At 46.9% G+C, this 71,490-nt stretch overlaps 4 protein-coding genes across 9 annotated transcripts in view; 1 reads left to right on the top strand and 3 right to left on the bottom strand.

Annotated features, from left to right (window-relative positions):
* LOC139766322 (polyunsaturated fatty acid 5-lipoxygenase-like) overlaps positions 1–3,828 on the bottom strand; it is an 89,392-nt gene extending 85,564 nt beyond the window's left edge. Inside the window, exon 1 of the mRNA XM_071694813.1 lies at positions 3,803–3,828. Within this exon, the coding sequence (XP_071550914.1) occupies positions 3,803–3,813 (11 nt within the window). The 5' untranslated portion in view covers positions 3,814–3,828. The remainder of the gene's footprint in view (positions 1–3,802) is intronic.
* LOC139766330 (uncharacterized) overlaps positions 1–38,838 on the top strand; it is a 194,230-nt gene extending 155,392 nt beyond the window's left edge. For 2 of the 5 annotated variants that reach the window (XM_071694834.1, XM_071694835.1), the window contains 3 exons: positions 34,239–34,374; positions 34,730–34,859; positions 36,321–38,838. In XM_071694834.1, coding sequence (XP_071550935.1) covers positions 36,323–37,300 — 978 coding nt within the window. In that variant the 5' untranslated portion in view covers positions 34,239–34,374; positions 34,730–34,859; positions 36,321–36,322 and the 3' untranslated portion in view covers positions 37,301–38,838. Of the gene's footprint in view, positions 1–32,452; positions 32,575–34,238; positions 34,375–34,729; positions 34,865–36,320 lie in introns of those variants that run through there. The other 3 variants (XM_071694838.1, XM_071694833.1, XM_071694837.1) reach the window with 3 other exon arrangements.
* LOC139766321 (chymotrypsinogen A-like) lies at positions 14,018–30,007 on the bottom strand. 2 transcript variants are annotated; one of them, XM_071694810.1, is made up of 8 exons: positions 29,273–30,007; positions 22,530–22,674; positions 21,339–21,479; positions 20,432–20,657; positions 17,273–17,410; positions 16,320–16,536; positions 15,873–16,084; positions 14,018–15,478 (listed from the first exon to the last, which is right to left on the bottom strand). In XM_071694810.1, the coding sequence occupies exons 1-8, from the start codon at positions 29,457–29,459 to the stop codon at positions 15,326–15,328; spliced, it is 1,419 nt and encodes a 472-aa protein (XP_071550911.1). In that variant the 5' UTR covers positions 29,460–30,007; the 3' UTR covers positions 14,018–15,325. The 2 variants fall into 2 exon arrangements, with proteins under 2 accessions (XP_071550911.1, XP_071550912.1); XM_071694811.1 differs by lacking the exon at positions 29,273–30,007 and adding an exon at positions 23,158–23,481.
* A 3,069-nt stretch (positions 38,839–41,907) lies between the features above and the next one.
* Positions 41,908–68,918, bottom strand: LOC139766320 (serine/threonine-protein kinase Sgk2-like). Its single transcript, XM_071694809.1, has 12 exons — positions 67,976–68,918; positions 49,324–49,419; positions 48,849–48,952; positions 48,375–48,518; positions 48,117–48,236; positions 47,878–47,983; positions 47,397–47,564; positions 47,132–47,230; positions 45,258–45,428; positions 44,730–44,903; positions 43,745–43,885; positions 41,908–43,604 (listed from the first exon to the last, which is right to left on the bottom strand). Exons 1-12 carry the CDS (start codon positions 68,504–68,506, stop codon positions 43,440–43,442), a joined length of 2,019 nt encoding a protein of 672 aa, XP_071550910.1. The 5' UTR covers positions 68,507–68,918; the 3' UTR covers positions 41,908–43,439.
* Positions 68,919–71,490: the final 2,572 nt, after the last annotated feature.

Below are 71,490 nucleotides of genomic sequence, written 5' to 3'. Positions count from 1 at the left end.
GATTCATCTTTAATGATGACGGGAGGAGGAGGAGGAGGAGGAGGAACGTGCGGGAGGAGGTGGATGATTATCTAGTTGAGGAACTACGGCAGCAGCAGCAGCAGAGCGTCGTCATCCGGGGAGTCGTGGCGGGGAGGAGGGTGGTATATTGCCCAGGTCTCTCCCTCGCCCGTCCCTCTCCTCTCCCTCACTTGCCTCCTCCTCCTCCTCCTCCTCCACTACCACACCACTGCTACTACCACTACTAATGATGTAGTGTGGTCAGCATCTATGCTGTGGTTACTGATGCGGTATGATGATTACGCCGTGGTGGTGGGTGGTGATGATCATGTGGTATGATAATCATACAGTGCCATGGTGGTCATGCTTTATGATGATTATGCTGTGTTAGTGGTCATTATGATGATCATCCCATGGTGGTCATTGCCATTTATGCATTTAGATTTTGTCTACCATCCTTTTCTGAGCTTTAGGACCTAGGATGTAAAAGTCTTCCTGTTGCTAAACGGACATCAGTTCATTTGACAAATGGGACAATCGGTTACATGAACGAGTTCTTGATTAAGAGCAGCTTCTCGATCCTGAGAGAGTGAATGAATGCAGCCTTTTCTTGTCTGTATTCCTGGCGCTACCTCGCTGACAACAGGGGGTGGCGATGCTGCTTCCTGTGGGACGGGGTAGCGACAGGAATAGATGAAGGCAAACATGAATATGTACATGTGTATATATGTATATGTATTTGTATGTATATATATATATATATATATATATATATATATATATATATATATATATATATATATATACTGAACTTATCTTACTTTTTGGCCAATTTTCTTAATTATGTAATCCTCTCAAACACACCAATTTTGGTGTAACTCGTCACATTTGATATAATCCTGGCTAATTTCCTCTCCTAATTCATTATATTAGCCTGTGGCGTGATTACGCCAAAACCTTTTACTTTTTCCACCACAAGTGAGCATAATTAGAGGATTGGCTCATGTTCCATTCCTCACTCTCGACTCTGTGAGTATTTACGTAGTGCAATTACCTTACACTAGCGTAGGCCGGCGCATAGTGTCAAAGACACAGTACATATATATCTACAAGGTTACGAGACGGGCGTAAAACTCTTTCCTCATAACACACAAATACTACTCACAGATATTGATCGCACTACATGTATTGTACCAAATCCGTCTTGCTGTTGGTAGGACAAACAGCTTGCAAAAACCATCCAGACCTGACGATAGAAAGTGTGCGATTCCTATTCATGGCAGAAAAAACGTACAGCACTTCATGTATGCACACTTAACGTGAAAACCTTTTAGTCACAGAGATCCATCACACACAAACACACACACACACACACACACACACACACACACACACACACACACACACACACATATATATATATATTATATTCCTATGAGTCCACGGAGAAATGAAACACGATAAATTCCCAAGTGCACTTTCGTGTAATAATCACATCATCAGGGGAGATACAAGAAAGAAATAAAACAGTCAATTGATATACAACGAAGAGACGTAGCTATGACGCCATTTGGTATATATAAACACACCAAGCATGAAGACCTCAGAGTCAGAGATATATCATAGAAGACACAACAGGCCTGTCTCCTATGTGGTATTTTATTCTCGCGCCTCAAGGATACCAGGTGTTTAGCATCAGTTATGCCATGCACGAGATAAAACAGCTTTCATATTCTCGAGTAGAATCCTCGACGTCGTGATGGATGCGTTTGTTAAGAGAGAGAGGAGCGGAGGAGGGAGATGATGATGATGATGATAAGACGAACAGTCATAATGGCCTTAGTGATACTCCTTCCCAGAGTGAACCATCATTGTCATTTTCTTGAGTGTGCAGATCATCGTAAACACGTTCCCGTATTCCACTCACCCGCAGCCACCCACTAGCCCAAGCCTGGTTCCCGTGTCAGAGTTGGAATTTTGTATAGTAAGAGATTCCTTGTCTCGCGGGAGGACTGCGTGGCGACTGTGTGTTTGAAAGGCAGGAGCTCTCTCTCTCTCTCACACAGGCAGGGAGGGAACACAGGAGTGGATTGTTCTTGGCGTCTTGTTGACGTCCAGCGTGACCCCCTGGGCTCAAGGTCAACCCTCACTCACTCAGGATGAGGACAGGGCAGGAACCAAGCACCTTTTGACACACGAGGCATCCCGGGACATTATGATTGCCTGCGTAACTGTGTTCATCATTTTTACACACACACACACACACACACACACACACACACACACACACACACACACACACATTCAGGGAAGATAGTAGAGTAAGAATGACATAATGAAAGCCGTATTTTTTTTTTTATCAAAACTGTTGAATGAAGTCAACAGCGAACACATCTTTGAAAGATGCAGCGTTAAAGCAACCAGAAGCCATAATATAAAGTTGAACAAGAAACCTGTTAGACAAGATGTAATTTGTTTAAGTTCGACAAGATGTAAAGAAGTTCTTTAATAGGATAATAGCAGTGGATGACTGGAATAAACTCAGGGATGAACTCGTGAATGTGGCCAGTCAGCAAACACAGTTTTAAGAAGCTGTGTGGTCGTGGAAACAGTTCAAGAGATTGGCGCCCCACGAGTGCAGAACGCAATCCCCGTATAGCACAAGCAAGTTTGGGGTTGCGAAGGGTGATTCAAGACTTTGGATGAAGACGACATACATCACGAGCAGTGACACATGCTGTATGGGAGTCGGAGGAAGGAGACAGCCTTACCAAGCCGGGTATGCCTGATCCCATGCCTGAACGGCCTCAGGAGAGGAACGGTTGAACCAAAGATTGGAAGATGTGGCAACCGTGGAGGAAGAAGGGGATGTATATTTCCATTCCCGCAACGAAGGACCTCTGCTACACGGTTGACGGTGACGAAAGCATCGGCAGAAGAAAGACCGCAGCCTACTGAAGGAAAATCAAAGGAGAATATTAGCAGATCATACCAGTTAGCGCCATTAAGGTGCCAATAATTACATTTAGACGGGACTGCTGGAGGAGAAGGTGCCATTTTTCGAGAGTGTGGTCGGATGAACCAACAAGGTGGCGGGATTGTGTAGCTACAGCGTTAGGGAGAATTGTACATTAGACCTTGATGATGCTGGTGGCGTACTTGTGTTTTCTTGCCGACGTGTCAAAGGTCACTTGTGGTGGAGAGATGAGGGTTTTGGTCGTTCTTTTGAGCTTTTGTATTTACCAGTGGTAAGACATTCGACTCCCCTCAGTACACACCAGTGGTGTCACTTCCCCTTGGTATTCACCAGTGGTACGTCATCTGACACCCCCTTGGCTAGGACGGCGGCAGATATGGTTGCCCTTGTGATTGGCCAGTTTACGTCATGAAAGCACCGGTTAACGGACCAATCAGGTATCGACATGTCTCATCTTCCAGCTACCTATGCACTGGTATTGCACACAAGCTTGTATGTATGTGTGTGTACGTACCACGAAGCATTACGCGGTATTGGAATTATGCTCAACACCTGAGGAAAGTTTCGATTCTGTCAAAGTTGAAGGACCTTAACGACCCCGGCAGTTGATGGGCCCAAAGCCCAGACAATCAACCAACCAACCAATCATAATGTCTAATTATTCTCCTGATAGAAAACGTTGTTGAGGCACCAGTTTAGAAGAATGAATTCACGATTTTCAATTATTTTCTTTGCTACCTCTTATTTTTCTTTTTACCCGTGCTACTGTGGGTAACAGTGGTGCACACCCTGATGCAAGACCACGTCTTAAAGTAAGTCACCTACCTTCCTATCATGGTCGCTATGGTCCAGGGAACTGGTCGATGGTCTTCGGTGGAGAGGGGGGGAGAGAGTATGGTTAGCGCCTCCGTCTAGCGGTTTTCCTCCGGCGGCGTATACGAGGGAGGGGAAGACCCTCTCGCCTGCTGGGTTCACGGACGGTGGATCCCGGCTCACTGCCGCTGTGGAGGAGGGTGGAAGTCTTGGGCAGGTGAGCCCACACTGGCAGCTTACAATCGCACCTGCAAGTGAGCCAAGAAGGGAGTGTGATGGTGTGGGGGGTTACAGGTAGGTAGGTACGGGCATCAAAGGCGTGTACGGTAATGTAACCTTGACGTAATGGAGATACGCTGGTAAATGTATGTTCGCTCGTCCCATACTGGTGATGGATAGGCTGCTGTGGCTAGAGGGGTCGTATGGGAGGGTCGTCTCGTCCCCCTCAGTGGTGTGGGGTGGTGTGGTCGTAGTGGCCAGCTTACCGAGGCGAGAGGGGTCTTACGGGGTCGTATGTCATCAATGATGAACCAGGCTGCACGGGCCCGCGGGGACTGGAAGTGAAATGGACGATGGGGAAACCAGTCGCTAGTAATGTGACGCATCCAGTACGTCGCAGTTGATATGGACGATGGGGAAACCAGTCGCTAGTAATGAATGTGTCGCATCCATTACGTCGCTGGCGCTGTTTTCGTTTTCTTTCCCCATATTTGAACGCTAATATCATTAAATCTACGTTGGAAACCTTTACAATTTTGCATTGTTTAATTCCATGATTTAAAATTCCAATTTGCGTTTCCCACTTTGTGGTCACATTCAGTTGCCATCATTCACTGGTGGTAATTATTCAGCTGACGTTGGTTTACCACCGAGATGTTCGTGAGGTCGGTCGTTGGCGAGACGTCTGTGAGGTCGCGTTAGTGCTTTCCACGAACGTCGTCCGTTGTGCCACATGACTGCTCGCAGAGATGTCGTCCGTGGCGTCACGTGAGCACATTCAGGAGCGTCGTCCGTGGCGTCACGTTGGCACATTCAGGGGCGTCGTCCGTGGCGTCACGTTGGCACATTCAGGAGCGTCGTCGGTGGCGTCACGTAAGCACATTCAGGAGCGTCGTCCGTGGCGTCACGTTGGCACATTCAGGGGCGTCGTCCGTGGCGTCACGTGAGCACATTCAGGGGCGTCGTCCGTGGCGTCACGTTGGCACATTCAGGAGCGTCGTCCGTGGCGTCACGTTGGCACATTCAGGGGCGTCGTCCGTGGCGTCACGTGAGCACATTCAGGAGCGTCGTCCGTGGCGTCACGTGAGCACATTCAGGGGCGTCGTCCGTGGCGTCACGTTGGCACATTCAGGAGCGTCGTCCGTGGCGTCACGTGAGCACATTCAGGAGCGTCGTCAGTGGCGTCACGTAAGCACATTCAGGAGCGTCGTCCGTGGCGTCACGTGAGCACATTCAGGAGCGTCGTCCGTGGCGTCACGTGAGCACATTCAGGAGCGTCGTCAGTGGCGTCACGTGAGCACATTCAGGAGCGTCGTCAGTGGCGTCACGTGAGCACATTCAGGAGCGTCGTCAGTGGCGTCACGTGAGCACATTCAGGAGCGTCGTCCGTGGCGTCACGTGAGCACATTCAGGAGCGTCGTCCGTGGCGTCACGTGAGCACATTCAGGGGCGTCGTCCGTGGCGTCACATCAGGGCTCTCTCTCTCCCCTGTGGATGGCTGTCATATTAGCGTCATTAGCGCTTTCATTGTGCGCTAATGAGATCCGGCAAGCCCCCCTGTGTCGCGCGTGTGATTAATTAGCTCTTTATACAGCACCGTGGGGGGGGGTATAGTGTTCAGGGGGGGTGGGGAGCATCGGTGTGTGTGTGTATGTGTGTGTGTGTGTGTGTGTGTGTGTGTGTGTGTGTGTGTGTGTGTGTGTGTGTGTTTACTGCATGTATGATCGTGCGTGTGTTTTTGTGTTCTAGTCTGCACCGGAGTAGTTACAGTATTTGATAACTATTGCACCAGTTAGTTATCTAGTTAATTAGTTAGTCAGCTTGTCAGCTACCTGAATTATTGGTTAAATATAACAGTGAAAACATAAAGTCTTCATCAAGGCCAGGCGTTGAACGACACATGAACAAGGGATTAAGAAGCGAGAGAATGGCGCGGAGATAATGGCAATAGATTTTACAAAATCAAATAAAGAAGACTAGTTTAAAAAGTTTCGGAGGAAGTGGACATGCTGCCTTTAAAAAAAGGAAAGAAATAGTTACTTCGCACTTCCATTGGAAGGACATGAGAGGGGAGGGGGCCAAAGATCCTCCAAAGCTTAGCGATGTAAGGAAAGAAAACAAAATAACATTCCATAGACCTCAGCCTTGAGCCAACCAACGTTATAATCATGCGAAGCAGCGGCTTGCCGGGCCTGCCAGACCGGCACACATCACATCAATTTACAAAAGCCAAGCGGAGTCTACATCAACCTGTGTTATCGTACAGAGGGCGGTTACCTGCCCATATATATATATATATATATATTTCTTTCTTGTATCTCCCCAGATGATGTGATTATTACACGAAAGTGCACTTGGGAACTTATCGTGTTTCATTTACCCGTGGACTCATAGGAATATATACATATGTATGTATATATATATATATATATATATATATCATCAAATGACAGAAAATTCATGTAATTCAAATGACATTCAAGTCAGTACAAGGAAAATAAGAGCACACGCGCAGTCTCGGGCTCTCTCACCGTTGACAACACCATCAGGAAGTGTGAGGTATTTCCTGAAGACGACGGAGACCCCGATCCCGAACGGAATGTGGTGGTCAGTACCACACCGTGGAGACTGTGTGTGTGTGTGTGTGTGTGTGTGTGTGTGTGTGTGTGTGTGTGTGTGTGTGTGTGTGTGTTGGAGGGGGGAGAGGAGGGGGAATGGTACTTTACAGATAGGTGGCTGGTCCTACGCGTGTGTTGGTGTGGGCAGAAGAGATAGGTTAAGCGCCTTGTGATTATTGTGGCGAGAGAGAGAGAGAGAGAGAGAGAGAGAGAGAAGCCTTAAAATGGTCCTAGTGATCCTTGTGATTTGCATACAGAGAGATAGGTTAAGTGCCTTGTGATTATTGTGGGGAGAGAGAGAGAGAGAGAGAGAGAGAGAGAGAGAGAGAGAGAGAGAGAGAGAGAGAGAGAGAGAGAAGCCTTAAAATGGTCCTAGTGATCCTTGTGATTTGCATACAGAGAGATAGGTTAAGTGCCTTGTGATTATTGTGGGGAGAGAGAGAGAGAGAGAGAGAGAGAGAGAGAGAGAGAGAGAGAGAGAGAGAGAGAGAGAGAGAGAGAGAGAGAAGCCTTAAAATGGTCCTAGTGATCCTTGTGATTTGCATACAGAGAGACGGAGTTTGAGTGTCTCTTATGCAGTTAATTTCTAGGAACGTCAGTGCGTTCGCTGTGTTGGGCACGACCAGCACGACCCTTGAGCACACGGCTGTATACGACCCTCCATCGTGACGGTATAACATCTTGGGCACGACCTTTCGGATCCTTGGATGCCACAGAGTCGTAGGGTCGTGGTGAAGGGTCGTACAGTCATGCCCTTGTACTGAGGGAGTTTGAATATTTTTCGCATCTTCCTTCCTCTTGCTCAACTGAGTTGGTCTAGGGGTACACCTTACCCATGTGTCTTCTGGTGATTATTTTATTGCCGAAAAATTCGTAGATTCTGTAGCTGTCTTTCCCAATGGAAAAGTAGGTTCGTGGTCACGGCATCCCTCACCAGCACAGCTGAATTTGGTGAAGTACATTCGTGGTTTAATGTGTTGATCGTTCGCCGCGTTTCGTGTAGAAAGGTCACGACATAAATGTCCTGGGGTCATAACCTCTGGTCACTGCATGTGTTGCAGAGGTCACATCCCAAGGTCACACCATGAACTGGTGAGGTCGCATCCCAAGGTCACACCATTCTTCATTAACCAGATCACGACCCTGACATATACTCGTCAGAGGTTAGGTCATAGCCCACAGGTCATGGCATCCACATGTGATAAGAACCATAGGTCATCATTCGTCCTTCGGGTCACAACCAAAGGTCACACTAGATTCACAGGTAAGGTATCAGACTCCCACAGCATCCACGGGTCAGGTCACGACCTCTGACACACACACACACACACACACGCACACACACACACACACACACAAATACCTCAAAAGCGCAGGATGTACTCAAGGCCAGACAACACGGATGACGGCAAGTGGAGAGGAGACATTACCAGCTGGTAAGGGTGAGGCAAGGCAGGTGGATGGGGCAGCTGGGGGTGTTAACAAGTGCTCTCCAACTCCTTGGCAAAGAAGATTAGTGAAGGACGGTCGTGTCCTTGTGATGCCTCTCTCTCTCTCTCTCTCTCTCTCTCTCTCTCTCTCTCTCTCTCTCTCTCTCTCTCTCTCTCTCTCTCTCTCTCTCTCTCGTGTGTGTGTGTGTGTGTGTGTGTGTGTGTGTGTGTACACGAGCCTTCGGCGGGGAGGAAATGATGCGTCCGACTGGTAGAGACAACGGGCCGTTAACGCGTGTTATGTCATGCCTCAACAGCGACACAACAGCATCATCAGAGGCTTCGTCACGGCTCCTGCTCCTCCTTGGATTTTGCTGACACGAAATGTCGATTGGAGGGAGGGTGGAAGTCCTCGTCCTTGATGCGGTGGAGTGGCCGACTGGCCGGCCATATTCCAACACATGAGATAAGGACACTCCAACCGCCAACGCTTCGCCACCCATAAGCTAGCATCATGTAGCCCAGGGTTCTTAACGTAGTATATAGGCCAGGGGGGTGACCAGCCACGCTCAGACTGAACACATGATAATGCCGCTCCCACCCACCCGCTTCCCTGCGCAGCCTCTCTCCTCTGAGAGATAAGCTCGGGGGGGTCGTGTGAGGTGAGACGGGTGTACCAGAGATACACAACACCGGCCCAGGTTTTCTAAAGGAAAAGAATAATAGATTCATTTTTGCTTCCCCGTTTTACGCCTTCCCCGTTTCATATCTTCCCCGTTGTTCCCCGTTTTTTTTTACACCTTCCCCGTTTTTTATACCTTCCCCGTTTTTTTTTACACCTTCCCCGTTTTTTACACCTTCCCTGTTTTATACACCTTCCCCGTTTTTTTTACACCTTCCCCGTTTTTTACACCTTCCCCGTTTTTTTACACCTTCCCCGTTTTTTTACACCTTCCCCGTTTTATGCGCTTCTGTTGAGGGTAAGTCGCTCTACCTGGCTTGAGAATATTTCACGTTCGTGATTTACGACCTGACGTTGCTGTGGGCCCTGCACGCACAGCACCTCCGTGATGGGTGTATGTACAACTCGCCCTCCCGTCGCAGTAAGTATTTCCTACTTTCGTCCGTGGAACGTTTATGTATCATTGGTTCAGACCAGGTGGATCGTCCCACGATCAGTTTTGTTGATCAATCTGATCCATGTGGTTTCCGCTTGGTGTCCGTTGTTGATCCGTCTGATCCAAGCGGTTCGTGGAGGGTTCTTGTGTTTACAGGCAGCAGCAGCAGCAACAGCAACAGCAGCAGGTGGGGCGACTAAGGTTGGGCCCTGGGGGTGTGGAGGTGCGGGTTGGGGGGTGGAGGGAGACCTCCTGGACTCAAAGCGTCAAGGCCGTTGGAGGTGAGGAGGGAGTGTGGTGTCACTCATGCTTAACTGGCATGAGTACGCAGACCATCCCAAGACTCACACTATACTTGTGACCATTTGTTGTCTGGTGTCACCCTCCTCATCCCCTCCAGGTACTGGGGAATTTGGGTTGATTTAGGCCGTCTACCGAACCGCGTCGTAGCTTCGGTGCGGCATCAGTGAGGAGGGATCGAAACACCGAAGCTCTGGAGCGTCGAATCAGTGAAACGTCGAAGCACGGAAAAGAACGAAGCGCTGAAACGTCGAAAACGCTAGCTCACCGAAGCGTTGAAACATCTCAGCACTAAAACGCTGAAGCAGTGAAACATCTCAGCACTGAAACACTGCAGCAGTGAAACATCTCGGCACTAAAGCACTGAAGCAGTGAAACATCTCAGCACTAAAACACTGCAGCAGTGAAACATCTCAGCACTGAAACACTGCAGCAGTGAAACATCTCAGCACTGAAACACTGCAGCAGTGAAACATCTCAGCACTGAAACACTGCAGCAGTGAAACATCTCAGCACTGAAACACTGCAGCAGTGAAACATCTCAGCACTGAAACACTGCAGCAGTGAAACATCTCAGCACTGAAACACTGCAGCAGTGAAACATCTCGGCACTAAAGCACTGAAGCAGTGAAACATCTCAGCACTAAAACACTGAAGCAGTGAAACATCTCAGCATTAAAACACTGAAGCAATGAAACATCTCAGCACTGAAACACTGCAGCAGTGAAACATCTCAGCACTGAAACACTGCAGCAGTGAAACATCTCAGCACTAAAACGCTGAAGCAGTGAAACATCTCAGCACTGAAACACTGCAGCAGTGAAACATCTCAGCACTAAAACGCTGAAGCAGTGAAACATCTCAGCACTAAAACGCTGAAGCAGTGAAACATCTCAGCACTAAAACGCTGAAGCAGTGAAACATCTCAGCACTAAAACGCTGAAGCAGTGAAACATCTCAGCACTAAAACGCTGAAGCAGTGAAACATCTCAGCACTGAAACACTGCAGCAGTGAAACATCTCAGCACTAAAACGCTGAAGCAGTGAAACATCTCAGCACTGAAACACTGCAGCAGTGAAACATCTCAGCACTAAAACGCTGAAGCAGTGAAACATCTCAGCACTGAAACACTGCAGCAGTGAAACATCTCAGCACTAAAACGCTGAAGCAGTGAAACATCTCAGCACTGAAACACTGCAGCAGTGAAACATCTCAGCACTAAAACGCTGAAGCAGTGAAACATCTCAGCACTAAAACGCTGAAGCAGTGAAACATCTCAGCACTAAAACGCTGAAGCAGTGAAACATCTCAGCACTGAAACACTGCAGCAGTGAAACATCTCAGCACTAAAACGCTGAAGCAGTGAAACATCTCAGCACTAAAACGCTGAAGCAGTGAAACATCTCAGCACTAAAACGCTGAAGCAGTGAAACATCTCAGCACTGAAACACTGCAGCAGTGAAACATCTCAGCACTAAAACGCTGAAGCAGTGAAACATCTCAGCACTAAAACGCTGAAGCAGTGAAACATCTCAGCACTAAAACGCTGAAGCAGTGAAACATCTCAGCACTGAAACACTGCAGCAGTGAAACATCTCAGCACTAAAACGCTGAAGCAGTGAAACATCTCAGCACTAAAACGCTGAAGCAGTGAAACATCTCAGCACTAAAACGCTGAAGCAGTGAAACATCTCAGCACTAAAACGCTGAAGCAGTGAAACATCTCAGCACTAAAACGCTGAAGCAGTGAAACATCTCAGCACTAAAACGCTGAAGCAGTGAAACATCTCAGCACTAAAACGCTGAAGCAGTGAAACATCTCAGCACTAAAACGCTGAAGCAGTGAAACATCTCAGCACTGAAACACTGCAGCAGTGAAACATCTCAGCACTAAAACGCTGAAGCAGTGAAACATCTCAGCACTAAAACGCTGAAGCAGTGAAACATCTCAGCACTAAAACGCTGAAGCAGTGAAACATCTCAGCACTAAAACGCTGAAGCAGTGAAACATCTCAGCACTAAAACGCTGAAGCAGTGAAACATCTCAGCACTGAAACACTGCAGCAGTGAAACATCTCAGCACTAAAACGCTGAAGCAGTGAAACATCTCAGCACTAAAACGCTGAAGCAGTGAAACATCTCAGCACTAAAACGCTGAAGCAGTGAAACATCTCAGCACTAAAACGCTGAAGCAGTGAAACATCTCAGCACTAAAACGCTGAAGCAGTGAAACATCTCAGCACTAAAACGCTGAAGCAGTGAAACATCTCAGCACTAAAACGCTGAAGCAGTGAAACATCTCAGCACTAAAACGCTGAAGCAGTGAAACATCTCAGCACTAAAACGCTGAAGCAGTGAAACATCTCAGCACTAAAACGCTGAAGCAGTGAAACATCTCAGCACTGAAACACTGCAGCAGTGAAACATCTCAGCACTAAAACGCTGAAGCAGTGAAACATCTCAGCACTAAAACGCTGAAGCAGTGAAACATCTCAGCACTAAAACGCTGAAGCAGTGAAACATCTCAGCACTAAAACGCTGAAGCAGTGAAACATCTCAGCACTAAAACGCTGAAGCAGTGAAACATCTCAGCACTAAAACGCTGAAGCAGTGAAACATCTCAGCACTAAAACGCTGAAGCAGTGAAACATCTCAGCACTAAAACGCTGAAGCAGTGAAACATCTCAGCACTAAAACGCTGAAGCAGTGAAACATCTCAGCACTAAAACGCTGAAGCAGTGAAACATCTCAGCACTGAAACACTGCAGCAGTGAAACATCTCAGCACTAAAACGCTGAAGCAGTGAAACATCTCAGCACTAAAACGCTGAAGCAGTGAAACATCTCAGCACTAAAACGCTGAAGCAGTGAAACATCTCAGCACTAAAACGCTGAAGCAGTGAAACATCTCAGCACTGAAACACTGCAGCAGTGAAACATCTCAGCACTAAAACGCTGAAGCAGTGAAACATCTCAGCACTGAAACACTGCAGCAGTGAAACATCTCAGCACTAAAACGCTGAAGCAGTGAAACATCTCAGCACTAAAACGCTGAAGCAGTGAAACATCTCAGCACTAAAACACCGAAGCAGTGAAAAGTTTTTATCGAGGATGTAAGGCATGTGTACGTGTAGGAAGAGAGGAAAGTGATTGGTTCTCAGTGAATGTAGGTTTGCGGCAGGGGTGTGTGATGTCTCCATGGTTGTTTAATTTGTTTATGGATGGGGTTGTAAGGGAGGTAAATGCAAGAGTCCTGGAAAGAGGGGCAAGTATGAAGTCTGTTGGGGATGAGAGAGCTTGGGAAGTGAGTCAGTTGTTGTTCGCTGATGATACAGCGCTGGTGGCTGATTCATGTGAGAAACTGCAGAAGCTGGTGACTGAGTTTGGTAAAGTGTGTGGAAGAAGAAAGTTGAGAGTAAATGTGAATAAGAGCAAGGTTATTAGGTACAGTAGGGGTGAGGGTCAAGTCAATTGGGAGGTGAGTTTGAATGGAGAAAAACTGGAGGAAGTGAAGTGTTTTAGATATCTGGGAGTGGATCTGTCAGCGGATGGAACCATGGAAGCGGAAGTGGATCATAGGGTGGGGGAGGGGGCGAAAATTTTGGGAGCCTTGAAAAATGTGTGGAAGTCGAGAACACTATCTCGGAAAGCAAAAATGGGTATGTTTGAGGGAATAGTGGTTCCAACAATGTTGTATGGTTGCGAGGCGTGGGCTATGGATAGAGATGTGCGCAGGAGGATGGATGTGCTGGAAATGAGATGTTTGAGGACAATGTGTGGTGTGAGGTGGTTTGATCGAGTAAGTAACGTAAGGGTAAGAGAGATGTGTGGAAATAAAAAGAGCGTGGTTGAGAGAGCAGAAGAGGGTGTTTTGAAATGGTTTGGGCACATGGAGAGAATGAGTGAGGAGAGAGTGACCAAGAGGATATATGTGTCGGAGGTGGAGGGAACGAGGAGAAGAGGGAGACCAAATTGGAGGTGGAAAGATGGAGTGAAAAAGATTTTGTGTGATCGGGGCCTGAACATGCAGGAGGGTGAAAGGAGGGCAAGAAATAGAGTGAATTGGAGTCATGTGGTATACAGGGGTTGACGTGCTGTCAGTGGATTGAAGCAAGGCATGTGAAGCGTCTGGGGTAAACCATGGAAAGCTGTGTAGGTATGTATATTTGCGTGTGTGGACGTGTGTATGTACATGTGTATGGGGGGGGGGGGGTTGGGCCATTTCTTTCGTCTGTTTCCTTGCGCTACCTCGCAAACGCGGGAGACAGCGACAAAGTATAAAAAAAAAAAAAAAAAATATATATATATATATATATATATATATATTCCTCTCCTTCCTTGCCACAGGAAAATGAAACACGATAAGTTCCAAGTGCATTTTCGTGTAATGATCGCATCATCAGGGGAGCTACAAGAAATATATATATATATATATATATATATATATATATATATATATATATATATATATATATATATATATATATATATATATTACCATCTTCTATTATCTCATTGTTTCTTCTCTCTCTCTCTCTCTCTCTCTCTCTCTCTCTCTCTCTCTCTCTCTCTCTCTCTCTCTCTCTCTCTCCCCTGGTCGTTCATTCCACGGCACAGTACTCGAGGTCAGGGGTGAGGCCCGGACTAGACACCCCCCCCCCCCTTCCCCGGCCCGCATTTCGTGACCAGGCCGACCCCGTCATCTGCTTGGCGTCATGCGCTCCGTAAACGAACTGTTTCCGGTCGTCGACAGCGGTCGTTTCGCGGAAGCCTTTGTGTGGGGGGTGGGGGGGGGGGGGGAAATTAACGATCGTTCTTCTTATGAGGACCTGTCGTCACCACCCTCCCCCTCCCCCTCCCTTTCACACACTTATACTTAGCAGCGAGTCGTGTTCGATGTACCTATAAATGTAAGTTAGGTGAACGCTAATGGATCGTTCGCGGCGATTAGAATTTGGTGAGAGTTTTACACACACACACACACGCACACACACACGCACGCACACACAGCCTAAAGTACGTGTATGTGTGTACGCACTGTACGCACATAAGCACAGTCATTAGCCTCACACATCAGCGGATGTGCGCCTCCGTCCAGCGCATCCGTGACCGTACTTCCGGACGCGGACGCGCACCACGACGTTATAAGGTATCGTGAAATCAAAACTTGAAGTACTTAAATTATAAGTAGTAGTCTTACATGTACATTGCCATATGTTCAAGATGAAATTACTTATGCCTTTGATGATCCTACATACTGAGGTGTTGTTCATCATTTCACAGATCAAGCAACAATAGCGTCAGGTCACGTGTTTGAGTCCGTGCCGCGGGGGACTTGTATGGTACGCGTAACGTTTTCGAATCCGGCTGGAACGTTTCGAGTCCGGATGTTCACTTTAGCTTTTCGTAGGAAAGCATCCACATCAGCAGCGAAAAGTGACAAATGACGTATGTTTTGGACTTTTTTTTTTTTTTAGTTCCTCGTTTTGTTGTTGGTCGATTCTTGGCATAGGCACGCCAGAAGAAAACGGGAGCGAGAGAATCCAGTCCTTGTGTTTCACTGGATTATCAAATGCTTCATTTCTGTTTCACGTCAGCGTAGCTGTTCACCCCTTCAGTAGGTGTAGAGGATCACCATCCCTTCCTCCAGCAGGTGTTGGGGGGGGGGGGGGGAGCAGAGGCTTCCCTTCCTTCAGCGGGGGTTGAGGAACAACGGCTCTTCCTCCTTCAGCAGGGTTGGAGGAACAGCGGTTCTTCCGCCTTCAGGAGGTGTGGGGGAACAACGGCTCCTCCTCCTTCGCCGGTGGTGGAGGACCAGCTGCTCCTCCTCCTTCAGCAGGGGGTGGAGGCTCAGCGGGTAGCGTGGCAGGAGTCGTTCTTGGGGATGTAGGATTCGATCCAGGTGAGGAACTTGCTGGCTCTGGAGTAGACGCCGGGGAGGCCCTTCACCGCACACTCGAACCCGTACGATGTCACCCCCAGCAGTTCCCAGCGCCCGCTCACCTGCCGGAGGAGGAGATATTAACAGCACAGTTAACAGACAACACTCACACCCGTAGATAGACTCCATAATATTACCTTCATGTATTATCAATTATATTACTGTCCCTCGCTCTTCATATCCTCCCCTTTACTTCGCACTCCCTCCACTCTCTTTCGCTAGAGCCTGTCCCTCTCCCTACCTCTTGAGCACGTCCCTCCATCTCTTTCTTCCCTCCCTTCAGACCTGCTCTCTTTCCCTCCCTCCAGATCTCCTCTCCCTCCCTCCCTCCAGACCTCCTCTCCCTCCCTCCCTCCAGATCTCCTCTCCCTCCCTCCCTCCCTCCCTCCAGATCTCCTCTCCCTCCCTCCCTCCCTCCCTCCAGATCCTTGGCCAAGCATACACCTGCCGCCTCACCTTGACGATCAGGGGTCCTCCGGAGTCACCGCTGCAGGTGTCCTTGTCGAGGCCGACGGCACACACCTGGGACGACAGGAGGGTGAAGCCCTGGTCCTGGAACTTCTCCCGCCACGCCGCCTGGCATGCGCTGTTCCCCCACACGTCGAGCTCCACCTCCTGCAGCACCTTCGCCTCGTAGCCCCCGTATTGGAGGGCGCCCCATCCTGTCGCTGCAACCGTACACACCTTTGATGGTTAAGCTCTCTCTCTCTCTCTCTCTCTCTCTCTCTCTCTCTCTCTCTCTCTCTCTCTCTCTCATATATATATATATATATATATATATATATATATATATATATATATATATATATATATATATATAGATATATAGATATATCATAGGTACGAATGCCATATATTCAAGGAACAGCAGCAGCAGCAGCCAGGTCGTGCGCAGGGTCGTACCGGTGGCAGTAGCCCCGGCGAAGTCGTTGTCGCCCGCGGGCAGGCAGATGGGTCGTATGGCCTCGGTGAAGGCGACGGCCTCAGGCAGGATGACGAGGGCCAGGTCGTTCTGGATGGCGACGTCGTTGTACTGCGGGTGGACGACGTACTTGGTCGTCTGGAGCCACACGGCGCCCGCCTCGTTGTAGGCGCTCACGTCCAGCTTGCCCAGGCCAACCTTGTGGTGGGGAGAGAGAGAGAGAGAGAGAGAGAGAGAGAGAGAGAGAGAGAGAGAGAGAGAGAGAGAGAGAGAGAATGATTGATTCCTCAGTAATGCAAGATACCTGGATTTTTTTTTTCTATCTTTGTTCCTATGATCTCGTAGTCTGTAGGATATTGCAGGTTTTCTTCTTACTTATAACAGAGGTTTCCCCCTCACCCACATCCCCCTGGTCTCTCCCCTCATCCATGTCCATCTGGTCTCTCCCTTAACCTACAGTCCCCTTGTCTATCCCCACACTCACACCCTCTGGTCTCTCCCTACGCTCACATCCCCTTGACTCTCCCCAAACTAGAATCCACTGTTTTCTTCCCTTACTCACAGGCCCCTTGGTCTACCTCCACATCCAAAGCCCCTCCGGGTCTCTCCCCACACCAAAAGAGCCCTGGTACCTCCCTACACCCATAGCCCCTGGTCTCTCCCCACACTAGCATCCATCCACTGGTTTCTCCCACAGCCCCTGGTCTTTCCCCACTGGTTACTCCCCGCACACATAGCCCCTGGTCTCTCCCCACTCTGACATCCACTGGTTTCTCCCCCCACAGCCCCTGGTCTTTCCCCACACTAGCATCCACTGGTTTCTCCCCACACCCACAGCCCTTGGTCTCTCCCCACACTAGCATCCACTGGTTTCTCCCCACAGCCACAGCCCCTGGTCTTCCCTCAGGTCCCCCTTCCCCCTCAGGACACTCACGTCGATGAGCTTGATGTTGTACCCGGAGAAGCAGTGGGCGGCGCTCAGGAGGAGAGTGTCGCTGATGATGGAGCCGCCGCACCGGAACTGGTAGGTGCCCACCGTCACCACCAGGAAGGCCATCCACGGGTGCTCGTTCTGCAAGGCAAGTTGACACAGGGTCATAGGAGGGGCGTTCCTCGTCAGATAGGCGCCTCTTGCAAGGCGGAGGACCTGGCGAATCTAAAAGCGCCCCCCGGCAGGTGTAGGACCTGGCGATCTAAAAGCGCCCCCCGGCAGGCGGAGGACCTGAAGAATCTAAAAGCGCCCCCTGGCAGGTGGAGGACCTGATGAATCTAAAAGTGCCCCCTGGCAGGTGGAGGACCTGACGAATCTAAAAGTGCCCCCTGGCAGGTGTAGGACCTGGAAAATCTAAAAGCGCCTCCTGGCAGGCGGAGGACCTGAAGAATCTAAAAGCGCCCCCTGGCAGGCGGAGGACCTGGCGAATCTAACCAACATCAGCAATCGTAGATCGCCGAACCCCTGTTAGGAAGGGTGGGATAGATCGAAGTTTACCTACCTTACCTTTCTGTTACCCTACCCTATTGTTTAGCTTACCTCAAGGGCTAGGGTTCACCCTAGGGTTGTAAGATTAACCCCACATGAAGGTAATCCATTCACACTCGTATGTATTAGATACCATCAGTTAGTCTACAGACACTTAGCCAAATGATACCTCGATGAATTAAGGGAAGATAGTAGATGGACAATGGAGTGCACTGAGGGAGACAGGTAGACGGATAGGTTGACACCATTGCCTGACACGACGCGCGGCGTCTCGACGTACTTTCCAATCCTCGGCGTCCGGAATACTGAGGAAGATTTACCGCGCTCGGGGCATTATTAAGACACGTCGCACGGTTGGCCAGTGGGCTGCATGGCGGAATCGACAAGTTTGTCCTCGATGGCCGACGTGCCCTGCTGGCGTCCCCTGGTTACGGGTCGACGTGCCCTGCTGGTTTTCCCTGGCTACAGGCCGACGTGCCCTGCCGGCGTCCCCTGGTTACGGGTCGACGTGCCCTGCTTGCGTCCCCTGGTTTCGGGCCAACGTGCCCTGCTGGCGTTCCCTATTTACGGGCCGACGTGCCCTGCTGGCGTCCCCTGGCTACGGGCCGACGTGCCCTGCTGGTGTCCCCTGGTTACGGGCCGACGTGCCCTGCTGGCGTCCCTTGGCTACGGGCCGACGTGCCCTGCTGGCGTCCCCTGGCTACGGGTCGACGTGCCCTGCTGGCGTCCCCTGGCTACGGGTCGACGTGCCCTGCTGGCGTCCCCTGGTTACGGTCGAGGGAGTCGGGCGTAGTTAGAGCATCAGGTCGAGTCATTTGGTTGTAAAGGTTGTGAAACAATGAGGGTTGTATTAGCGTCTTATGGTGATAAAAGGAAAAACAACTGCACACACAATCGCAGCTGCACTGACCACGATGATGTTGATTTATACAACCCCTGGGAGCTCTGGCAGCTTCAAGGCTGCGCTACAATCAGTAGGAGGGACAGGATGGACTCCTTTTGACGTGGGAAGTTCTTTGACGAGAGCCATCTCGTGTTTCGTTAACTGACAATGATGCAGCGTCCCTGAATTGTCTCTTGCGGTATAAACCCTAAGCAGGAGTAGTCCGGTAACACACACACACACACACACACACACACACACACACACACACACACACACACACACACACACACACACACACACACACACATTTGTTTATTCAGAAGCGGTAAGCACGTCTGTAATCAGCAGCTGCAACGCCACATGACTATTGAAGAAGACCAGACACCACCAGTGCCTCTCCCCTCCCCTCAGATTAGAGCAGCATAACGTCCTCCCTGACTCAGGCCTGCTGTTTATCCTCCCCGACTCACTGTTTATCCTCCCCGACTCACTGTTTATCCTCCCTGACTCACTGTTTATCCTCCCTGACTCACTGTTTATCCTCCCTGACTCACTGTTTATCTTTCCTGACTCAGGCTTGCTGTTTAACCTCCCTGACTCAGGGTTACTTTTTATACTCCCTGACTCACTGTTTATCCTCCCTGACTCAGGGTTACTTTTTATACTCCCTGACTCACTGTTTATCCTCCCTGACTCAGGGTTACTTTTTATACTCCCTGACTCACTGTTTGTCCTCCCTGACTCACTGTTTATCCTCCCTGGCTTAGGCTTGCTGTTTATCCTCCCTGACTCGGGCCTCCTGTTTATCCTCCCTGACTCACTGTTTATCCTCCCTGACTCAGGCTTGCTGTTTATCCTCCCTGACTCAGGGTTACTTTCTATACTCCCTGATTCACTGTTTATCCTCCCTGACTCAGGCTGTCTGTTTATCCTCCCTGACTCAGGCTTGCTGTTTATTCTCCCTGACTCAGGGTCACTGTTAATCCTCCCTAATTCAGGGATACTGTTTAACCTCCCTGACTCAGACATCCAGTTTATGAATCACATTGTACGTGATTCAGAATATACTCTGGATGGCGCTTGATGGAAAGTGAATCGTGAATATGAATAGTTCACATAAAAACTAGGTGGTATTTGTGCATTGCCCTGTCGACCGTTTAGGTCATTGACTGGGTCATAACCCAGATGGGACCTCCTCTCCCCCTTCCCACCGCCTACCCTCAGGTCATGTGTGCAATCTTCCCCAATCTGTCTCTTTCCCAGAAAGTGTGTGTGTGTGTGTGTGTGTGTGTGTGTGTGCACAAGTGACTGCAGACAGCAACAGGCCACTTGGGCCCAGACGAGACTGTGTGTATGTGTGTGTGTGTGTGTGTGTGTGTGTGTGTGTGTGTGATAGTGGAAGGGATCAGGAACGCATGGATGGTTGCAACAGGGTCGGAAAGACGACGTATTTTGACGGGAACAGCGACCAATATGAATGCAAGCTACGTGGCCTTAGGGATATATTTTGATGGGAGTGATCTTGAAGGCTAAGTCGTAATCGCACTTCGATGAGAACGACCCTGAAATCAAGTGCAGCCGGTGACATGTTTCTGCAGGGACGACCTTGAACTCAAGTCGTGGTCGTAGACATACCTCTCAGCAGGAACGACCCCTTAAACCCGTCGTGGTCGTACACATACCTTCCAGCCGGAACGACCCCCCTCACCTGTCGTCCATGAACGTACCTTGCGGGCGGCGACGCCCCCCACCACCCGCTGGGCGTCGTTTCGGTTGGCCTCCATCTCCATGGCGGCAGTGACCCCGCACGTCACGCAGGATGAGGTCAGCTTCTTGGAGGCAGCGGGGCTGGAGGCGGTGACGGTGCAGACGTACCCTCCGTGCACCAGGCCCAGGACCCGGTGGTACCGCACCACTACTTTCTTCCCCGACCGCGCCCCGATCTCCGCCTTCCTGCCAGAGAGAAAACGTGACCCGGGTATAAATCCTGCAGCATTTCGTCGTATAAATCAAAGTAACTGTAGATACTTAGGTAAGTAGATACTTAGTTAAGTAGTGTCTGGATTTTATACGGTGGCGGATAACGATGGTGTGGCCCTTGAGCACGACGACGGTACGACCCTTGAGCACGACAACGTTACGACCCCCCGAACACGACGAACGGTACGACCCCTGGAGGTTGTGAGGGAGGCTTCTTCATCATGCCCATAAGGGTCGCGTCGTGGCGTCTAAGGGTCGTACCGTCGTACTCAAAAAGGGTCGTACCGTCGTGCTCGAGATGTTGAAATTGTACGACTCTCGAGCTACGACATCTATCATAAACAGTGGTGCGCTTGATCTGATATATGCAGAAAAAAAAAAGCACACACATGAAAAAGGGAACACGGCAAGTTCCCAAGTGCACTTTCGTGTAATAATCACATCATCCGGGGAAGATACAAGAATGAGACAGAAGACGTAGAATCAGTCATTTGATATACAAGGTAGAGACGTAGCTAAGACGTCATTGGTAAACTTATCGTCTTCCATTTTCCTGATTTTTTTTTTTTTTTTTTTTGGCAATGATGTATAACAGAGTCAGCGTGACAACAGTGGCTAGCAGAAGGCCAGGGAGGAACTCAGTCGTCGCCCCACCTACAGTACGTCTCCTCCTCGTCGTCAACATCGATCTTGAGGGACTCCATGAAGCAGTTGAACTTGAGGTGGAAGTGTTGGCAGGCGACGACCAGGTTGCTGTTCTGGCTGATGGCCTCGAAGGTCTGCGTGCAGTCGTACCTGCCGAGATGGAGGTGTTCTGGATTCACTGTGGCTCTTGGGGGGGGGGGGGGGGACGCTAATTGCTGTGTGTAGGGACATAGATTTCTGTGACCTGGGGACGTTAATTACTGTACGCAGGGACATAGATTTCTGTAACCTGGGGACGCTAATTACTCTACGTAGGGACATAGATTTCTGTACCCTGGGGACGCTAATTACCGTACGTTGGGACACTAATTACCGCTTTGAGGGTAAGACACCATTTTCGCTATACCCCGTTTCTCGGACGACCTCTTAATTACTGTACCTGTGGTCATTAATTACTGTACTTAGAGACACTGATTACTGTACCTGCGCACATTAATTGCCGTATTTAGGGCAAGACGCCATGATACTATACTTGGAGACAAAGATACTTTGATCAATACATACTTGGGGACTTAGATTCTTCGATTAATACATACTTTAAGACCTATACACGTTGATTAATACATACTTTAAGACCTATACACGTTGATTAACACATACTTGGAGGCCTAGACACTTTGAGTAATGAATACTTGGGGAGCTAGATTCTTTGACTGATACATACTTGAAGACCCAGGCACGTTGATTAATACATTCTTGGAGAGCTAGACACTGAGTAATGCATGCTTGGGGACCTAGATTCTTTGATTAATATGTACCTGGAGACCAGGACACTTCGATTATTATGCTTGTAGAATGCACAATGCTCAGGCAGCATCAGTGATGTGCACAGACCTGCCGTATCGACAAAGGAACGAAGGGGTGAAGATGAACTCTTGTGGGCTGCTGGGGAGTAGACAAACTTTACCTCGCAGTGGGAACTGAGGGACTGGAAATGGAACTCATGTGGAATGTAGGAAAGGGGAGTTACATGTGAGAGGAGGGGGACATACGTGTGAGAAGGGGACATACGTGTGAGAAGAGGAGGGGGACATAAGTTAGAGAAGAGGGGACACACGTGTGAGAGGAGGGGGACTTAACGCGTGAGAAGAGGGGACTCACGAGTGAGAGACTCACTTCGTGAGAGGAGGGGCAACTCACATGTAGAGGTCCTGGCGGGAGTAGATGAGGGCCGCCTCTCCGTCGTCCAGGCGAAACGTGTGGTCGCAGTCCTGGACGGGCGTGAGGCTGCTCACGGTGACGCTGTCCCCGGACTCCAGCCTCTTGCTCTGCCGCTTCCACGACTCTGTCGACACAACACCACACTGTAGTGCGTGGCGGCGGTGGCAGCCAGCCACTACCTGCCACTAAGTAGCACAGTGTGCCCTGTTGGCACCTGCCACCGTGGGCACACTGTGGTGGTGGCGGCAGACAACGCCTGTCACACCAAGTGTTGGCAGACACACCATAACCACTTCCATCATTTCCCACCAGAATGAATAGCTACATACCACAAGAACCTCAACACACACACACACACACACACACACACACACACACACACACACACACAAAAGCCTGCGAGAAGCCATCGCTCCGTCTCATTCCTTACCAGTGGCGTCCCAAATGCCACTTGGAGACCTAAAAGAATTGATTGATACATACTTAGAGACCTAAAAACTTTGATTAATACATACTTGGAAACCTAAAAACTTTGATACATAATTGGAGACCTAAAAACTTTGATTAATACATACTTGGAGACCTAAAATCTTTGATTAATACTTACTTGGAGACTTAAAAACTTTGATTGATAAACACTTGGAGACACAGATACCTTGATTAATACACACTTGGAGACCTAGATGCTTTGATCTACACTTCTTCATATCCTAATTTCTTTCCTTCGTTTTTCTTTCCCCACAAGTTATCTCCTGGGCAGACGAGTTTGACTGGAACTGACTGACGACCCTCCTTGATGAAACTACCTGTGGCAGTCTCTGTAGAAGGGGTGAGGAATGGCCTGCAGTTTGGTAGATGATATTTCTGGTTACGGTGAGAAATACCCTGGAATGTCCATGAGTGTTGGCAGTCTGGAATGTCCGTGAGTGTTGGCAGCCTGGAATGTCCGTGAGTGTTGGCAGCCAGGAATGTCCGTGAGTGTTGGCAGCCGTGTGGGCCCTCTGGTCCTCCTGGCTGGTTCTGTCGTCAGGCTGGAAGAGTCCCCCGTAGTATTGGTGACAGTGGGTGGTGGGCTTGACTAGTGGTGGAAGTGATAGTATTTTCTTTTTTCCTGGTGTGGTGTTGGCAGAATGGGAGTCCCTTACCAGAGGTGGAACTAGGGAACGGGACGGCGGCTGGAATGACGACAACATTCGCATGATGTCATTACGGCGTTGGCGGAAGAGAGACATCGAATTCTGGCGCTGGCAGTGTCGACGTCATTCGCTTACGGTGTGGTGGCAATGTGACGGTGGCTATGGTGGCGGTGGTAGTGGTGTCAGCGTGTGGTGGTAGTGGTGTCAAGCGATAGAGAAGAAGTGGTGGGTAAGGAATAAGGTTTGGGGTGCTAGTGGTGTTAATTTCCCACCGATCCCGTGGGCAGAGGCTATATACAGACACGCAAAGGGAAAGGGAAGGGAGGGAGGCACAGTAAGGGAAAGGGTAAGGGAGGATTTTGCAACCGCGCTAAGGGAAGTGGCAGGGAAGGAGGGAGGAGGAACATTAAGGGAAAGGGTAAGGGTGGTTTCGAACGACATTAAGTGAAAACGGTAGAGAGGGAGTGTGTGTGTGTGTGTGTGAAGGCACTCGATGAGAAACGGTCTAGACCGATTAAAATTGCACGCTAAGCGTCCTGACGGTGCTGTCAGACCGTCCGTTCGGGCCCAGCGAAGACACGTTACCGTCCCGTCACACACACACACACACACACACACACACACACACACTCGCTGTTTATTTGATCGGGACGGTAGCAGGAAGCGGGTAGCTCTGGCTGATCGACACGCGAGGCAGCACCGAGTCATGGATACAGACAAAGCGTCGTGGATTAGTACCCAGTAATGGAACTTTACAGTGCTTTTTGATCCCTTGCCCCGAGGGGGATTGGCATGCGAGAGGCGTGAGTCACGAAGGGTGGGTGTCGAATGACCTTGTGAACGTGAGGAAGGGAAATAGAAATGAGGAAGAAGAGAGGTTAGGGCTCGTAAGAGAGACAATGAGAGCAAGGAAGATAGATAAATGAGAGAAAGGAAGGAGATCAGAGGCAAGGAAGTGAGGAGAGAAAAGCAAGGATTATAGAGGATTACAGAGCATAAAAATATATGGAGGTCAAAACTTAGAACGTTTTAGGCTTTAGTAAACTTGAGGGACCTAGATTGTGGTGGTCACCATGGGCTTACGACCTTCCGCCCGCTGACATTGGTCAAGGAGAAGGAAAAACGAAAACGTGTTCAGAGGACAGCCTCACGGAACCCACGCTCAGAGGCGACGTCAAGTGACGCAAGGTCCAGCTTACCCTTGGGGTATGTATGGAGGGCAGGGGGGTTAATATGTGTCGGTGGAAGACAAAAAACGGCGATGGAAGAGGTAGGGGGGAGGGTAGAGACGAGGTAGGAAGCATAAGTGGAGGTGGATAGAAAATCACGTTGTAAGTAGAAACCATCGTCGAAAGTAGTAACCAAGTTAAGAGGAAGGAACAACACAGTAGCGCACCCTCGATGTGTTTAAAGTCGGAGAACGGTGGAATGGTATTGCTCAGTGGTGTAACCACTCACCCCTGCCATTTTTCCCTCTTTATACGTTTCATGTTACCAACACAGTCTTCCCTCTCAACACGAACATATTCGATCCGAAACTATATAATATCCCCGCTGCCAGCTTTTTCTATCCTACCTTAGGAAATGAACGAGTTATTGACAATTAGTTAATCAGTCGTAGTGCGTCTGACAACTACTTCGGCGTGTTTACGTTTTCCGTTTGTTTAAATTTTCTCTTTCTTAAGAGACATTAAGCTTTCCTGTAGTTATAATTACATACTTTTGTTTCTTCTGTTGCAGATATTTTTTCAGTCTGTTGCTGCCATTACGTTACCTGTGAAGGATTAAGGAAAAGCGTAAATTTTTTGATCACTTCTGGGGAAGGATGGTGTTTAGTCATGGCTGAGATGTGGCTTATAATTTCGTATTTAAAGTATCGCCATATTGGCTTAAAGTAGCCTATGTGGTGATATTAAAGCCATGAATTATCAGTAGATTAACTGGAAATCTTTTGTAACATGATAATGCCTATGTAGTCTTGCTTGATTGACAGCCATACAGTAGCCTTCCAGTCGTCAAAATGCTATCTCAATGATAGCAGTTCGACTTTATTGAAGTTCCACCTAACTACTGGGAAAACTGAAATCTTTTTAAGTATAAATTGTAGAGGAAATACCAAAGAAAAATTCATCTACAGCAAAGAAAAAAAGTATTGTTTAGGTATACAAGAATACGTGAAATAAAATGAGTAAGAATGGAGATACTGATATTGTTCGACTGTGTTTATGGCTTGGAGTTAATCATAGAAAACGAATCTGCGCTCAAGTTTTCTTTGAAGATTTTTTTTTTTTCCTACAGCGTCGTGAGAGTTTGACAATATTCATAACAGCGTACATATAAATATTTCATCATGGATAATATCTCAAGTATGTGTAAGTATTCATTACCGATAAGTTCTTAAACTGATGCTCTTGTTATTCCACTATACTTGGTACTTAATGCCTTTAAATAGGCTGGAGAGAGAGAGAGAGAGAGAGAGAGAGAGAGAGAGAGAGAGAGAGAGAGAGAGAGAGAGAGAGAGTACGTAATCTTAAGATTACTCTTAACATCTAAATGGAGTATCAAGGATTTTCTGTAACTGGTGGATGCAATATGTTGACCTTGACGGTCTAGATGACCCTGGTGGTTCACAGGCCCGAAGCCTAGGTAGCCAAGTCATCGAACGAACCCCCTTTCCTTAACGACCTTTTTAAAAGAGTCGGGTCTTACAGACACCTAAAGAACTCTGATTTCTTCATTCTTTTTTCTTTTTTCTTTATCATTCTCACTCATTCAAGGTGGCCGTGAATGGAGGACCCATATTATGTCGACTGCTGAATAGAAAAAAAAAAAAAAACTCATGCCCTCCTCATTGATTCGCCTCACTCATGAAACGATGTTCCTCACTTGGTTGCCTCAGGCCTTCCCTCCACACCTGGTACCTCCATGGTATGGTGATTCCCTCCTCCTACCCCCACCAGTGCCTGGTCGATACCCTCCACTCCCTTAAGAAGACCCAATTTAGAACCCACCAATTTGTCACCTACCAATTTGGCACCCTCTTTATATAACTTCATGGAGGTCGTCCTTGGACACTGAAGGACATCATGGAGGTCGACCTTGAACACTGGAGACCATCATGGAGGTCGACCTTGAATGCTGGAGACCATCACGGAACACCTAAGACCATTGTGGAGGTCGCCCTTGAACACTGAAAATCATCATGGAGGTCGTCTTTGAACACCTTACACCATCATGGAGGTCGACCTTGAACTCTGAAAATCATCATGGAGGTCGTCCTTGAACACTGAAAATCATCATGGAGGTCGTCTTTGAACACCTTACACCATCATGGAGGTCGACCTTGGATAACCCGAGTCCATTAGGAAGGTCGTCCTTGGAGACGCAGACACGCAGGGGCTCTACTATCAATGTACATGTATAGTTATCGCAATGGATATAACGTGTGATGGAAGGGCTAGCCTCTCTCTCTCTCTCTCTCTCTCTCTCTCTCTCTCTCTCTCTCACACACACAGTAGGTGTCCGCCCGCCGCCCCTCTCCCTCCCCCAACCCCCCCTTCAAAAAAACGACAGCTTGATAAGAGCGCCGACCGTTGTGGTCTGTGCATAATTCATGGCCGTTTTAGCACGACACCTCTCCACTGGCCACCTTCCAGCCCACGGCTGGATCGATGGCGACACCCACAAGCCTTCGACTCTCGTGGGTGGCGCTGGGCGACAGCGCGCGAGCCGTGCACGATGAGTAGAACCGTCTCCCAGGCTAACGTTATTCCAGCGATGCGAGAGAAAGATTGGCCAGGAAGAAAAAAAAATATCAAAAGAAATTTAGAAGCGCTCTCTCTCTCTCTCTCTCTCTCTCTCTCTCTCTCTCTCTCTCTCTCTCTCTCTCTCTCTCTCTCTCTCTCTCTCAAGCTTTCGACCGTGCTTCGAGGCAGTGTTGTATCATCAAGGATAACAGAGTCAAGTGGTTTGAAATACGGCCGAAGACTCGGTGCTTCTGTAACCATTGGACTGACTAGTTCCTTCATATTACGTGTGTGTGTGTGTGTGTGTGTGTGTGTGTGTGTGTTACTGTAATATCTTTATCCTGTACCGATCAGGATCGTTTATATTAGATCGCTACCTTATACTGGATTACACTCGACATCGACTGTAATCCGATAACTCTATAGATTTGTAAGGGGGAACCATTTTGGAGGCAAGTCGAGGTCATATTGACACACATCTGACGTTTCCCTCCATAGATACGTGTATTGACCGCAATCCATGTGTGTTACGACATAGGTCCAGGTGCACCGGTAGCCTCTTGTTTGCACCTGTCGACAGGCGAGGCTAAACACGTTTTGTTTACCCCTTAGGAACCCTGGTGTTGGTAACAGTGAGACCCAGCCAAACTTTTTCGTGGTATCGGTTGTCTTTCGTTGAACCACTTTAGGTCGACGGTGCGACGCTTGAGCACGACGGTACGACCCTTGAGCAAGACGGTAAGGTTCTTGAGCACGACGGTACGACGCTTGAACACGACGGTACGACGCTTGAGCACGATGGTACGACGCTTGAGCACGACGGTACGACGCTTGAGCACGACGGTACGATACTTGAGCACGACGGTACGACCCTTGAGCAAGACGGTAAGGTTCTTGAGCACGACGGTACGACGCTTGAACACGACGGTATGACGCTTGTATGCGACGGTACGACGCTTGAGCTCGACGATAAAGTTCTTGAGCACGACGGTACGACGCTTGAGCACGAAATTAAGGTTCTTGACCACGACGGTACGACGCTTGAGCACGATGTAACGACGCTTGATAACGACGGTAGGACGCTTGAGCACGACGGTACGACGCTTGAGCACGACGGTACGACGCTTGAGCGCGACGGTACGACGCTTGAACACGACGGTACGACGCTTGAACACGACGTGCGACGCATGAACACGACGGTACGACGCCTGAGCACGGCGGTGCGACCCTTGAGCAAGACGGTAATGTTCTTGAGCACGATGGATGCGACTCTTGAGCACGACAGAACGACCCTTGAGCACGACAGTTCAGGTCTAGGTCGAGGGCCAGACCATCATATCCAGAGGCGTAGTACGGTCGTGCTCAAAGGACTAGGTCGTTGTTAGTCGGGGGTATATAAGGATACGTCGTCGTACTCAAGGATCGTACCGTTCTGCTCAAGGGCCGTACCGTTCTGCTCAAGGATCGTACCGTTCTGCTCAAGGATCGTACCGTTCTGCTCAAGGATCGTACCGTTCTGCTCAAGGATCGTACCGTTCTGCTCAAGGGCCGTACCGTTCTGCTCAAGGATCGTACCGTTCTGCTCAAGGATCGTACCGTTCTGCTCAAGGGCCGTACCGTTCTGCTCAAGGACCGTCTGCTTAATGTTTCCGCTTTGTTTAGACTTGATCGATCGCCTTTTCAACAAGTCCTTTAAGGGTTACTTACTCATATTCTACACACCACAGAATAGCTCTTAGAGAGCAAGAGCAGAAACTCGCATCGCATTACCTTCAACCTGTCCACGCGTGTCAAGAATTAGATTGACAGGTGATTAAGCGTGACGGAGCCGAGGACATACCTGATGTGTTGCCGAACGTCCCGTGGCGGGGTAAGGGAGCCTCCATCTTGGTCACGTTGCTCAGGGGGGACCTGTTGTTCAGCCTCAAGCCGAGGATGACCCGCCCCCCGCGTGCGGCGAAGGTCGACCTCCAGCAGAAGGCGACCAGCGCCAGCCGCAGCAGCAGGAGGTGATGTAGGGGCCTCATATCTTGGGGTCGTCGCCTGGGGGAGGCGCCTCCTCCTCCTTCCCTGGGGTTCGTGGTAGAGACCCCCCTGCTCAACTGAGGAGCGTGGGAGAGGCACCAGCTCAGAGAACGTGGTTGAGGTACCTGGAGAGCGTGGGAGAGGGACCTGCCCACCTGGGGAGCGTGGGAGAGGCAACTCTTCACCTAAGGGGCATGTAGGAGGCGCCTGCTCACCAGTGGAGCGCGTGAGAGGCACCTGTTCACCTAGAAAGCATGGGAGAGGCACCTGTTCTCGTGGGGGTCGTGCGGGTGAGGCACTTGTTCACCTGGGGGTCGTGCGGCGAGGCACCTGTTCACCTGGGGATCTTGCGGCCTGGCACCTCTTCACCTGGGGAGGCAGTGACGGGCGACGAGGGGGTCGGGACTTCCGTCACCTACTGACCCGTCATGGACACTCACGGTGTGCCACTCGCGTCCACCTGACGCCCACGTCCGATTCTCCTCTCACGGTGCTGACTTGGGCTTCCTCCTCCTCCTCTTGACCATATCTACCCTCCTTTCGTCCACAGGACCACCAAGAAGTGCACACCCGTCATTCTAATTTGCATTTTCTCATCAATTATTCCATTCGATGTTGATAAACGAGTAAATGAAGTGGTAATTCCTCGTTAAACGTCAAAGCGACGTTTGGATGAGCTTGTGGACATACCCGACTCTCTTACCTCCAGCGAACATCTGTATCCTGGTAATTGTCCCTCGCAGCCCATTGTCTGACCCTATTATTCCCCGTAGCTGACGACTTGTCTCGTTTTACATTATATTTTCAGTTCTCCTTCCCTAAAGCCTTGCTCTCTGTAGAGGCCAGTTGAACGCACGCGTCGTTTGAAAAAAAAAAACTTCGATGCGCGTCGCTCACTCTCGAATCGTGCAGTACAAACGTTTGCTTTAAATGTTTGAGTGTTTTTGGCGTTTGATCGACAAACAGGGACGTTTGATTGTGACTTCACCTGTGGTGCACATCACGATTCATAATGTGAATATGGATTGTGCGAAATTGTATTCCAGATGCAACACACGCATCCACAGGCACAACACGAGGTTGACGCAACACAGGACAAGCATCCAGAGGCACAGCACACACACACACACTTGCAACACAACGGTCCACAAACACAGGATAAGCTTGCAGCACAAGTACCCAGAGGCACAACACACATACTTGCAACACTAACGTCCACAGACACACTATAAACATGCAGCACAAGCGTCCAGAGACACGCTATAAACATGCAACACAAGCGTCCAGAGACACGCTATAAACATGCAACACAAGCGTCCAGAGACAAGCTATAAACATGCAACACAGGCGTCCAGAGACACGCTATAAACATGCAACACAAGCGTCCTGAGACTGAGTATAAACAAGCAACACAAGCATGCAAAGGCGCAACACCTGCTTTTATACCGCAAGGAAGACCTATATATTTGTAAATTGCCAATATTGACTTGTCTCCTACCTGTGACCATCTCAGTCATCCGCTGCCCCTGTGTGGTGAACCAGTGTTTATTCACGTTCTTCTTCACCATCTTCCTCTCTCTCTCTCTCTCTCTCTCTCTCTCTCTCTCTCTCTCTCTCTCTCTCTCTCTCTCTCACACACACACACACACACACACACACACACAATTTGTTGAACATCGGCCTCTGGGAACTCTGGTACCGCGCCTCGTGAGGAGCTGTATGACTCCCAGCGTCATCCAGTTGATTTAGGAACTTAAAAGACTGTTGTAATCATCAAGTCACCTCTCTCTCTCTCTCTCTCTCTCTCTCTCTCTCTCTCTCTCTCTCTCTCTCTCTCTCTCTCTCTCTCTCTCTCTCTAAGTTAAACAGCCGGTGTAGCCTTTGACCTTTCGTTGTAAGCCATCTTTCTCAATTCCGATGCCGTCTTGATTGCTTTTCTCTGGACTTTCGTGATCCATGTCTTTGTGCTTCTTAAATCGCGGTGATCGGACCCCCGAGAGGGGCATACTCCAGTATGGTGTGAATATCGTACCAAACACACCCCTTATCCAGGTACTTGATATTGGCCAGCAGACATTATACTTCTTTTTCCATTCTCCTGATGTGAAGCTCTGGCGACGTATCAGGTACAGTATCAACCGCTGGATCTCTTTCACACATCGAATCCCGTGGCTTATTTCTCGCTAAGTGGTGTTCATATCTGGGGGTCTTTTTTCGCTCTGCCGTATCCTGATAACCTTGCACTTACTTAGGTTAAGTCCCATCGTCCATTTGTCTGAAGAACTTTGAGTTTCGTTCAGGTCTTCCTCTGTTAGCTCCAACAATTGATTTCATACCTGATTTCTCTCATGACTTTGGTACAAGTTATCTATACTCGCTAAGAATAGCAACGGACCCGAGACAGAACCCAGCGGCACCCTATTTTCAACCTCGACCCATTTGGGAAATGCGCCTCTTCGGCTGCATCCTCTATTCCTCTCCGCCTGTAGCTCCAGCATCTTAATCAACCTCCGATGGGGGAGAGTGTCAAAGGCTTTCTTGCACTTTAGGAAAACTTTTATCTAACCCATCCATCTCTTTGGTCTACTAAGGTCGAGTTCACTCACACCTGTCTTAAAAATCCAAGAGGTTCGTGATGCGGGACGTCTTTTCACTGAAGCCGTGTTGTCTCTCAGTTGAGAAAGTGTGTTTGTGTGTGTGTGTGTGTGTATATGAATAAGAGCGCGTGCTTGCGTCTGTAAGAAATTACTTTCACACTTGTTTTCATTTGCTCATGTAAGGGTAACTTGTTAAAAGAGTTAGATTAACAGTTAGTTACAGTTCATCCCTCCAAACGTGCTCATCTCCCTACCACATTTATTACAAAGCTCATCACAGTAATAACACTAATCGTAAGCAGGCGGCATCTGCGTAGACTTGAGGTCCGTTTTCTGTTGAGAATGCGAAACCAGCGGCCGCAACTGACGCCAAGCCAAACTGCTCAGTCGACAGTTGGCTTTTTTGGTGGAGAGACGAAAGCGTGTTTAGCCAAGAAGCTGGGCTCCCAGGTGGAAAAGTTTGTGACACTGGTAAAGTACAGTGATCACCGGGTAAACCTCCCTCACTGAACCTGTTAAGGTAAGGTTTATATATAGTTTTTACAGAAGCTCATGTGTGTATAATCATTTCCCGTAACAATGCGATAATGGAGAGTAGATGTTGGATTGTATTGTTCCCTGACCGGACTAAGCTTAGGCGGGAGACGCAATTGTGGAAAAAAAAATATATATATATATACGGGATTGGATTCGAACCTCTCCGTCACTGGGAGTACTATGTTGAATGAATGAAAATCACAACAATACTCTGTAGTTCTTCACCGTCAGCTTGTATCTGTGGCGTATTAACCAGTGTAAACAACGGGTTTTTTGGGTGCACATTGACGTGACGTGACTTTCACGCCACCACTGAAGCTTGGTCAGCCGACGGAGTCGCCGAATTACGCTAAAAATAAGCTTAGCTGAACTGATATTCTATCTGTGGCGATTAGGGATAAAGGATGGTAATGGATATTGATTAAGAGCTACGATAGCAGGGGATGCATGGCGGGGTTAAGGTACGGTGAGTGAAGGGTGAGCTTAAGCAACTAGGGGAGGTGTTACGTGCCTCAGAGGGTGAGGAGACGCCGTTGCTCGGCGTCTCACAGGGAGGAGGGTGAGGGAGTGGAGTGAGGGACTGGACGTGGGGGGTTAGGTTGTTGGAATAGTCGCTCCCATGTCGTCACTGTGAACAGGATAGCCATGGCCACCGTGAGTTATTTACCCTATAGATTGATACTGGAATTTACACACACACACACACACACACACACACACACACACACACACACACACACACAACAGTTCAAGAGTGCGAGCGGCAGAACAGTAGAGATTGACCGCAGGCAACAGGACAAGACTGCAAGCATCATGAATTACGAGCAACAGGGGAAGGCCGCTAGCATCAGACCCCAGACTATACAGAATGAGCGTCTCTTGTGACGCGTGACGGTCAGCTGGGGCCCATGTTACTGGCCTGACCTTGAGGTTGCATAACGTGGCAGAAAACAGGAAGAGGGGGGGGGGGTACCTAGGCTAACAGGAAAGAGGAGGGGTGCGAGAGGGTAACAGGGAGGGAGGGGTAGTATCACGCCAAGGTCTGGCCTCCGCCAAATCCACTGCACAGGTTAGGTAACGTGGTACACTGTACCGCCGCGCGTAGCTGTACCGTACCCTCAGGAACACGACGGTACGACCTTTCTGAACACTACTTGCACGATCCGTGGGTATGTTAGCCTGATTCACACGGGCTCCTTGTATCTAAGGGTCGTACCGGTGTGCTTAAGGGTCGTGCTGTCGTCTTGCAGATGGCGTTAGTTCGAACTAAGCACACAAACACACCGCTGTAGTAGTGTTAGCTGAGGTGTATGTGTGTGTGTGTGTGTGTGTGTGTGTCTGTGTGTGTGGGCCAGGCCAGTTAAATTGGGAAATTTTTGCCGTTACTGTAACATCATTTAAAGGAGGTGGCATATTTAGCAAGATTTTGGGCACGTGATGTTTACATCCTCACACTTAGCCTACCCTAATGAAACCAGACGTAATCTAACCCAACCTAACTCAACTCACCCTAACTTACGTTAGATAAACAGCCACCTAACCTTCATCAAACACGTATACAAAACCCTAACATAACCTATCCACTTCAAGAGTCCAGAAAAATAAGAAAATAAAAGATTAACGTAACTTATTTGCATATTCTTGCAGATCGCTTCCCTCGCCCCTCTATCGCCGAAGTGATATTAGCAGGCGAGAAGAGGGTCTGCGCGCGCACGGCAACGCGTCGGCGCACCAGGCGGAGCAGCTGTCGTCCCGGCCGTCACGCACGCGTCCTCCGCGCCAGGTAAAGTCTCCTCATCTTGATGGCCTTACATACGTCATCTTGAAACGGTAATTCCCCGCCCCGTCAAAGATCTGCTGAGTCTACACGGTTCGTCTTTTCCCCCCCTCAGCTTAATTAAGCTGCCTTTGGTAGAATGTTCGTAACGGGAAGTCAAGTCTACCTCCCTCAGCTTAGAGTTCGATATGGTACGCCTCTGACTCAAGCTTGACTCAGTGATATACGCTAACCATACCTTTTTCCCGTCAGCTTAATGCGATATTGTACGGTAACTTGACTGTAAATGTTTCCTGTATCATTTTTCCCTGTTTTGCTCCTTATGTCTACATAAATCGTCTATGTCTTCTTTTTTTTACAGTAGGCGAGCAACGGTGACACCAGGGACGAAATGATAATGTTGCGGTGAGGATGACGTGATGAGCAGCAGCAGGAGGAAGCAGCAGTCAGAGGCCCAGAACAACAGGCGAACCTGTGCAGTCCAGCAGTAGGTGAGGTTAGCTGCTCAGCCCTACATAAACACCGTTTTCTGTCTCGTGTTATTATTATTATTATCATTATTATTATCATTATTATTATTATTATTATTATTAGTAGTAGTAGTAGTAGTAGTGGTAGTAGTACTCGTATTTATTTATTTATTAGTTATCATTGTCCGTATTTTTCTCGTATTTTACATGTTTCCGTGTTCCTTTTTTTTACCCAGCATAAACAAACTCCACTTTTTTTCTAATATTCTTTGGCTTTGTTCAACGTTTGACTTTTCATGGGCTCAAGGACCATGTACTGAGTTTGATATTAAGGGTAGATCCGTCATACCATCGTACTTAAAAAGAGGTCGTGCCATCGTACTTAAAAAAGGGGTCGTACCATCGTACACAAGTGGTTACACTAAACTGACACTCAAAAAGCAGAACTGCAGTAATAGTTTTTGCCGGACTCGCGATCTTCCCTCACAGTCCCCCAGCAGGTAATGGCGTCGGCAACCCTATCACGACCCTATTTGCGGTCGTCGTCAAGCGCGCCTGTGGGTTACCACAGCCCCAACGGCGGCAGCGCCTCCCACACCATCACCAGTTATTAAGGATGAACGCCATATGCCGAGCAGGATCGGCAGACACCATATCTCTCAGCCTTACTGAATGGTTTCTCCCGAAGATTATGGAATGATTAAGGTCATGAAGCCGGAGTCCCTGGCATTGTTGGTCCGCTGGTTCATTGACCTGGGCGTCTCTGGATGGCTCGTGTGTCGCGTTCCCCGAGTACGGTAAGTACGACCCTTGACCGCCTGGTTACGACCCCTTGAGCACCTGGTCACGACGACCCCTTGAGCACCTGGTCACGACGACCCCTTGAGCACCTGGTCACCACGACCCCTTGAGGTTGGCGATGGCGTCCTCTGGGGTATGATGACCCGGCCTTTGACTCGCCACTTGAAGCCCAAGTCCAGAGGCTAAGGTCGTCTTAGTCAAGGGTCGTACCATCGTCGTCAAGGGTCGTATCGTCGTCGTCAAGGGTCGTACCGTCGTGATCCAGGGAGTTGTTTACTGCAGGCGATGATCGTGTCTTAACGAGCCAGGTCTTTACGTGGAGAACATATGGCCCAGCACAGGTGGTGGGACACGGCCGACATGAGCGTAGCCCGGGGTTGTAGCGCATCGGTGCGGTGAGCGCGGCAGACGGTGGACAGGTGGTGAGCGCGGAAGATGGTGAAGGACAGGTGATGAGCACAGCAGATGGTTAGATACAACTGGTGGTACGGAAGATGGCGTAGAACAGGTGGTGAGCACGGCAGATGGTGAGGGACAGGTGGTGTGCACGGCGGATGGTGAAGAATAAGGTAACTTTCTTCCGACACCATCTGGTGGGTTTTCTACCTTACGTGACATAACATTGCTATAGCAAGCGTTATTCCATTGAGCATTTTATCATATCCCAGGCCTTTGTTGCAGGTATGGAGGCGATATTCTTGTTCCTGGTGTCAGCAGCGGGAGTCAGCCATTGTCAGGCGTCTGACGTACCGTCAGCGGGGCATGGTTTCTCCAACAGCGTCTCTACCACGCCCTCCAAACATCCTCCTCCTCGCGTGACTGCCGCGCCGCCTTCCACCTCTCCTAGGGCCTCCGTTTTCTATGATGGATCGCCACCACCTCGGCGACACACCTCGAGAGACAGAAGCGTCACCAGCTCTCACGGAGACCCTAGCGGTATTGGGAAATCCTCGTTGACACTAAGCCAAGACTATCTGGAAAAGATCTTGGACGACACAGGAGAACTGGAGTGGTTCCAGGGCGGGAGGTACAGCGGCGGACCTGCCGTTCTCACTACAGACGTATACCAGGGCAAGAGAATGCTGGTGTACAAGCTGGCTCCCGGCGATGTGTTCGCAGGCAAGCGAACAGCAGCAGCAACCAGGAATCACGAAGATATAAAGCAATCTCAAAGCAATGCTGTTTATTTCGACGGTTACGAAAACCCACACGAATATTCGGATTCCAAGGTTGTGCTGTCCGGATACCGTAGGTATAAGGGGAATGATATTAACCGGAATTTCATTCGTCGTCCTATATCCAAATGGAGCGTGCAGTACCTGAAGGCGCCACAGCCTCTCGCGTCCATGGCGAACCCTTACCTCCCGTCTGGCAGTAATGATCTAAGCCCCGGTTTCCGCGCGAGACCCAAGCACAAACCGGGGCGACGAGTGAAGGCCGCCGGGACGGTTGGAGGCGCTGGTGTCGGCGCGCAGAAGGAGGTGGTCGCGGTGATGCAGCGGCAGGTGGCGAAGACGGTGCAGGCGGCGCGGAACGCGGGCCGCGGAGTCTGGCTCTCCCTCCTGCTTCTCCATTACCTGGGTTTCCTCCCGCAGCTGCCGGGCCTCCCCAGACACACTGACCCGGACGAAGTTACGCACACTGTGGTCAACACTCCCTAAAAAGGTCTATTCCGACTCTGGTAATGATACGGTGGGCTCGGAGGTGACCGGTCAATGTACGTTGGCCGATTATGCCTCGGTACAACTTGCCAAAGTTTAAAGTACTAAGAAAATATTCATATACACTTCCCCTTTAGAACTAGTAACTGTTGGTCATGTCGTCGTCTCCTAAAGAGTGGAATGCAGTACAAAGACGATTTGTATGTCAGAATAAAGTCGTGGAGACTGCGCTTTGTGTTTATCAGATAGTTTCAGTTCTTATGAATAAAATGAATGATAGCAGCACTCCAGCCATGCTGGGTGTCACTGACGATACACACATGATAGCTGGTCCTTACACCACAAACATCAACAAAAGACACGGACACCATAAACGCCATCAGAACACATACTGGCACAAGATCTAGACAAGAAAAAGAATATCTGTAGTGCCTTCAACAAACTTCGCTTCATCCTATATTACGTCTCGCATGCCTGGTGTCAAGAGCAGATATATCCAAGCTGCAGACCACTTAGAACAGTCGTAACAGTCACCGCCTGCTTAACCACAGACATTCAACAACACAACAAAAGAACTCTTCCAGTACAATATCATCTCAAAGTGCTCAGCACTTGGACTCGCTCTAACCGCTCCATAACCGACCACCAAACCTCCAGTAGAGATGAAAGACTAACCCAAGCTTCATATTTCAGAAGTATGTACTCACACACACCAGCAAACGCAAAACACGTATGCACACCGAAACGACCTGACCTCCGCTAAACAACCAACTTCCCAACTCATCTTTATATCACCGTCTGACCAGTTGTATATCCATTTGAAACCACACACCCCCAGACATGCACAAGTTACTCTTTCTCGCATCTGTTCTGGACATCACCCATCTTTACAAATTTACAAACATCAATATATTATCAGACCACGCCAACCTAGCTGCAATTTTCACAGTGACAACACCGAACAACTCTCATTTGCCTTGTGCAAAACCTGCGGAAATCACGTTGTATATGTTGACCTGTGGTTCCGTTCGATGGACATGGATGGCTTTCTGAGTGCTCGGTACCTCCGTAGAAAGGGATCGTAGGGTAGGAAGGTAAGGTAAAGTATATGTGTGTGTGTGTAGGTTGGAACTAATGTAGTTTTAAACACTGTTTTCTTCACCACATCGAACTCTTTACATATTTCATGTCCATTTATACTTCTTGCGACATGATAATTTTATGTTTTTACTCACTGTCATTGTACGCATAAAACATGATACAGTGTTTTTAGATTGAGTGAATGAAAATAAGGCACTAAGCTGATCTATTTAACGTAGTCTACTACTAAATCTCGTTTTCTTTTAATGTGGTGCTTCATATGTAATGCATGAGGGGGATCTCTGTCAAGTTACTTATACAACTCTTTATCACTGTGTAGTTCTCGTATGTATTTTGTACGTGTACATTCAAACCACAACTCAGGCGTGTATATAGAAGAGGTATTTATCTGATAAAGTATTTACGCAACTCTTCCGTAATAAAGTAAAAAAATTTTCTGTTCGAACTTGAATTTCCTTATTTAGGAACAACATAATCAGTCTAGTTGATTACCCTCTTGATCACAATGGTATGTACCACCCTTGCGCTTGATGGCATGATAATTTCGACCCAGCCTTTGATAATTAGGCCCGCACGTTCGTAAGAGAATAATCAAAACTTGTGACAATCTTGACTTGGGTACAGATCCTCAACGCTTTACCTCTTAAGTGTAGCGTTGGATCGGAACTGGGACAACCACTTGGACAACGGTATTAAGTACTTTGGTAAATGCTGGATCTTCCAGCTTTCCTGCCAAAACTCATGTGTTAGGGAACGTGCAAAACATTAAAGAGCATTTTACGGGGAGATATGTTGGGTCGGGAAAATAGCCTAATTGATTGTTAGATACAATTTTTGTTTTCTTTTGAATGTCTTCCCACTTCCTCATAACCTGTTCGACATTTTTGTTTTTGTTTTTTTGTTTAGTCATTTATTTAATTTTTTCGTCCAGGTCTTACGATAGTCTCGATGACGACTTCTCCATGGCTGAAGCTCTTCCCGAAGGAAAGTTCCACTGGGAACCATTACCAAAGGTTAGTTCACATTAATGAGTTCCAAGTAGCTGAGCTTAACTCATATAATTGATCTACGGATCCAGTACGAACAATTCCACCTATTTCCAGTGTGTATGTGAATTTGTTAGGAGGCGAAATACATTTTGTTAAAGTTGAACTCCAGTACCAGGGCATAATTTTTTTTTATCACTGAACCCCAATACCATAGCATATATGATAGTCGTGTCACGCCAGTCGTGCTCCACGCCAGAGCATAATCATTAGCACAGAGCTCCAATATACGTATAGGTTTAACTGAGGCAGACATGTCTGCGTTTGTAATACGAGAGCAAAACGTTCATCGTAAATGTATCAAAAAGAAATCATTATCAAGGTAGCATTTTTTTTTCTTCTTTTTGTCCCATTTGACCTCAGTGTGGCGACGTGAGTAAATCAAATGACCCCTTACGTCACATTCAAAGGGACCGGGCACCCTCTGTGCGTCTCAGATGATAAGAGCCGATAAGACTTATGTCACCGATGAAAGAAAAAAAAAAAAAGAATCGACATTACGGCACTGCATTCCAACCCCACTTGACCTGATGAGGATCAGGTCTCGTACTCTGGAACGTGTGTTTGATGGTTGTACCTACGTGTTTCAATGATAGTTATCTAAGGTACTTCAGTGTTATCATATATATATATATATATATATATATATATATATATATATATATATATATATATATATATATATATTGGCTCGAAATAGGATGTGTCGTGCTTTAATCATACACAAAAGTAAAGAAAGGAAGATTCTCGTGGTAGATTGGTACATGATATGAAATTGGCCTTTTCTTTGTTTAAATTTTTGTACGCTCAGCGGTCGGCATGAACCTATTTTGTTGCATTTGTGCCAACATGGGTAAAAGGTTATTGATGATGTTCAGCATCTTTCGTCATCTAGCGTTGCTGATTTTGAATCAGAAAGAATTTCATTGAGGTAGTTTATCAAAAAACGAAAATAGTGTAATCGAGTAAACAGGAGCTGCTTCCGTAGCACAGGAGAAATAATCGGTTCTAGACTTGCTGTATGGCTCCTTTGACCGCGACTATATGCTCTTTGAGGACGACAATACTGCCCTAAGGGACGACGGTACGAACCTTGAGCACAGCGCTTCGAAACCTTGAGCACAACACTTCGAACCTTGAGTCTAACATCACTTGACCTATAATGATCCATTTCCAACTGTTACCATAAGAACTACTACTATTACTGAATAACATCCTCGCGATCAATTTTCATTCTTCACTTTGTCCTATATGAAGCAGGAGACGTAGATTTCTTTTTAATATGAATTGCATAAATTGGTGCAAAAAAATCATATGAAAAGGGAAATTCGTGAATAGTATAGTTAGTCCTCTATTCATTTTCTACAATTTCAAAGAGAGTGTTATATTTAGGGGTTCCTGAGTTAAAAGATATATCTTATATGAAAATTGTAAAAGGTTGCGTGATATTATTATGAAAGACTTTTCATACTGTGATACTGACTTTGAAAAGGAAACAGTTAACTGATCCATTGATATGATATAAGATTTCATATGAGACTACTACAATTGACAGGGTTATCATATCTGCCATTGCGTGTCACTTTTATCTATCTTAACCACGGTTTTGCGCCTTTACCTATCTATATTTTTATTTATTTTACCATTCATCTTCCATATGACTCCCGATGACTTTCGTACACCACTTAATCTTTCCGTAGACGATGAACTTCTTACATAATATTCTTATCTTCGTTCGGTCTCTTTAATGGAAAAAGGGAGAATAAATTCATGAAATGAATTTAAGGATGCTGAACAAACTTCTAACTGTCTCAGTTTTCTAGTTCTCTGCTAGAGAAGTTTGAAGGGTGACTGATCACTCGATCAATTGTTATAGTGATCTGTGTTTATGTGTTACGTGGAGAGAGGGTTTTGCGCTCGTGTTGCCTCGTGTCGCGTCGGGTTACGTAATGACTGTTATCACTGAGTGGAATGGGTCTTGTATCTCTTGTGTTCCGTCGTACCACTCATTAAGTGATGCCTCTCCGCACCTTATTCGTTGTGTCTCATGAGTTGATACTACGAAAGATTGTAATCTTGCTCTCAAGGTACACCCTCAAGTGCTTGTTGGATGTTCCGGACGAGTGTTTGGTATTCTCTCTCTCTCTCTCTCTCTCTCTCTCTCTCTCTCTCTCTCTCTCTCTCTCTCTCTCTCTCTCTCTCTCTCTCTCTCTCTCTCAACCCATTACGGTAGAACACACCATGTTCTTGGCATAAATACCTTCAGGGAGGCTGGTTGAATGAAATACAAGTAAATAAAAGAGGAATTACTTTCAAAAATACATTTATTTATCAGGTATATATATATATATATATATATATATATATATGACTTTGCTATGTACACAGTGATGTGGCGTGAAAATATAAATTTCTGTACAGCTATAAATGTTTATATTAATGTTTGATGGGGAGTGAATTCTTTTTTTATCTTTTTTGTTTTTGTTTTTCCTCATGGAATTAGACGCTGAACCCACTTGTTAAGTTTGTATCACAGAAACATGAGCTGACATGAGCAGGGCGTCAGAAGCCCAGACGTAACACCAAGTTAACGTCAGGACACCGCGTCAGCCGCCCTCAACAGCCCAGACTTAACATAGGCTGAAGTCAGGGGCGCCGCGTCAGCTGCCCCTCAACAGCCCAGACTTAACACTAGGCTGACGTCAGGGGCACCGCGTCAGCTGCCCCTCAACAGCCCAGACTTAACACCAGGCTGACGTCAGGGGCACCGCGTCAGCCGCCCTCCAACAGCTCAGACGCAACGCTACACAATAAATAATTCGAAACATCGAGAGTAACGCTAATAGCGAGCACCAAGACGGAGGAGATAAACCTCCATTATGATAAAAAAAAAAAGAGTTTCGATAGAAAACGACAACCTCTTCTCCAAGAGTAGCGTCGTCTCATTCACTAAAGAAAATGGGTCAGTTTTTATAAATCGAATTTGCATTGAAGTGAGACTGTAATGTACAGTATTGACTACACACTTTTTCACAAGGCCTTGCGTCCTACTGCCATACACACTGGCGTCTCGGCCAGCGTCCTCAATAGGCGCAGGGTCCTCCTTGCCTGGTTCGTTTCTTTTCGTAAAATGTTCGAACGCGCAACAGCGTACGGTTCATCGTCTGGCCGCACACTTGACTGACTGACAGCAGACACACGTATAGACCATCGAAATTTATTGTTTGTTCACGAAAGAGCTTTTGTTTGCTATATACAACACTTCTGTTGTTTGCCTTATCTCTGGAATAAAGCCTGGCACCCAGAAGACTGTCCAGCTGCTTCACTGTTGAGTTCGAAGCAATAGATATTGCCGTTCGATTAAGCTCGTGCAGGCCAGTCCGAAACACTTTCTTTGTTTCTCACTGAGCGTTAATGTTTCTATGAACATAAATATTTTATCACTTGTTCCTCGATTGAACCTGTTCGTGGGTGTTCACCTGACTAGTCTGCCGTTATTGTCCCGTCGAACAACCGCATGTCGTACTGTCCTCCGCCTCTTCGCATCACGTTCGGATAAAAGCTGCCTTTATGAAACGACAGAGGACGATCCTCCAGCTGGCCTGCCTGTCGCCCAGAACTGGCGGAGGTGGATGAGGCAGGAGCGCCCTCTAGCTCCTTGCAGAAGGTCGACCCGTGTAGACCATACGACTCACGGGAGATGTGTCGGTTGCTGTTTGCAGATGACGCGGCTCCGGTGGTGACGATAGGAACCTGGTACAGAGAGAGAGAGAGAGAGAGAGAGAGAGAGAGAGAGAGAGAGAGAGAGAGAGAGAGAGAGCCGTAGGGGGCTTCCAATATGACGGTGTGGAAGCTGGTGTCGTGAGGGTTCCTCGTCCAGGGTAGTCGAAGTCGTGTACACACACACACAGCAGGCGTCTCCCATCTGAACCCCGAAGAAGAAGGTCGCGTCCTCGGTCTCGTGGGATCACCGCCCGCCGACAGCGGTGGCTTCACTGCACCTCGACCTCGAGGGGCGGGGCGTAGCTGAAGCCCTGGAAGACGTGGTCCACGGCCTGGACGGAGGCGGAGAGGTGGGCTGGGGAAGCGGGGGAGTGGCCGATCACCGCCTCCTTCGTGAACATCGGGTCCACGTTCCTGGTGTCCGCCGCGCCGTTCTGCAACGGAGGAAGAGAAAATACCACGTGAACGCACTGCAGGAGAACGTGCTTACTTCATGAGTCAAGTCGGGATTACCTTTAAGATACTCTCTCTCTCTCTCTCTCTCTCTCTCTCTCTCTCTCTCTCATTCACTCACCACGGTAGGGACGAAGGGAGGATGCAGGCCGCGCCTGGACACCACGTCCCAGTCGATGGCCTTGAAAAACTCTTGGCTCTTGACCTCCTCGCCGTCCCGGGTGCCGGCGCCCAGCCGCTCCCGTGGATCCTTCTGCAGCAGCTGTGAGGGGAAGAGAAGGGCGTGTCAGTGAGGCCTCATGGCGCACACACACACATACACACACACCCACACTTATATATATATATATATATTATATATATAATTGGTCGTAAACCGTATCCCTACCCGTTTTCCTAATGATAAAGAAATAGTGTGAACGTGAACTTCGATTTTCTTCATATTTTTCTTTCAGTATGACTTTAGATTCATAGACATGCCCATAATCTCGGGGTTATTAGTATGCAGTCAAATAATGAATGATAACTTGGCGTAATTAATGAATGAGGATATATTTCACGGTATATTGAAGTCGTTATCACTACTATCAACAGAGGAGAGATAAGGAAAGTGTTTGTTAATAAGTAACAGGTCACAGTGACTTTAGGATATACTCTGGTCTTCGCGAGCTTTGATTGTGTGGGGAGAACAATGAGGGGCTCAAGTATTAAGAAGGTACTGGAGGATGAGGGGGTGACAAGGGGTCAAGTATTAAGAAGGTACTGGAGGATGAGGGGGTGACAAGGGGTCAAGTATTAAGAAGGTACTGGAGGATGAGGGGGTGACAAGGGGTCAAGTATTAAGAAGGTACTGGAGGATGAGGGGGTGACAGGGGTTCAAGTATTAAGAAGGTACTGGAGGATGAGGGGGTGACAAGGGGCTCAAGTATTAAGAAGGTACTGGAGGATGAGGGGGTGACAAGGGGTTAAGTATTAAGAAGGTACTGGAGGATGAGGGGGTGACAAGGGGTCAAGTATTAAGAAGGTACTGGAGGATGAGGGGGTGACAGGGGGCTCAAGTATTAAGAAGGTACTGGAGGATGAGGGGGTGATGTAGTTCCTCTTACCCCCTGCAGTATGTCCCGGGCCTTGAGAGTGATGGTGTGCTTAAGTCTGAGGGGCTTGTTTAGGATGGCATCGTACATGGCAGGGGTGTCGCGGGAGTAGAAGGGCGGGAGGCCGTACAACATCTCGTATAGCACGGCGCCCAGCGTCCACCAGTCCACGGCCCTCGAGTACGGCTGCCGACAGGAATTAAAAGATGAATATGTTGCATACGAGCGGAAGTGTATTCATGTAGGCCTGTGATGCTGTGTTATTATAATCAGTACTGTGGTGGGTTTGGAGTATATGAAGGTTGGTTAATGCCTTGAAAACACCATCAGAGTCTAAGATAAACACGACAAAGGATATATATATGTATAACCACGAGGAAAATGAAACACGGTAAGTTCCCAAGTGTACTTTCGTGTAATGATCATACACGAAAGTGCACTTGGGAACGTATAGTGTTTCTTTTTCTTCGTGGTTTCATTCATGTACAAGATCACGCGCACTGCTGTGACCTCTCGCTAGCTGCTTTCACGTCCACGCACCTGCTTCTTAAGGATTTCTGGGGCGAGGTACTCCGGGGTGCCGCAGAAGGTGGCCGTCTTGGAGGAGGAGAACTGCAGACCCTCCTTGCACAGACCGAAGTCCGTCAGCACTATGTGACCTTCGGCGTCCAGCAGGATGTTCTCTGGCTTCAGGTCTCTGTACACGATCCCCTGAGGAAAGACCATCGACGGGTTAGTTGTCAGTTTAGGAGGGGAGTTAGGTAGGGGAGACACGAGGTCAGTTGGGTGGTTAGTGGACACTGACGGGAATAGAAGTGCTGAAGGTGACGAGGACAAGTAGTATGGTCGGAACGAAAGAGACAGAAGTAAGGGACTTCCATAATATTGAGAAATCGAGAGAACCAATGAACAGGACAGAGAGAATCCTCAAATAAACCCTGCTTCAATACCTAGGCGACTTGTGACCGGCTGATACTTGAGTATAAAGAACAGTAGAGACACCAAGAATAACATATATTACCTCATGTGGAATATAGAACGCGATCACAACATAACACGGGAGTAAAGACGAAAATCTATTCGCCTCGGATATGGAGGGACGCCAGAGCTGTTAGGATCAGCACGACTAAGAGGGACAGTGCTGGTGTGAGACGTCCCTGAGTCGGGCTAGAATCATGACGCGAGTCAAGGTAAGGGTTGGGTCAAAGGCATAGAGAAGATCAGGCCGGACGCGCCAGCAGATGACTCCCGTCCAGACAACACGCAGGCACGAGCAAGCCACTGGGGGAAGGAGGAGGAAGACTTGTACAAGCCCAGGTCAGGGGTACGTATGTTAGGAAGATGACATGTGGTCGAGTAGACCGAAGAACGAACTAGGGGTCTGAGATAACGGCGGCGGTGGTGGTGCTTCTTCTGTTATAACATTTTATCATCGCGGTCCGATAGGGACGACTGGTAACAGCGACCGGGTGCAACCTTTAACAGGATCGGAGTTGGCTATCTTGCCGACCGCCGTGGTAAAGTCTGATAAGAAAGTAGGAGGAAGAAGAAGAAGAAAGAAAAGGAATGTGAACCCTGACATCTCTCGCCCCGCCCTCGTTTGTTAAGATAGAGGAGGCTGCGAGGGACCTGGGGCGTGGCCTTTGATAGGGCCACCGAACATGATGACAAGGACGACCGTTTGGTTGCGAGCTGATATGACACCCGTTCTGGGATTCCCTCCTCCTACGCCCTGACCTGGGGTCAAGAGGTACTGAGGCGAAGATAACGATGGCGATAGAGGCCAGAGACATGTGCCGGGGTTAGGAGGAATATCATCAAAGTTAAAGTGTCGATAGTAGGGTTATGGTGGTTTGGTTAACGTTACTTGCGCCTCCTTGGTCAACACCTACATCTTGCGTGTCATTCTCTCCGAATCATCTCTGCCTTCTAACGTATACACCGAGCTGAATACACACCAAAGGACCCAGTGTTCTGTTGCCGTCTGAATTTCCCTTGGCGCGTCTTTGTATGACCGGTCGGAGGTGACCACCATCCCCAAGGGCGGTCAACGGCATATCAGAGATGAGCAATATCAAGGTCGGTACGTCGGTCGGTCGACGGTATCTGTGGCCAGGGGACGCGAGGTAAGGCCAGCCATGTCCAGATTGGCGAGGGTTGTTAGGCAGGCTAGCGAGGTGAGACTACCAATGTCAAGGTTGTCAGTCGAGGTTAGACCAATGTTAGGGGCTAGATGGTCGGTCGCAGGACACGATCTAGGTGTGTGAGGCAGTGGTGTTGGAGGGTACTGGACAGGCATGTGAGGGAGTGTTGGAGGGTACTGTCCAGGCATGTGAGGGAGTGTTGGAGAGTACCATCCATGCAAGTGAGGGAGTGTTGGTGGATCAGTACAGGGTAAGGAGGGGCGGTATTACCTGGCTGTGCATGTAGGTGAGAGCGCAGCAGATCTCGGCAGCGTAGAACCTCGCTCGCGACTCTGTGAACACCCGCTCCCGTTGCAAGTGGAAGAAAAGCTGCAGATTGGGAAAAAAAGAAGAAACGACCGGCGTTAATTCACTTTAAACGACGGTGCATCCAATGATCATGACACTATTTATCACCAGTAATGTCGGACCGTAACCCCGAACCTCCCAGTGAGAGGTGTGTGGGTGGGTGTTTTGGGTAAAGCTCCTTCCTCACCTCTCCGCCGTTGACGTAGTCCAGGACGAAGAAGATCTTGTGTGTGGTGGTGAAGGCGAAGTGGAGCTGCACCAGATACGGGTGGTTCAGCACCTTGATCAGCACCGACCGCTCGCTCAGCACGTGCGCCGTCTCGTTCCGCCTCACGATCAGTTTCTTGTTCAGGACCTGCGTATTGGGGAGAGAGAGAGGAACGCACGGAACGTGATATACTCTGGGTAAATGGGTGAGGTGTGTGTGTGTATGGCACAGGTTTCACAGCGTTGTTGTATATCATCTTAGGAACGAGACATGAGCAGCACACGTCTGATACATGGAGATATAGAGAGGTAGTTTGGAGGCGTGGATCACGGATGAAGGAACAGAGTCCAGAAGACTTTGCGACGTTTGGAGGACACGCACTCTACAGCGAAGAGAGAGAGAGAGAGAGAGAGAGAGAGAGAGAGAGAGAGAGAGAGAGTGTAGCGGAACACTGACTGACCTTGACGGCGTATATCTTGTCGTCCTCGAGGTACCTGGCCAGCATCACCCGCCCGAAGCTGCCCTTCCCGACCACGCTCAGAAACTCGAAGTCAGACGGCGTCAGCCTGGAGGAGGAGGAGGAGGAGCATGATGAAGGAGGCGGTAGTCGGGCTAACTAACCATCACAGTGTGTGTGTGTGTGTGTGTGTGTGTGTGTGACAGACTTTGTATAACAACTTCTGTGCCTCGAACACTTACGATTTTTTCTCGGTGCAGCCGAGGTCAATGCTGGTTTGTGACTTCAGGGTGTTAGTGTGATTGCTGGAGATGCCCAGGTCGAATTCCCGTTCCTTCTCACTCTTACAGGAGAGCGGCTTCCTGTAGCGAGCAAGAGTTGTTCTATTTGCAAACGTCTCAACATTGTGGCGGGCACAGTACCCACAAATAACGTGATAAAACACTATGATATCATCTGTGTTTGCATACGTTCGAGTGACAGAGAGTCAGATGCCTCACCTGGAGGGAGCTGGCGCCCCCGGGGGCATCAGGAAACGAGGGTCGAGGACTACGGAGGGCGTGGACGGGGCGCTGCTCGTCTCGCTACTGCTGCTGGACGACGCTCGGAAGCGGTCCAGCTGCAGGAACTCCCTAACCTCCGCTCTGTGAGGAGAAAGCGAATGTGATCCTGCAGTCAGCTGTTATGTATACGACACGTGCATAAACCCCATGCCCCACACTACCTCCTCCGTAGCTCAGTGTAGCAGTCAGGAATGAGCAGCGACCTCCAAAGTGCGACGCCTCGCTGGCCATCGCGGTTTACAGGGACGCTTGACAGCGGACGCCTCCTACCCATCTCATGACTGCCAGATTTACAGAATGCCCTTCCCACACCACCGCCCGTTATTGATGTCTATATGATATTACGATAAAGTGGGAGAGGTACGTTAACAGTCTGTACAGAGCGTAGGAAGGCTGTGAGGTGTGACTTACATGGTGACGATCCTGGGGTCGATCATGACGGCTTGGATGAAGGCGTCCAAGTGGTGACGCTCGACCGGTTCCTGCGTCGGTAGCTGGACCCCAGCGTCACGCACCTACAGCCACAACATCAACATTAATCGTACGATAGTCACTTGATAAATCGTAATCATATATAAAGCAAATAGCATCATTATTATTGACAGTGGTGTATATATACACAAGTGCTGATATAAATCAAACATCATCACTATTTATCAATACCTGTATATATATATATATATATATATATATATATATATATATATATATATATATATATATATATATATATATATATATGATTATTTTTGAAAGATACGTTAGAGAGTGAATGATAAAGAGGACGATTCGTTCTCTACCATATTCCTAAATCGCCTATTAGGTAGCGTAAATTTTCTCAAGTTGTGTGTGTGTGTGTGTGTGTGTGTGTGGGTCGTACAAGTACCTTGTTCTTGATGATCTCCTGCAGCATGAGGAACTCGTTGTACCGCCGCAGAACGAACCAGCACCTCGTCTCGTTCTGCACCACCACCTTGAAGGCCTGACGAAGACAAGATGTAAGGACGTTACAGTACGTTGACCAAGAGGGAGGAAGATGATGAATGTCTGTCGCAATGTAGACACGACTTTCAGAGGCCGCTATTTCGTCTCCTCCATTCACACCTTACTTTATTATCCCTTGCCATCTTCGTGCCCAAGACCCATTGTGTATCTTTAACCCTTAAACTTTCGTGTTCAACGAGTCTGGTTAATTACCCCCACTGAATCTAGATGATAAGCAGAAAAAAAAGAGTTGCTGATTAACCCGTATCTAGTCACCAGCAACGTGGAATCCGTGAACATCTCAGAAGATCGATAAACATGACCCCTCCGACCTCAAACTAATCTGGGTCTGACATGGGATGGTCGTACCGTCGCCCAGGTGTGGGGTCCTGGTGTGGTTTGGTACCATTCACTCGACGACAACACCCTGAGGGGTCGTACCGTCATGCTCAGTGGTCGTACCGTCGTGGTCAATGGTCGTACCGTCATGCTCAGTGGTCGTACCGTCGTGCCAAAGGGTAGTAGTCCTACCGTCGTGCTCAGTGGTCGTACACTCGTGCTCAGTGGTCGTAACGTCGTGTTCAGTGGTCGTACCGTCGTGATTAATGATCGTACCATTGTGCTAAGTGGTCGTACCGTTGTGATCAAGGGTCGTACCGTTGCGGACAAGGTTGGCAGGGTCGTGTTCAAGGGTCGTCTCGCCATGTTCACACACTTAATGTTAGCCTATCATTTCCCCTCAGGTAGTGAGTTATTTATCACATTTAAATGAGTTCGTTAAATATGCTGGTTAGCGTGACGTACACTGGACAGTATATCAAGTTTTATTCTGTTAATTCGGTATTATTTATGCATGATCCTCAGCCGTTACCCACCTCCCCCTCCATCCTTTCGTTAGATCAACGAAATTAAAAGTTAAGATTTGTGAATTTTGAAAGGTCCGCGTACGATGAATAACTGGTAAGGATGAATTTCTGCACCGAACACCATGCAGAACATGGATCTCCCTCACAGTGATTAAACACCAACGCAGACCAAATTGAACAATCAGATATCATTTACATTTTTGTGTAAATAAATAAATCTTTAATATAAGAATACAGAGCACTACCGTTTGATATCGTTATGGATATATGTACGGCAATACACGGGAAAAAAGGAAAGAATTTTGATATTAGATTTAACTATTTTGTTACGGTAGCTAACCACAAGGGTACAACAGTCGAAGTGATATGGTCGGTTGTGGTCCGCCGCTGGTCCGTTCGACCCCGTTTCGTTCCTCCAGCTCGACCAAACAGTTAAGCTAACAAGACTGATGATAATGAGTTAAGAAATACGATAACGTGAATGTCTGAGATGATAATGTTAAAACATTTTATCATCTATTTATAGGCGTACTTAACCTCACATGGATTGAATTAGGTTGGGTTTTCTTTTTTCTTGTCGCTGAGTTGGTAAATTATCGTCCGCCAAGTTGGTTGGAAAGCGAGTTTTAGGGTTGGGTTGGTTGGTTATTTGGGGTTTAGGCGTATCAGTTGCCTGGGTCATTAAGGCCGCCAATTCTAAGTTATATCCGCCAAACGAAAGATATTTATTCTCCTCGTGAAGTGTTAAAGAAAATTCTAAGACCACATACACACCACTATCAAGGTGTATGTGGTCCGTACTAGGGAATCAAGTCAGCTACAGACCACTGGGTCCTTGTGAGGCTGTTGGCGGTTATGGTAGAAATCACAAAGTCATTCATTAGTGTAGAGACTTTGAAGATATACAGATGTGTCGCAGAGAAATCATGGAGAGGAATTATTCTTGTAGGGAAAGAGGCGCAAACAGTGTCTCACTTGTTTTGAATGCGGTATGGTGCGGGCTTAGTCTTCACAAAATCGTCAGGTTTCTTGTTTATAATAATATCGTAATCTGAGGGGTAAACAAGCCAGCTGAGGTACCGCTAATGTCATAACAGCTTGTATAATTTATAAGTCTTTATCTTGAAGATACGATGGGGTTCGAGCAGCGTCGATAAAAGATACAGGGAAGATATTTCTTCGATATTCTCCAAGTGGCGGTGTGTTTGGTGCGAGTCTATTGTTACGTGTTGTTGTTGTTGTTGTTGTTGTTGTGTTTTTTGCTTGTTCACCTTTGGGGGCCCCTAAAGTTGGTATGCCTGTTGTTGTTGTTGTTGTTGTGTTTTTGCTTGTTCACCTTTGGGGGCCCCCCTAAAGTTGGTATGCGTGTTGTTGTTGTTGTGCTTGTTTTGTTCACCTGTGATGCCCGCTGTTGTTAGCTGCTCTGCTGTTCCACCACCCGTCACTGCTTTGTTGGCCTGCAGGTGGCTCCCGCGCCCCCCAGTTGGTGCGCAGGGTGTTCTTGCGTTGTCCCTGGGGTGTTTTGATCGCCCGGTGGAACCTGGCGATGACGTTTCGGCGTCCCAGCTAGACCCACACGAACCATATGTATTCACGTCATCATAGCCTGCCTAGGGATATGACACCCGGTTCATCTGAGCTGTTATGCACAGTCCCATAACCCCAGACACCAGCACCTACGCATCCCGTCTCAAGCCTAGACACATAGTAGCACTGGGCATGATGTCAGAAGTCTCTGTATATATGAAACAAGCGAACGTGGTTTCGTCAGGGAAACATCTGGACGATCGCACTGGAGGTGACGGGTCAAACGTCTCAAAAACACATCCGCTCTCTAGTGTGCGTATTGACGTCATATCCAAGCATTTGAAATATGCGTGATGTCATGCACGAGTACTTCAACGTCGGATGGCGCCTCGTGGAAGAAGTGAGAATATGATTATGTTGCAAGCGAAAGGCATTTCAGATCGCTGGGTTTCCCAGTGTTACTGACGAACTGCAAGTAATGATGACAGACAGTCAGGCGAGCGGTGGACCTAACTCGGGAATATATATATATATATATATATATATATATATATATATATATATATATATATATATATATATATATATATATATATATATATATATATCGAATGGATTCAGTATGAATATCTTGTATATTGCTTCATATCATTAGTTAATGGGTACATAGAGATTGCAATCAAGATACCGTTAGTATTTTTTTCAACACCTGGTGGCTGACCATTTTCATTTCTCCGCACATGATGACGTCCAGAAGTCATGCATAATGGTCCGGACGCGACCTCCCGCACCTCGCAACCTCGCACCGCAAGACGACGCAGCTTCCAACACCCTTTTTTAAGGTGTGCCTGATAGCCCCGTGTCTTTACCCCCGCCCCGCCCCGCCCCGCCGCCGACCGTTCATGCCCCAGTTGGATACACGGGGAGTCTTAAGATGACCAGACCGCGGGGGGGCTCGGCTCTCGAGGCTTATCTGACAGACTTTAGAAGTAGGAGGACGATAGCGAGGTCACGTGCAGCCAGCTGCCCAGGGGTCACGAGAGCTGGATACGCACCCACACACACACACCCACCCTCACACTGATGATGCATGGATGAAGCAGAAGCCTCACACGCGACAGTATATAGCGTCACCCGTGTGATGCGCGGGGACATGACTTAGGGTGCTCTATATGTGCGTTCACAAGGGCCCCTGTGTGTAGTGACAGCTTTGTATGGTCGTAGCATTATATCAAATACCTGAAGAAGGTGTTAAAATTTTCTTTTTTTCTATTGACAGGTGTTTGTTTGTGACTTGTCGGTGACGACTTTAATGACCCAGGTAGCTAGTGAACATGAAGCCTAAACAACCAGTTCCAGGTAGTTCGTGAGCATGAAGCCCAGACAACCAGTCGAGGAGTTATGTGGCATTCGTTCGCGCGTGTTGGCGTTTGTAGATTTAGACAATTCATCTGTACCACTTCAAGTGTCCCACACTTTCATCGAACCTTATCCAGTACGACTGCACGACCCTTGAGCACAACGGTACGACCCTTGAACACAACAGTACGACCCGTTTGTAATGTCATGTACTGTAAGGGGTCGTATAGCCGTGCTGAAGGATTTGAATAGGTCGTTATCATTTCCACCGATGCCTCTCTCTCTCTCTCTCTCTCTCTCTCTCTCTCTCTCTCTCTCTCTCTCTCTCTCTCTCTCTCTCTCTCTCTCTCTCCTCCAGCGTTGGGTATACATGTGTCAGCCGTTTTCCTCGTTGCTGACCCCTCAAACACCCGCACGATCGTCGAAGTATATCGCAGTATCTCCTTGAGCATCAACAGTTGTCTTATCAGGTACAGATTTGACCAGCCTGATGTGGTATAATCTAGTTAGGGGTATCGAGACAACCCAGGAAGTGTTGTATGGCCAAGCCTCTCCCTCTCTCTCTCTCCATCCGTGAACTTTACCCCCTTTTGGGGGACGACGGGGTCTGACCCCTTTGTAATAATGACGTGGCCTCTGACCTCGCACCTTAGGGATCGACCGGGTCAAAGGCCAGGCGATATTACCCAAAGACCCTGTCGTTCACTGGTGATGACTCTTAAGGGTGTTTATTATAGGCTTGTTATTAACCAGGGGCATAAAGGCCGAAGAAAAGTAATCTCGAACGCCTTCAGGTGTTCAGTCTCGAACACCTTCTTCAGGTGTTCAATCTCGAACACCTTCTTCAGGTGTTCAACATAATTGTAAGACGACATACACCCTGAGCAGTATCGGCGGCCATGGAGAGGTCTTAAAGATATTTCTAATACTGGCCTGCAGATGACCTCCCCTATCGGTTCGTTAATTATATTTTCCCGGCGTATGTGAGGTATGTGTATTTACCGTTCATATATTCATAAATACGGGCGAAATTATGAAATTATTTTAACTCCATTTGCAAAAAAATTGTTAACCACTCGAGAAGGATCCTTGTGTACGTATGTCTGCTTGACCTTGACCGTCATACCTCACTGTCGTAACGTCCTGCTCAAGGGGTCATAACGTGTTCAGTAGTCGTCCCTTCAATCTCAAGGGTCGTTCATCCGCCCTTGAAGGTCGTCCCGTCGTGCTCAAAGGGGGGGGGGGGGGGCGGGTCATTGTTGGTAGATAGATGAAATGTATTTCAAGACAGTCAGTCAATGGGACACGAGGTGATTGCCCGCCCGGCGCGGTAGATACTGTACGATGGGATGAACACACCCATGCGGGGGTTGGGGGTAGGGTAGGGTAGCATGTGGGTGTTGCCGGACCCTGGCCGTCCTCCATGGCTTGCCCCTATCGACTGACTGAGTACGGAAGGCAAAATTAAAATAGCCACTGCTTAATTAAGCCCCCTAGATAACATGACCGAAACTGTATCATCGTACTGGAAGGGAACTGACTGGTATTCTTTGGTCGTTTGGGTAAACCAGGCTGGGATAATTTCAAGGTAAAGTGACTGTGGAAGTAACGGTTGAAACCGCTTTTATCTGTTGACGTGTGTGTCTAAGATGCTCAAGTTAGGGGTGATATGATTGGTCGGTCGTGTGAGGTACTTCTGTCGTGTTTTCCTGTTGGTCGGTCGTGTGAGGTACTTCTATCGTATAATCTTTGTGGTTGGTCGTGTGAGGTACTTCTATCGTGTTATCCTATTGGACGGTCGCGTGATGTATTTCGATGTATTTCTCCTGTTATCCTACTGGTCGGTCGTGTGAGGTATTTCTATCGTAATATCCGATTGGTCGGTCGAGTGAGGTATTTCTGTGTTATCCTATTAGTCGGTCGCGTGAGTTATTTCTATCGTATAATCCTATTGGTCGGTCGCGTGAGGTATTTCTATCGTATTATCCTATTGGTCGGTCGCGTGAGGTATTGCCATTGCATAATCCAGCTGATCATAGAGGTATTTCTGGTTGCATAACCCGGTTGGTTGGCCATGCGAGGCATCTTCATTGCATAACGGTAACTAAGCCATGGCATACCTCGCTGTCGGCGAGAGTTAATTGATTTATCTGAATGTGAGCGTTGGAAATGTGACTCTGATAACTCGTTAAGATAATTTCATTCGAGATACCGGATTAGAACCAGTAGAGGTTATATAAGAATTTCCCCAGCACCTCTTTTCCTGGGGCTACTGTCGATCCAAGGTTGCGCTACTTCCATTAGCAGGAAATGATGGACTCCATTTTTGTCAACAGAAAATGGTGCAAGTGTAGATATATATATATATATATATATATATATATATATATATATATATATATATATATATATATATATATATATATATATATGTATATATATATATATAGATAGATAGATAGATAGATAGATAGATAGATAGATTTATTTAACTATCTATATATGTATGTAAATTGAATGGACCTTTAAGAGAATGAATGTTTCACATATTCCTGCGAGTAATTTGAATTCAGAAACTTTGATGATAAACTTTTAATCTAATTTCGTCTTAAATCAGATAATTTTCAAAGTTATTGATGTCTGACCTATTATACACATCAGGTAGAACATGGTGTGTCGACCAGTATATATCTGGAAAGTGAACTCATGTATAAACAATATGCAGGTGCTGTTAAAAATAGGTAAACTGATATCCGCGTCCGTTTTTATGTGCTGGCGTCGGCGTCCGACCGGCTGATGCTCAGCTTCCTGGCCATTTTGGTGGTGACCTGTCACGCTGTGTTCCGAAGCCGAGTGACATGGTTGGTTATGGAACGTCACACGTCTAGCAGCTTCCGCTAAGTTCCTACCAGAAGCCCGTACCTTTGAATTCAACGCCTCTGTCAGCCCTGACGACTCCGAACACGGCTGTTACTATGAAAGATTGTGCTGTATTGCCAGCTTGGAGTCTAAACTTGACGCAAGTGAAGTTATCACATATATTTCTTTAGTGAAATATGGCTTGCTGAACTTCAGAGATCAGTTTTCATGATATTTCAAAGACTGTATGACTTCAACTGTTGCTACTTTCATAGGGGTTAGGAAAACTATCTTCTCTTGCGTAATGTACCGAACTCATAACAGATAGCGTGGTGTGTGTTGAAATGCAGTGTACGTTTTAGAAATGTTTCACAATGTATAAACGTTTCTTAGTGTATGTCGAAGTTCTGTTGATCACATAGTCTCCAGATCATTGCTCATATGTTTAGTGGATTACATAGATATTCGACTGATTTTCCAGAAGTTCTGTTAAAACGGACTTTTATGTTGATCTTTGTGTGTATGTGTGTGTGTGTGTATGTGTGTGTGTGTGAGCAGATGACAGTATATTGAAAGTGCTTAACACAGGGATAACTATGATGGCAAGAAGCATCACATGTATGCTTATCTAACCTACAGTAAGGGCACGTCTTTCAAGTCTAGGCTATTTACATCGCTTCGTCACACTGATGGTTCGAAGTTGCGACGCTCCCGATCTGTTACGATTCGTCGTATAAAAGTGGTGACGCGGAACATATAATTTACATTATGAAAAGTGTCAGTTGTCACTCAGATAATATAGTAAAGACATACGCCCTGTTCCTGATAAAACCTAATCTTCCTGATAGCGTCTCAGCGTGGACATGTTGGTCAACGGTTGAAAGATATGCATCACCACTAGGGAAAGGGAACGTTCAACGTTCATATTGCCCAAAAGTTGTACTAATGTCGTTTAACTTCACTATCAAGACATTGTTTACCGTGCTAATTTTATAATGAGTGTGCTATGATCGTCAAGTGCTACGATTGGGCATAGCATCTTAGTAACCTAACTGATATGTATTGATCATTGAATCACAGGAAAATTGAAACGTAAAGGAACTCTGTTCTGCTAATGGCCATGAAGTCCTCAGAAAGGCTTTGGCCCGCTTGCCTAGCTTTGACTGCATGCTGCATGTACGTATGGTTTAAGTTACAGGCATATCTTGTGTTCATTCTGGCCTTTAGTTCGTGTTAACTAAAGTTACTGGCGCTTTCGTGTTATCATTTCGCGAAATTTTACATTGGGAATTCGTGTGTCGTGTATTGTGGAAAAACAATATCGCAACGGTTGAAATTATTGCTCGTGAATGAATGCTCACTTTGGTTGGTTTATGACCAAGAGACTCAGGGATCGAAACCCCCATGGAAGGCATCTTGTGAGTTTGACCTCTTGACCACAGCTTTACGATCATTAGGTACGGACAGTTTGTCTTTTCCCCAGGCCATACATAGTATTCGAGGGTTGTACCTCTTTCCTCAATGGCTCTAATTACGTCCAGCTCAAAGAGTCGTACGGCCATGCAGGTGTTAGTATGAGTTGACACGGGTCAATGACACCACATTGATCAGGATCATAGATTTACAGGAAAAGAATTAGTCAAAAACAAAGGCTAGATGACAAAGCGGATCTCAACACATATGTCACGAAAACGAAGATATGATCGAAACCCACAAATATTGTAGTGTTGCAGAGGGAAGGGTATGATGGTAGGCAGCGTGTGGAAAGAGGAAGAATTGCAAAGGCGATTGGAAGGCACTGAAGACAGTCATAATTATGTTCGTGGTAGACAATGAACATTTTCATACTAGGTGATTGTGATGGCTAGGCTGTAGTGTATATGTAGGTTGTAGTATCTAGGTTGTAGTGTAAATGTGGGTTGTAATGTAAATATGGGCGATGAGCTAGGCTTCGTAAAATTGTGGGTGTTGGGCTAGACTGTGGTATAAATGTAGGTTGTAATATATATGTGATGTGATGGCTAGGCTTAGTTAAATGTGGGTGTTGGGCTAGGCTGGTGTATGAATGAACTGGAGGAGCGAAGTTTTCCACCTGCTTTTGTGTCACTACCAGAAGACCAGGACAGATCATCATCTCGCTCGTTACAAGTGACAGAAAACGGGATGGTAGTCGTCCTCTACTGAATCAAATGAGGTAAAGAAATATTTCTCCCTTCGAGCATGCCTATTTCATTGTTGTTGGCTAGGTTTACGGTTACGTCAAGAACGGTAATGGACGGTTTCCTGATATGTGTCAGCTAGGCACGGTCACCGACATAGCCTAACTTACTGGAAGGGTTGCTGGGGGTTGGAATCGCGTGACTGACGCATTGCCGTATTCCACCAAACTCACTATACCTCCGCTATCTGATTTTTTCTCAAGTGTTCTAGATCAGTTTATGATAAAAATTCGAATGATATGATATCAGCAGGACTCGGATCATAACGGGTTGTAAATAAACAGATCAATGAGAATTACCATCGTATGGAGAAAAAGAAAGAGATTATAATCCACAGTTGATAAACACAAGAGGCGTGTCGAAGAATTCCCAGCCCTCCAGTTGTGATTGTGGGACCTTCACGTTTCACTTGAATTTCACGGAGTTCCTAAATAACAAGTGGTGCTTTTATGAACCCGATGTCTGTGAAGATTGACGATAAGAGCCCCAGCGGCGGTTATTGATAGGACATGACTAGCTTCACAACACGGTTATCTCCTTCAACAACCTCCTGCTCCATATTCTGTATCCCCTACCCCTCTGCCACCCTCGCCTCCCGTCCTGAACCCACCCACCCAGATACACAGTGAGACCGTATGTGGTCTTAGAATTATCCCTAACACTTGAAGGAGGTTTTTCTTTTCTTTTTTCTTTTTTTTTTTTAATCCTCTGGGTTGATTTGACTTGCCGTTGGCGGCCATAAGGGCCTCTGGTAGGCCAAAAGACCCAACCAGCCAACCAACTCCTGTATCATCGTTCTCGCACGCCTCTGCCGTCGACCGAAAGACTCTGGAATGTTCCCCTCCTATGGCCAGCGACAGCGCCCCGGATGAACCAGTGGGGAGGTGAGGGGGCGGAAAAGGGTGGGGGGGTCGGGGGAGGGGGAGGGAGGTAGGTGACGTCACGAGCAACAGGATGTCTGGGTCTGTCAATGGGTCTCATGACTTACGTAAACGTTATTGTGACGCAGCAGAGAATTTACGTTTTTAACAACAGTGCGATAAGGACCAAACCCACCTGATTAATTTCTCAGTATGGCCAGGATGTGGTATACAGGGATCGACGTGCTGCCAGTGGACTGAAACCAGGATTTGTGAAGCGGTCTGGGGGGAAACCATGGAAAGGTCTGTGTGGATCGGGAGCTGTGATTTTGGAGCGTTACACATGACCGCTAGAAAATGGATGGGAGTGGGTGCGACCTTTTCTCCGTCTCTTCCTGGCGCTACCTAGCTAACTCGAGAAACGGCGATCAAGTATGATTCTCGATGAAAGAGAATGAAGTCGATTTAGAATTCTACTTTGCCCCAAGCAGACGTTGTGACGCCGTCGGAGCTCTTCTGTCTTCCTGGTTCCCAGCTGACATAAGGTGATTTTACCGGTACGACTTAGCCAACACTCTCATAGGGTTCGATTCCAATCCTTGGTGTATATTCATATATGTTTTTTGTTGTCTTTTTGTGGGTAAATATCTATTTCGGGTCGTGCAGTGTGAAGGCGACGGTGATGCTGTCGATTACATTAGAACTGTGGTTGATAATCAGCAAAATATATTGAGAATAATGCGATTTATAATTGAATATTGTTTCCCCCCTTTTTATCCTCCTACCCTTTAAAGATGGCGGCAGGGTGGGCGCGCGTCAGGGCTCCTGGCAACTGTAAGTCAGCTCGCCATTATCTGCCTCACAGTAAACTTTAAAAATTTGAAGATTAGATAATTGTCTGGGTGAGTGGTCAGTCGGCTTGGACCCTCGACCACGGCGGGTGGAGCTGCAGCCCCGAGTGGGTTCATAACTTTATTCCGAAATTCATTGATCCGAAGCATCATAATTCCGAAGCATCATTGATCCAAAGCATCATGATTCCGAAGCATCAGTGAACCGAAAGAGGGAAAATTTTACTAAATACCTTTAGATTGGGGAAACATGAATGATTTTAGGTTAAGATTTGAGATGCTTAGTCTCATTGATTTTTCGGAGTATCACAGTTATCTCGAGGGGGTGGTTCTGATTCAGCGTCCTTACTTGACAGAGTTGAGTCGAAAGTGGTCCGACTTATAAACTATCCAGAGCTAACTTCCAAACTTGACCCGCTTGCCCTTCGCCGCAATGTTGGTTTCGTTTTGCTCCCGAGAGCTGGCTACTTGTGTGCCCCCACCCCTAGCTAGACCACGCAGTACTCGGCAAGCCGCTGTATCACATGATTGCCGCGTGGCCATTGTCAACTCAGGGGTGGGCCGTTTTGATAACTGTTTCTTTTCCTACACGTGGAAGCTCTGGAACTCCCTACATTCTCATGTCTTTCCCACTCACTGTGATCTAGCACATTTTGAAAGTTTCTTCACTTTCTCCAGAATTGGTAAGTACGTTCCTCTATGTCTTCTTTTTCCCTTTCATTAACCTCTTCGTATTTAAGCTATTTAGCGTTGGTCATAATCAATATGGCTCCTGTTGTGTTCACCCGAGTCTGTGTTCCTGGGTGAGTGGAAGCCAGAGGGTGATCTCCATTATCTCACTCCCCCCACTACCTGTGGTGCTGAGTGACCCACTCCCACCACCTGTGGTTCTCAGAAGCTCACGAATCTGGCATCGAACGTCAGTGATGATGATGACCTTGAACACACACACACACACACACACACACACACACACACACACACACACACACACACACACACAGTAACCTCTTGTGATAAAAGCAGGCTAATGTGCCTGTGTTAAGGGGCCACACACAAGGGTGGCTAATGGCTCTTTCAGGGCCACAGGCTCTCTCTCTCTCTCTCTCTCTCTCTCTCTCTCTCTCTCTCTCTCTCTCTCTCTCTCTCTCTCTCAATACTCAGGGTAAACAGACAACAAGCCTAAATATATGATTTTATGTAGTTTTTATGTCTTGAGATGCCTTTTAAAGGTAGCCATTATGTAATCTTTTTTAAAGGAATCCAAAATGAATTATTCTGTTATTAGCAGTTTTGAGTTTTTAGATTCTATTATTTTTTTTTTAAGCTCGAAAGCGCTGAGCAACTGTTAGTAGGCCCGTGGCACTTTACAGATCCTACAAGACCACGTCAGTTCTTGTGTAGCCATTACATGTGATCCATTACGTTTAAATAAAAGGCCCGGTTATTTCTGTGACACTTGAACACGACGGTGCTACAAGTGAGCACAAAAGGAACGGCCTTTTGAGCACAATGGTATGAGCCTTGAATGTGGTGGCATTGACCTTTTTTTTAACGCTAGTAATGCTCACAGGTCGAGGTCAGAGAACAGCCTGCCCTACCCAGTGGTCGTACCGTCGTAATCAATAGTCGTACCATTGTGTGTTGGAGGGTCGTACCGTCTTTCTTAAGAAAGAAAAGATGATTTCCCTCGACATCAGTGAAATAAAAAGATCTATGCATGTATTTCTTGCAACATGTTCACAAGTGCTGTTACATAACAGAACATCTGTATACAACAGACGGTGGTGACTTACAAAGAAAGATGAATATAAGAAATAAGCTACAGGTTACATAAAAGCCTTCACAAAATGTGATTTTTTGTTTACTTACAACTATCAGATTGGGCCAAGGTTTTTGTTTAATAAAGCATTATTGATTTTATATATATATATATATATATATATATATATATATATATATATATATATATATATATATATATTTATATTTATATATATATATATATATATATATATATATATATATATATATATATATATATATATATATATATATATTAGTCTCCCAGCCTGGCGAAACAAGTTTTACAAATATCATGAATGTTTGATGATACAAATACTCTTCATTAAATCCCTCTTTTGCCACTTTACACAAAAATATCAGGATTTACATAAACTCTACTCAACATACGATACTGTATGACCTCAGTAACCTAAATCAATTGATATATCTCTTATGACTGAGTCTTGAGCACCTGGGACGACTCCCAAGACCAGTATGTTACTCTTTTCCTTTCCTCCTGCCTTTCCCATGGGACTGATAAGAACACTTCCACACACTCCTCCCAAAAGTCCTCAGTACTCCTTAAGCCTGTCGCCCTTCCCATCACTAACCACGAGAGATATTCATAGCTTTCATCCGCTTGGACCTGGAGAGGTTCAAAAATCATATATATATATATATATATATATATATATATATATATATATATATATATATATATATATATATTTTTTTTTTTTTTTTTTTTTTTTTTTTTTATACTTTGTCGCTGTCTCCCGCGTTTGCGAGGTAGCGCAAGGAAACAGACGAAAGAAATGGCCCAACCCCCCCCATACACATGTACATACACACGTCCACACACGCAAATATACATACCTACACAGCTTTCCATGGTTTACCCCAGACGCTTCACATGCCTTGATTCAATCCACTGACAGCACGTCAACCCCTGTATACCACATCGCTCCAATTCACTCTATTCCTTGCCCTCCTTTCACCCTCCTGCATGTTCAGGCCCCGATCACACAAAATCCTTTTCACTCCATCTTTCCACCTCCAATTTGGTCTCCCTCTTCTCCTCGTTCCCTCCACCTCCGACACATATATCCTCTTGGTCAATCTTTCCTCACTCAGTCTCTCCATGTGCCCAAACCATTTCAAAACACCCTCTTCTGCTCTCTCAACCACGCTCTTTTTATTTCCACACATCTCTCTTACCCTTACGTTACTTACTCGATCAAACCACCTCACACCACACATTGTCCTCAAACATCTCATTTCCAGCACATCCATCCTCCTACGCACAACTCTATCCATAGCCCACGCCTCGCAACCATACAACATTGTTGGAACTACTATTCCTTCAAACATACCCATTTTTGCTTTCCGGGATAATGTTCTCGACTTCCACACATTTTTCAAGGCTCCCAAAATTTTCGCCCCCTCCCCCACCCTATGATCCACTTCCGCTTCCATGGTTCCATCCGCTGACAGATCCACTCCCAGATATCAAAAACACTTCACTTCCTCCAGCCTCTCACCATTCAAACTCACCTCCCAATTGACTTGACCCTCAACCCTACTGTACCTAATAACCTTGCTCTTATTGACATTTACTCTTAACTTTCTTCTTCCACACACTTTACCAAACTCCGTCACCAGCTTCTGCAGTTTCTCACATGAATCCGCCACCAGCGCTGTATCATCAGCGAACAACAACTGACTCACTTCCCAAGCTCTCTCATCCCCAACAGACTTCATATATATATATATATTCGTATGAGTCCACAGGGAAAATGAAACACGATAAGTTCCCAAGTGCACTTTCGTGTAATAATCACATCATCAGGGGAGACACAAGAGAGAACTATAGCAGTCAGTAGATATACAATGAAGAGACGAATCTAGGACGCCATTTGGTGTGTGTGTGTGTGTGTGTGTGTGTGTGTGTGTAACTTAAGGGTTTAAATATCTGCCTTTATGAGTACTTAGCAGTCTACGACTTCTGGATCGATCAATTTACGTACAAGAAAGAGATCAAGAAGCTTAATGGTTTGTATGATTTGAAATTATTGTTCCTCAGACAGAAAAAAAAGAAATCATCAAATCCACCGGCATTTTGATGTATAACATAAATCTGACTATTTTTGCAAAGATCCGTGAAAGGAAATAAGCCTAACTTTTGAGTGAAATACAAGGAATTATTCAGTTTGAAAATATTCCTCTCTAAATCAAACGTGAAGCGCAGTTCAATTCTGCAGTTAAGGAGTCCCTCTCATTTTCTAAATTACAATGGATAATATAACGTATGGAAGAAAACTTCTGTTGTTTCTACCCTGTACTAGGATATAGTACTTGTAGAATACGCCCATAATAGCGTAAAAAAAAGACTACAATCACACGTTTTCATATTCTTGGTTATTATTTATTGAACACAGTAAGTTAGGTAAGATTATTTGCATTTAAGGGGGAAAGATAAATAATGTTCACCATCACAAGACACATTTGCTAATCCACCTTTTGTTCGATAGAAGCCGCTTTCATTCATATACTCCCTATCATACGTTCTCTTATATAAAGCGACAAGGGTCCACGCCAGAGGGAGACTTGGCGAATCTGATAACAAATACATTTTCTCCACTAATTTCTCTCGTAACGTGATAAAAATGTGACATCTCATCTAATGACGGGAATTATCAGATATGTGAAATGAAGATTGCACCGCAGACGTCTTAATATAAGCCATGGAGCAAAATGATGGTTGAACCCCTTACATATTTCATCTCCCGTAGCCAATATTATAATAAACTTTATCAAATAGATCTGTTATACCTCGTATTAACATATATATTTCCCACATATCGAGTAAAGTCTTATACACATGTAAGGAAGAAAAAATATATATTTACTTTTTCAATATGGCAAGATTCTTCAACGGATCCTTGACGCTGGTATTGGTCCATGGGCGATGCTAAAAGGTAGAGTTTGTTTCAGACGTTAATATTCCAAATGAATAGAAGAATTGGACCTGCGTGATATATTTTTTTGTTTTTGCTAGAGCCTGAATAAGCTAAACATTTGTAAAGTGAAACGATGAGTAATGCAGTGTAGATGTTACCGACAGTCGTGCATTTTTGATCAGGGAAAACTGTTTATGGTGGAACTGTCGACAGCATTCATAGGCAGCTATACTCCAGCCGCCGTTGTTTACACTCTCCAAGCAGGAAAATCTGGGGCTGAATCAGCTTGATGTTTCTCATACCAGCATTAGCTGCTATTGTCTACGCTTCTTGCGTTTGCTTATCTGCTTTTTCATGAACTTATGTCAAGAATATATTCAACTATCAGTCTACGTTGGTTTTCAGTGTAGCAATCAGGGAATGACTCGCATGCCAAAACAAACATGATTACCGTAATGTCCCGTTTCGCTAGACAGGGCTGCTATGTTTGGCAGGCCCGCTACCCCGATCCGTCGAGGACGAAGCCTAACTTCCAAGGACGCTCACGCCACACCGCACGCGAAAGCTCGGTACTTGATATACTCTAAATAGAACCATAGAACTATGTACCAAGGAAATAGATATGCATGGTTCCTATATGACATCGCTTCTATTCCATACGAAGAATACAGTTAAAAACAAGGCTTCCAAAGGACTAAGGTAATCCATCACAACAAAAACAAAAACAAAAATCACGGGTTCATAATACGCGCAGTGTGAGATGCGTCATTTATTTTCTATTTATAGTCACCCCAGGACTGGTTTCAATGAGAGCCCTGGGGTTACTCAAGCCCTTTTTTTTTAAACGCCCCTGCAGCCAAAGGGTACGTTACTTCTCCCAGTAGCAGGGAGATGTAGGCGCCTTTGGAATGAGACGTTCTGTGGCGAGACTGAACTCCCAGTGGTGTAGCCTTGCCAAGGTGACTTTTGACTCGCGGTATCAACCTCCTGCGGTCGGGAGCAGTTAACACCAGTGATGCGACATAATGCAGCTTATGTATTGTGTATAGAGAGGGAATGTCCTTGTGTGTGGGTGTGTGGAGGGAGGGAGGGAGGAGGAAGTGGCTGGAGGAGGGCGTGACCACGCGGCGGTCTGCTGGAGTTGCCACATAGTGCGTCTGCACCAAAGCTAGGCTAGGCTCCCGCCACCGTTTCCACAGTGCCCACAACGCATTCACAAAAACATGCCTGCTTAACATCGTCAGATGAGGACCTCTATGGAGAATGGGAGTTCCTATATCTTCTTTGTTATTCTGCAGCTGATAGCCATCATCGAAATATTTAATTCAGATGTAGTTCTACGATTAAAAACGTCGCCGACACATGCAAGCGAAAGCAGATGTTTACCTGGGATTATCTTAGCAGTGAAGTGATATTCTTGACTCCCGTAGAGTTTCCCCCAGCAGAAACTAGGATTTGTTTATATACCTGAAGATCAGAACGAGTCTCTAAGGAGTTCGAGAATTTAATATCATAGAAGATATCTCTTCTCTATGAAGAGACCGATCGTCGTTGCGATAGAATGAATGACGTATTTTTGTACCAGGAAGAATAGAAGAAACAAAATCGTGAAATGCTATTTCATAATATCGCTATTATCTGTTGTGCTGAGTCTGCTATGGCAACCATTTTGAATTCTTTCAATCAGATATTCCACACCCATAGGTGCTAATCATTTATGAAAGTCAGGATTGTATTTCTCACAACGCTAGGGATGTTATATAACACAGGCTGAGGTGTCCTTGGTTTAAAGAATGAATTAAGAGGTAGAATAGCTTACCTTCGAGTCTCGTAATTTCTAATTCATATCAAACGGAACGGAACAATTTCTCCGTTACTTTTCTCATGAATTATCAGTTTTCCTTCACCCTCAAACCATATGAAGTGGCATTCACTGTCCGCTCCCGTCATATATGTACTGTGCGTACGTTCGCAACCTCTTGTGTGCAAGAACCACAACGTATATCAACAACTCGCTAAAATTCCTACACTCGTAAAAAGACCATTTGATTCCCTGTTGTGAATCCCCTGTGCACGACTGTGTGATCCTTGTGCACGACGGTAGGATCCTTGAGGATTACGGGTGCGATCTTCGCACACGACGATACGACCCTTGGGCACGATGCTACAACCTTTCGGTATGACAGTCTGGTCTCTGTCCGACCACACGCTTAACAGTTTAGCGCGATCAAATGCTGGGTCTTTATACCATTAAAGTCTGTACAAGTCGTTTTTAGTCCCTAGGAGTTTATGATATAGCAGGAGAGCTACTAGGAATATTTATATATTACGGGAGTTATTCATTCAGCTTAGGATTAAAGAAACAATTGACTGAGTCACTCGTTTAGATATGAGGGATGGCAAGGGTGCATCGTGTCGTGTTTGTCGAAAATACAAGATGGTTGTGGTGAGAAAGGTTATAGCAGGGAAGGAACATCGGCATGGAATAATATTATTGCTACAGATATACTTGGAAGTTCTGTATATTGGTGCAAGATAATGATACAATAATGATGTTTGAAGGGAAGACAATATTTACACAAGGAGTAAAGAGAGAAAAGATATTGAATGAAATTTAGAAAAAGGTAAGATTGTGTGAAAACAGTAGCGTTTGAGTTGTGATGTGTGTCGGTTGACGAATGTGTGAATATTTAGGAAGCATTTCTTTCAGGAGGCATGGTTGAATAGAAGCCATACGAGAATTCTGAGAACTAATAATAAGTGAATTAGAAAACTTTTAAGAGTTTGGGGATAAATTATATCTATCTATGGTATGCCGTTACCCGCACTAATGTCCACATGATACAAAGATATGGAAAGGTTATTAAAAGATGAAGTTGGGAACACGTAGAAAGAATGTTTGGATGTCATGAAAGTTTTCACTGTCTTAAGACACTAAGTAAGACACTCAGACCCATCTCTTCACGGTTTTATACCTTGTTTTTCTTTCCCGGATCGTAATTTCAACCGGTGGGTGTTGTGAGCGGCAGTGGATTAAGGCGGAAGGTCAGATGGAAGGAGTGCGAGGGTGTGTTGACCAGAATAGGCGGGGTCACGCGTGCTGACACACGCTTAGCTGGACATAGCTATATTGTTATATGTTTAACCACAGCATGATCCATTTTGTTTCCACATGGCTACCAGGGGTGATACATTCATAGCACTAATATTATGGACTGTTTTAGAAATGCCTAGGCCTATAGTTGGCGGTGAGGGAGGCAGTACTCACTCCGGTGATGGTGGGGGCTTGGTAGGCGACGGAGACTGAGGGATCCGTGGACGAAGAACCATTGCTGTCGTCTAGCGAGCGGCCGTAGCCGGACTCTCTGGTCGTGCTTCGGGAGTCCGTCCACTCCGCACAGTGGTGGGTCTGTCCGCCCATGCCGTCCACTTCGTCCACGAGGGCGCCATCGCCCAGGTCCACCTCGGTGAAGAGGCTCGGGTTGGTCCAGTGGCCGCTGTCCGTGTGCGGTTCGTTCGTGATTGGGTCGTGGAACCTCAGCACCGGACGCCATGATCCTGACGAGTGCTCGAGGACGCCGGTGGTGAAGGAGTCGTCGTCGAGACCGGGGTTGCTGAGGCCCAGGTCAGCATCGACGACGCGGTCGTCGATGGCGAGGTTAGAGGAGCCACAGGAGGTGTTGGAGTTGTTGGTGGAGGCTGCGAGTGGCTGGTCGTCATCCGCTGACGTGCAGGGTGACGTGACGGCGTCCTTCAGGGCGCACAGAGCTCGCCAGGTGTAGTCACAGATGCACGTCATGATGCGTGTGCTGTGCTAAGGTCGCCCCAGCTCCTGCGTCACTTGAAGACCTTAGCCATAATCCTGAACACTAGCAAGGTCCTAATATTCACACTATATCAATGTCTCCCACTCAACTTACATAACAGTCTATCCTTTATACAACTTTCTCTCCGACACGTAAACTAATTTCGGTCAAAGCCCGCCGAGAATGACCAGTCCGGAGCACAAATGGCGGTCGGTCGAAGGCCCCAGGACCGCTTGAGAGAGCGTTTTAAGGGAGCGGACGGGCACCACCAGCTCAGCTCAGCACACAACTGTTGGTCGACTTGGTATGGAAGACCAATCACGGCGGCAGGGAAAGCCCGCACTGGTTGAGATAACGGGTATCAGCAGAGTGCGGTCACCGTCGCCACCACCAGGGACCAACTGCACCTCGGGCTTCACTGTAAACAAAACCCACAACTCATCAGTACAATTTCAGGTCCTCCGGTCAGGTTTTCATATTGTTTTGACCCGTGTCCTGATCTCAGGAAAAGGTAATGTGATTATGAGCATAGGTAGGGACAATACCAAAGGCTTATTTTTCCTAATTGGTCTTTCCCTCGACAGCCACACAGCGTGCGTTTAAGAAGCATAAATATCCATTAACGTGTCAGAGGTAACTAATGCTAGCCATGACGTCAGATTGGTGACGTCACAGTGCCAGGCTGTGACAGGAGGGTTATAGTTTCAGGTCGCGGGCAGCGTTACACCCCCGCACGACCATTGTGCCGCCGCATGAACTGAAACCCAACTGTCGTAATGTTAAATGCTGACCATGCGATGGCAACACCGTCAAATTTTTTTTGTTTGTTTTTGCCCGCCGGATGGTGTTTGTTAATTAAATGTTTATCGACGTACGGTTTATGTGTTGTGTTGTTACATTTTGCAAAGTGTTTATATAGCTTTTCATTATTCTAAATACATCCTGTTTGGGTTTGTGGTGATGAGATTTGTGGTCGGTGGCGCTACCCGGCAGCCGTTGCCTCAACCTGCAAGTCTAAAGTCTTTTTTAAAGGCTGCTTGAAAACGATGATACGACCCATGGGTATATATGATGGTCTATCTTTTCATCTGACCCTCAAGGGTCGTTCCAACATACCCTTCGAGTCGTGGGCGTCGTGTTCAATAGGATTTATTTTGTTTACATCGCGTTATACAGGTAGCGTTGTGCAAAATGCCCTTATTACAATGACCAATTGGTCAACTTTGTCGAAAAGTTTGTTATTTACGGTGTGTATTATTTTCCGTTGACTTGTTTTCCAGGAGTTGTTCTTAAATGAAGGCTTGTGAATTGTAGGTGTTCACTAAAATAGTGAGTTCAGTACATAAGCACAAGATAACGTATTTAGCCAGAACTTTTATCAGCATCATCTATAACAAAACTTGCCAGCTTCCGCAATCGGTATGCCTTAAAAGATTTACATCTATTTACGGTGTGACGTTACCGTTCATAGTAGAAAGATTCAATAGCTTGTGTAACCAGTTGCTTTTGCGAAATTACTTATACATTTTTCTTGAAATATCAGAAATAGAATTTATTTTGTAAGATTCTGCCTTCGGTTCCTGCGTTATTTCGAAGTTACTTTAAATATCAAAAGACAAATCAATGCTTCTAAAAATATTTCTCAGTCTCATTTTTTTTTTTTAAGTACTTACGAGAGATTACATAGCTTTATCACGGTGATCTGAACGTTAGCTCAACCAGATTAAACCAGTATGTAACGAGAGGTTTTTCTCGTTGATTTACAAAAGGTTTTTAGGAAATTATTTTGTACCACGGAGTAAGTTAGCGCGCTCGCTGAGACCGTCCAAGACCGTACCCTCGTCAGCTGGCGTTCCCGGTCGCCTTTCGCAAGGGTTCAGTGAGTTACTGAACCTTGAGCTATCGTAGCGCCAATGAAAGATTATCTACATTATCCTCGCCCAAAGGGCTGATGATGATGCCTTTTGTGTGCAATTGATGAAGCTTATTTACCGATCCCTTCAGCAGGACGCCTTAAACGCTCGAGTAAAACCGCCTTCACTGGTTAAGTACGATGAGTACAATGACTGGAGTCATCTTACTCTTGATGGGTTATTGTCGTATCCAAGGAGTTAAACTATTTTGCTCAATGAGTTAATGAATGGAAAAACTGATAACTGATATGTGGATGATGAATATATGATGATTTGAGTTGGGTGTTTTGGTATTGGGTATTAAGATTGTATGGGATCGTCTTAAAAGGATTTCTGAACCCATTGTGAGGGGAAGAAAGAGGAGTGGATTTAGGAAGGTAAGAGAGTATGTGCTAGACCAGATTCTACAATTAGGAAGTGGGTGAAGTTATAGAGAAAAGTTACACGAAGAGGAGATGTATGCAACGTTAGTTGATTTCGATACGTTATATGATAAAGATAATAAGATAAGACAAGGAGGTTCTTTCTGATTGTTGGCGATATCAAGAGATTTCTTTTTGACGGAAGTAGTGCTTATGTAGGAGTCACTGCTTGTATGAGTGAAAGGCTTGAAGCTGATTAGTGTGGGCGTTGTTAAGACTTGTTGATGTAGCCATGGTTGTTTACTGGATTTGGTTGGTTGTTTGGAGTCTAGGTCTATCATCTGCCAGGGCCATTCAGACCGTCAGCGTTGTTGTAAGCACGAGTCAAGAACCCTGAACACCACCTTCAGGTGCTCAAGATAATTCTAAGGCCATACATTCTTACTGCATGTATGGCCCTGATCTGAGATGAAGGCGAGATGGGATTGAATATAGATTGCTGTTGAGCCATACTAGATGAAGAGAATGTAGGCTATCACAGTGGCTGTAAGATGCTGCTAATGCTGTGTTGGGTAAATTAGAAGAAAATTTGGGAAGAATGCTGATTTGATTTGTTGATGTGTGCGGGAGAAGAAAGGTGAAAGCAAAATTCGAGAAAAAAAATCTTGTTTGATTAATGTGGATCAGTTTGAAATAAATCTA

The sequence above is a fragment of the Panulirus ornatus genome, chromosome 57, assembly GCF_036320965.1.
Source record: "Panulirus ornatus isolate Po-2019 chromosome 57, ASM3632096v1, whole genome shotgun sequence".
Lineage (NCBI taxonomy): Eukaryota > Metazoa > Arthropoda > Malacostraca > Decapoda > Palinuridae > Panulirus > Panulirus ornatus.
Note: the sequence above shows the minus strand (reverse complement) of the source record. Positions and strands in the feature narration are given on the sequence as shown.

What these genes read in the sequence shown, in the direction of transcription:
- LOC139766321 (XM_071694810.1), bottom strand. Translation starts at nt 29,459, where the DNA reads ATGAGGCCCCTACATCACCTCCTGCTGCTGCGGCTGGCGCTGGTCGCC. An exon ending in GACGTTCGGCAACACATCAG is followed by an intron (nt 22,675 to 29,272) that starts GTATGTCCTCGG and finishes TTGTGTCGACAG; the next exon opens with AGTCGTGGAAGCGGCAGAGC. An exon ending in ACAACATCAAGCTCATCGAC is followed by an intron (nt 16,537 to 17,272) that starts GTGAGTGTCCTG and finishes CCCCACCACAAG; the next exon opens with GTTGGCCTGGGCAAGCTGGA.
- LOC139766320 (XM_071694809.1), bottom strand. Translation starts at nt 68,506, where the DNA reads ATGACGTGCATCTGTGACTACACCTGGCGAGCTCTGTGCGCCCTGAAG. An exon ending in GACCCCAGGATCGTCACCAT is followed by an intron (nt 48,519 to 48,848) that starts GTAAGTCACACC and finishes TTCTCCTCACAG; the next exon opens with AGCGGAGGTTAGGGAGTTCC. An exon ending in CAGAAATCCTTAAGAAGCAG is followed by an intron (nt 44,904 to 45,257) that starts GTGCGTGGACGT and finishes TCCTGTCGGCAG; the next exon opens with CCGTACTCGAGGGCCGTGGA.